This window comes from Petaurus breviceps, unplaced genomic scaffold, assembly GCF_028583685.1.
Source record: "Petaurus breviceps papuanus isolate PSGF00001 unplaced genomic scaffold, PetGlider_PUasm1.0 151, whole genome shotgun sequence".
Classification (NCBI taxonomy): Eukaryota; Metazoa; Chordata; class Mammalia; order Diprotodontia; family Petauridae; genus Petaurus; species Petaurus breviceps.
Window position 1 is genome coordinate 8,821,619 of NW_027185712.1, and position 72,089 is coordinate 8,893,707.

The window sequence follows — 72,089 nt, forward strand, 5'->3', positions numbered from 1 at the left end:
ACACACACATATATATAGGAACATATCAACATGCAAATATATATATATATATATATATATATATATATATATATATATATATGTGTGTAGATATATATCTACATATAGGTGTGTGTCAGTCTACATTATATACTGCATGTGCTTCTTCCCAGGATCTGTCCTCTGAACTTCAGGGTCCTTCACTGACTGATTCAGGTATCTGAAGACCCAGCTTTGACCTTTATTGCTCCACTTTTCCTGATACTTTCCAATGCAGTGATTTAATGAAATATGCAGCTTTTTTTTTAAGCATGGGGTTAAGTAACTTCCTCAAGGTTACATGGCCAGTTATTTCTGGGTGTGGTGCTAAGTATCTGAGCCCAGATTCGATCCCAGGTCATCCCAACTCTGGGGCTGGTGCTCTTAGTCACTGTGCTACATGGCATCCCCAATATACAGCTTTTAAATATTGGCCATCATGACATTAGAGAGGCTTTGATTCTAAACAAAACATTTCCTGACCTGGTTCTCTAGAAGATGATGAATCATGTATTCATAAACTAAAAGGCCATTTGTAAGGCACACTGCTTGCAGCTTAAATTACCATGGGTTTGAGAGATTTTTAATATGCATAATCTGACCCAATATTAAGATGATTTTTAGAAAGATACTTAGGTAAGAAAAAAAATTGTTAAATAATAGCAGGAAAATTTCCCAAGAGCAAAGACACTTAATTCAGTGATTCTTTGCTGCATTTCTGATCAGAACCTCTCTAAACCTGTTTGTCCCTTTTGGATTTGGCTGCCTGGCTATTCCATTTCAGTAATCCCCAACCATGCTGCAGCATCAAGCATGTCAGACACAGGCTTGGTTATGATATTGTCAGTCCTCTACAATCAAAATGTCTCTAAAGAAAGAGGTTTTGGGGGAGGAATAGGAAAGTAAAGCCTTCCAGAAAATTCAAGAGACCTTGATTTCTGTTATCTGTTTGCTAAGAGAAGGCTGAAGGAAGAAGCATGAGGAAATCTTGTTGACCACTGGCTACACTTGCAAAATGTCCAACTCATTCTGAACATAGTCAAGCAATAAATAAATAAATGTTTGTTGAATACATAACGAGAGCAAAGAATTATACTTTAAGGATTGTGAGAATACAATATATCATTGCATTAATTCTGGGCATCTTACTTTAAGATTTACATTGACAAGCTCTAGTTTGTTTGGAGTAAAATGATAGGTGGACTAAAAAACATGACATGAGGATGAAGTGAAAAATAATGAGCTAAGAGAAGAAAATACCAAGAGAACATGATAGCAATGATCAAATTTTCAAAGGCCAACCATATAGAAGAGGTATTTGATTCTCCATTATTTGTTTATTTTTAATTAATTGTGTGTGTATTCCACATGATTTATAACTGATTTGAATGAGTAGAAGTGACAGGAAGACAGATTTTCTATTTAACATAAGATGTTGATAGTTATAATTGTTCAAAAATAGAATTGGCTGTAAAATGATGGTTTCCCTCTGATCTGAAGTATTTAAAAACGGCTAGAAAAGTATGTCCCAGGGAGATGGTAGAGGACTTTCATGCATTGATTGGATATAGCGTTGAATTAGATATTGCTCAAATGTCCCTTTGGATTCTAATAAATCTTAGCATTATGTTTACCATATTCTCTTCCTTAAGGTGCTTACCTTAGCTGGAGAAGTAATACATATATAAATAATAAATTTGTTGAAATTATTGTGGTATTTTAATATATATGTGAGCTTGATAATATAGGCACTCTTGGCAATGATGCAGATTGCCCTCATACTACCACCCCATTTTCTGCAATCCTGAACATAAGCTACAGCATATCACAAGGAATCTAGTCAGCGGTTTATGATCTTCATTTCCTTACCAACACTTGCTCTCATTGCTGGGATATTACAGCATATTAATTAATAGAGGGATTATTAATACTCCCTCAAATACCATAACCTCCCAGGTTAATAATTTACCAATTTTCCATGACTTATTTCATCAGTCTATTGCAGCTATACACAGACATGGTCATACCCTTGTTCTTGACATCACCCACAAGCATTACAGTTACATTTTCATGAACTCTGACATTCCCTTAACCTATCTAAGTTTGGTTTCATTCTACCTCTCTCAGACTTGCAACCCCAAATGTTATTCTTTGTCCTCACTGTGACCTCTCATCTCTCCACCCCCCTAATTCTTTCAAAGGTCATCACCACTACACTGGCATGCTTTCCCTTCTCCATTTTGATCCATTGATGTACAAATTCAAGTCTACACTATCATTTTTTCTCAAAATTTTGGTCTCCTTTACCTGGTTCTATCATGCCTCATTCTGGATTACTTCTCCCATACATTACTTTGACCCCTACTCAAGTATTGCTGAGCCAAACTAAAGCAAGGGGAAATGAGGAAACTGAACTGACTGAATCCAATATAAACTTACATTGCATAGTTTCATCTGGCCCTCAATATGGCAAAATAATCCTTTAATACTTCTCTCAAATTCCAAGAGTCTAGTTAGGAATTCATAAGGGCTTAAAACGTGTGTGTGTGTGTGTGTGTGTGAGCACAATAATATAAAAAGTAGATAATTTACAAAGTTTATTCACATTGATGCAGTAATTATAAAATAAATTGTGACATATAAATGTAATAGAATATTACTGTATTCTAGGAAATGAATAATTCCTAGAATATAAGGACATATGTGATAACTGGTATTAACTGATACAAAGGACAGAAAGCATAACTTAGAAGAGAATGATTACTACAGGATGAGTGGAAACGACATTAAAAATAATAGAACTCAAATTAAATGCAGAAATAAAAATAACAATCAAGAGTGAAATAAGCTGGGGAAGCTAGGTGGCGCAGTGAATAGAGCGCCAGCCCCAGAGTCAGGAGGACCTGAGTTCAAGCCCAACGTCAGATGCTTAACACAAAAGCTAGACTTGTGACCTTAGGCAAGTCACTTAACCCCAATTTCCCCTCCAAAATAAGCAAAAAAAAAAAGAGTGAAACAAACAAAACCAAGATAGCATTGCATACAGTAACAATATTTTTTTAACAACAATTTTGAGTGACAAAGTCATTTTGACTATTATAAATACACAAATTCACTACAAAGAACATATGAAGGCCGAATCTTCATCTGGAGAAGGAACTGATACATACAGTATGTATAGAATCATTCTACAAGCATACATATACACATCCATCCATATATATATATATACACACATATACACATTTGTGTCTAATTGTAGCCATGCCTTGGGTTGGGGAAAGAAAAGAAAAAAATAAAAGCTAGGTGGTAACTTTACTATACATTTAAATAGAATAGAAAGTAGTAAACAATAGATTGGGGGGGAGTCAAGATGGCGGAGTAGAAGCATGACCTTCCCATGGCTCCGGCTTCCACCATCCCCAATCCATGTAAAAAGGGGACTCTAAACAAACTTTGGAGCTGCAGAACCCACAAAATGACACAGAGAAGCTAACCTCGCACTGAGGACAGCCCAGCAGGCTGGCAGGAATAGGCCAGCACAGCACTCTGAGAGCAGAGCCCAGCACCACACCAAGGCTTTAGCCCCAGGGCGGGCCTGACCAGCCGCCTGCCAGAGGGTCTCCAGATCAGCAGCATCTGTGGCCCTTTCCAGATTTATCAATACATAGATGCGAAGGACAAGGTGAGAGGCCAGTGCAGTCTGGACTTTTGGACCCAGTAAGTGGGAGTGCGTGGCTTTTACCCCCGGGGAGAGAAACTGCTGAGAGGCCAGCACAGCCTGCCAGCACCACGTGGCGGCTTCAGCTCCTGGCGTGCAGAGTGTAGGGGGACCAAGCACCAGTATGAGGGGTAATTGCTCTTGTTTAACCTGCTTGGATCTGGATTGCAGTATAGGGTGGAGGTCCTGGGGTGTGTGTCCAGCTTGCTGGAGCCTGTGGAGACCTCAGAGAGGGCACCCATCTAATACCTCTGGCAGCTGAGAAAACCCCAGCGTTTGGGACGAAAACTCCCCTGTCTGGTGGCAGAGTCCTACTGTGGCAAAAAGCCCAAAAGTCAAATAATTGAGTGGCAAAATAAGCAGGCAAAGGAAACAAAGCAGACAGAAGATTCCAACATTAGACTCCTATTTTGGGGACAAAAAGGAGCAAAGCATGGAACAGGAGGAAAACAGTGAAGTCAGAACTCCTGCACCAAAAGCTTCAAAGGAAAATACAAGCTGGTTACAGGCCATAAAGGACATTAAGAAGCAGATAAGAGAAGTGGAGGAAAAATTGGGAAGAGAAATGAGAACAATGCAAGAAAATTATGAAATGAGAGTCAACAGCCTGACTGAAGAAAATAATACCTTAAAAAACAGACTGACTCAAATGGCAAAGTAGGTTCAAAAAGGCAGTGAGGAGAAGAATGCCTTAAAAAGTTGCATTTGCCAGATGGAAAAAGAATCTCAAAAGCTCACTGAGGAGAATCATCGCTTCAGAATTAGTTTGGAGCAAATGGAAGCTAATGACTTTGTGAGAAATCAAGATGCTGTTAAACAGATCCAAACAAATGAAAGAATAGAAGGCAATGTGAAATATCTCATGGGAAAAATCACTGACCTTGAAAATAGATCCAGGAGAGATCATTTAAAAATTATTGCACTACCTGAAAGCCATGACCAAAGTAAGAACCTAGAAAGCGTTCTCCAGGAAGTTCTCAAAGAAAACTGCCCTGATGTTTTAGAACGAGAGGGCAAAATAGAGGTTGAAAGAATCCACCGATCTCCTCCTGAAAAAGATCCCCAAAAGAAAACACCTAGGAATATTATAGCCAGGTTCTGGAATTCCCAGATTAAGGAGAGAATACTACAAGCAGCCAGGTAGAAACAATTTGAATATTGTGGAAACACAATCAGGATAACCCAGGATTTGACAGCTTCTACACTGAGGGATCGAAGGGCTTGGAATGTGATATTCCGGAGGTCAAGGTAGCTGGGATTAAAACCAAGAGTAACCTACCCAGCAAAACTGAGTATCATGTTTCAGGGGAAAATATGGTCATTCAGTGGAATACAGGACTTTCAAGCATTCTTGCTGAAAAAAACAGAGCTGAATAGAAAATTTGACATTCAGATACAAGAAGCAAGAGAAGCATGAGAAGGTAAACAGGGAAAGGAAATCCTAAGGAACTTATCAAAGTTGAACTATTAACATTCCTACATGGAAAAACAAAAATTATAACTTATGAAACTTTTCTCAGTAGTTGAAGGGATTAGAAATATATATATATATATTTGTCTTTATATGAGGGTATGCAGGCATATGAATACATATGTGAATATGTGTATATACGTTTACAGGTATACATAGATAGAGGGCACGGGACCAATTTAACAGGAAGGGATTATACTTAAAAGGTGAAATTAAGAGGTGAGAGGAATATAATGAGAGGAGATGGGTAGAGACAGATTGGGGCAAACTATCTCATACAGAAGAGGCAAGGGAAAATGGTTACAATGGAGGGGAAGAATAGGAAGGCAAAAGGGAATTGTTCAACCTTATTCCTATTGAATCTAGCTTGGTGAGGGAGGGAAATACACACTAAATAGGGGATCTCACCCTCCAGGAGAATGGGGGGGGAAGGGGATGAGAGGTGGGATGATGGAAGGGAGGGCAGGCTGGGGGGGGAGGGAAGTTGAAAGCACCCACTTTTGAAAAGGGACAGGATCAAAGTAGAGAACAGAAGAAGTTGGAGGTGGGATAGGAGGGAGGGAAATAGACTCAGTCTTTTACAATATATCTACTATGTTATTGTTTTGCATTAGCCGCACATGTACAACCTATACTGAACTGCTTGTCTCCCCAGTGGAGGTGGGTGGCAGGGGGGGAAGGGAATGAATCTGGAATTGAAAGTTTTAACATCAAGTATTCAAATATATTTATGTGTGTGTGTGTATGCTATTATTAATACCATCTTACATGTAATTAAGAAATAAGATATACAGGCACTGAGGCATAAAGATCCACTGGAAAAGTCGAAACGGGTATGGGAGAAAATATGGGAGAGAGCAGATTGGAGGTGGGGATATCCTGTGGGACTGCTGTTTTGGGGGGATGGGTGGGGGGAAAATGGAGAGAAAATTTGTAACTCAAAATCTGGCGGAAATTAATGATGTAAATCAGAAATTAATAAAGCATTTAAAAAAATAAAAAAACTATAAATTAGCAGTTTCATTTACAATTTTTTCCCATTGACTATGTTATGAAAACGCTTTTTTAATTTCTTGATTTCAGAGAAAATAAATATTTTTAATAGAAAAAAATGAGAAAACACATTTTCATGTCCTTAATAGAGAGGATATAGACATCACATACAGTATAGTGTGTATACTGACAGATATTGACCCTCTGATGACTGGTTTTCTTTAACACTTTTTCTTTGTTTTAAGAGTATCAGGATAGCACTTGTGAAATAAATATGTTAAATGATGATGGCTTAAAAATAAAAGGCATAGGAGTGGCCAGGTAGCACAGAGAGTAAGAGCACTGGCCCCAGTGTCGGGATGACCTGGGTTATCGAATCAGGGCTCAGACACTTAGCATCCACCCAGAAACACCTGGCCGTGTAACCTTGAGCAAGCTACTTAACCCCAATTGCTTAAAAAAAAGGCATTGTAAAAAAAAAAAAAAACAAGCGAGCATAGGACCATAGATTTAGAGATGAAATGAATCAAAAGTTATTACTAAGAACAAGTCATCCAGACTTGGTAACTCATTGAAGTGGAAGAAACCGAAGAGAAAGTGGGTAGTCAAAGATGACTCAGAGGTTCTTAATCTATGTAACCGGAAGGATGAAAGATACAGGAAGTCAGAAGGAAAATCTAGTTTGATGGAGGAATGAGATTTCAGGGCTACTAAAAGAAAGCCATTAATTTCCAAATGTAAATCTTAAAATTTTAGAACTCTGTCCAAAGTGCCTCAAAGGAAGTGCCTATGGAATGAGAAAAAAAATACAGTAATATTTATTGTGAAAGCAGTTCATTTTCTTTGAGCTATGATACTACTGAAGTATATTTGGATCACTTAGTGTTCTTGGTTTTAATTGCTGTGGCAAAAGTGGAAAAGACAGATGGGGCAGGATGAGAAGCAATCAGAAAAGAACCATCTCTGTTGCAATAAACATATCATGCTGAGTAGGATCCAGAATGCAGGTCTAGATGCAGTGGAAGTGATTTTGCAACGATTTAGTCAATAACTACAGTAGGAACAGTAATGACCTCTTAGAATGGTGTTTACCATGGAGGAATTCTGGAGGCACCAGAACATAGCCCACTCACAGACTCAGCTTTGCAGACTCCTCCTTGGCATTCATGCTTTCAATTACCTTTCAACTGGCACGGTCTGAGAGTACCTGGACTGGCTTTTGGCAAAATTTTAAAGTCAATGTATTTCTTTGGCCTCCATATCCCAATAGCCACCTCTGAGCCAAGAAGGCATGGGTTCAGTCTTATTTTTGTCATATACTATCTATGTGCTCCTAACCAAGTCAATTATTGTCTCGCTGTTCTAAGAATCTACCTAATATTACAATTTTGTAGCCTGTATTGAGAGAGGGAATTCCCTCATCAGGGAATTCCTTAGGTGAGTCTCAATCCCTATCCCCAACATATTTCAAAATTATCCTTTCCCTCCTGGAACCTAAAGTTCTCATTCTAGTTCTATCCCTGCCTCTGCACGTGAAAATTTAGAATAAAAAATAGTCAATGCCACATGTCGAAAACATTGCACTGAGAATCATAAAATTGTGGGAAGTGTTGATTTTGTCAATGTCTTAACATGACAATTTATTTTACCTCTCGGTCCTTGTCTCCCTATTTGTAAAATGAAAGAGGTGGTAGGAATGATCTCTCAGTTCTCTTCCAGGGCTAAAACTTTGTTTCAGCAAATACTTCATCATACTGGGGTACAAATTTTCTTTTCCCAGGACTATTGACTTATTTAGAGAGGGACACTGAAAGTAATACATTAATAACGAAGGAATTCCAGACACTCAAAAATGTAATATTTTGTCACAGGACTGTTTAATCACCTCACAAAAGCACTAACTTTAAATTGATTCTGTAAATACCAAACACATACAAAGGACAGAATCAGCATGGATCCCTACCTCACCATTCCAGACCATGTGACTTAGGGAATCCAAACATGAATTGCTCTAAGATATTTCTCTGATAGTATTCACAAACATTGATTGTTCACTTGATTCTGAAACAAAGACCTTGCTTTTATCTGTAAAATTAGTAGACCAGTGACCATTAAGTTCAGTGGTTACAACTAACTAGTCTTGTTTATTTCATTTTGAACATTCACAAGTCATAAAGATAGTGAAAGAAGTCACATTGTCCAAATAGACAACCCAGTAACAAAATTTTATAGAAAGAGTAAAAACTTCACAAAATTTGGATCTCAAAGCATCTTAAAGAAAAGTCTTCCTAGAACTGACACCAAATGAATTTTGTCCATTAAAAACTTAATATCTAGTGCTGAAGGCTGGAATGGGTAAAAAGAAGGGAGAGACTTTTTTTTTTCTCCTTTTCTGTAGCTTTATGTACCCTACCCTCAAACACATACAAACAGACATAACACACATATCTTATATTTACATTGACAATAGTATCCAAGTCCCTTCTCTTTTCTTCCCTTCTCCAGAACTCTGACTGGCTTTTGAAATAAGGTATATTATGATAAAATTATATTGCCTTTTATACTTTTGCTTCTCATATTTTACCTCCATTTGCCCATTTTTCCTGTTCTCCTATCCCAAAAGCCCAAAAGACTGAAAAGGTGTTGAACTATGTTCCATTTTGGAGATTCAGGGTCAGTGTTGAAGGGCAGGACCTTTTAGCTCCCCCTCTCCCCTTCTCCCACTTCAAGTGCAGCTGGCTAATGTCTGCATCACTGGGTCAGTTACACATGGACACCTCTGTGGCCTGGACCTCAAGGCATTTCTGTGGTGTTCAGGATAAAATGATAAAGCAACCAGTGGAGATGCCATATCTGTAGCAAATAGAAAAGACTTCGTCTTGCCGGCTAATCGCCCACTGGATCCGCTTCATTGGGAAAGTCAGCCTTTGGTGGCTCACATTTAAGGCAGAGACAGGCGGCAGATGTCAGGTTGTCATTTCTGATCCAGAGCCTCCCTGCATGTTGTGTCAGGCAGCTCAGCTTCCACGGGATCAGGAAAGAACTTTCTAAACAATTTAGAGAGCTGCAGCTGACACTTCCCAAGCAAAGTGACAAATTGCTTAAAATAAGTGCCTGGCTACCTCACTGGGGCCATCACAGTCCTCCTTCCCACTGAGGTCAGGCCTAATTCCTCTGTGTCTGTGGCAAGAAGCGTAGCTCTCTGATCCTGAAATACAGTACAGAGGTCCTCCTCAAAGACCTAATACTGCATTTTTTTTTCCTGGAAATTACTGCGACATTCTCTAAATAAACGTTTCTTGAACGCCTTTTTGCCACTTCCACATTCTGGCAACCTGTTTGATTCAATTCAGTGAATGTAGCTGTTTTGTTTAGTTGCATTTTATGGTTTGTTTGTTTCATTTTAGTTTGTTTGTTTCTTTTTTGATTGTTTTGGCATTTCTATTATGTACCTGTCATTAAACTCAACTCTCTGGTAGATACAAATGAAAGAAGAAACAGAGTCTGTCTGCCCTTAACAAGCTTCTAATCTAGATGGTGAGACAATGTATAAACACATGACACAGTTTTAGTATATTATAAAGACCTTAGGCAGTTAAATGAGCACTTACTATATGTCACAGTCTTGATGAATTTTACCAAGAGTTAGAAAGGGGAAGAGAGTCATATTTGCTTTCTGAGATAGCTCAGAAAAAGAATGATATGACTTGATTACTCAGAGTAGAGGATGAGAGTTTACAGTAAAGAAAACAAAACAAAAGAACAAAAGTACATGGTACAGGAGAAAGAATCCATGACCATTTTAGTGAGAGTAAAGGTCTAACTCTTTAGGATGCAGAGAATTTAGAGTTCATTCATTTTTAATTTTTAAACAACTAGACACAATATTGTATTAACTCTTAGTCTAAAGAATTTTAAAGTAGATAGCTATATGGATATGAAGGCAGTTATACAGCAAAGTGGATAAAGTGTCAGACCTGGAGTCAGGAAGACTCATCTTCCTGAGTTCAAATCCAGTCTCAAATGCTTACTAGATATGTGACCCTGGGCAAGTAATTTAATTGTGTTTGCCTCAGTTCCCTCATATTTAAATTGAGCTGCAGAAGGAAATGGTAAACCACTCCAGTACCTCTGCCAAGAAAACTGCAATTGTAACAGAATCAGAGATGACTGAAAAAATGACTGAACAACAAAAACTATGGGTACAAGATATCCAGATAATCCTAGACCTCAAAAAAAAATGGAACTTCAGAATATCCCAGGGTCTCATAGTGAGCATAATTTCTGCTTACACTGGCAAAAATATTGACAAATATTTTTTGCACAGGCAAATTTCCATTCAGCCCCTCCCTACCCTACATGCCCACATTATTTCCCTTTAATCTCAACCATCAACTTTTAGGAAGACTGGTTGCTTCAATGTATCTTTCCCCATACTTACTCCATGCAAAGCATACCCTTGTTCCTTACACAAAACTACTTCTGTTTATGAAAACTCCTCATCGTATCATTCCTTTCGATTCTCATTTTGTTCTTCTCTACCCTCTTACAGCACACCTAACCTGGGCTCCAGTCTGGCCTGGCTCTATCCTTTCCCTGGGAGAAGTAATCTCTAATTTCCTTAATCCTTACTTTCTTCTTCATAAAATGAAATAGGTAAAATAGATGATCTCAAAGATCCTGTCTATTTAAATAAACAAACAAAATACTTTTCCTCCACCGAGCCAAATTCTATACATTATTACTATTTGAATTCAAATTTCTATTTCATTCAATTTATAGTTTCATTGATCTCTTCCTCTTCTCTACTTTCATTTTCATAAAATTCTTTTTGGTATCTTATCATATATTCTGTTATGTTGCTTTTATTTGATGTACTTGTCTTGGCTTTGACTATCTAGAAAACTCATAAATATAAAAAAAAAAAAAACGCCGTGTTAAATTGTTTTCTTATTCTTCAGCCAAGGACATCAACAGTCACACAATATGCTCTCAATTAATGCCCTGTATTTCCCAAATAAATGAATGAGTAGTCTACCAAATAAATGAATGAATGGCTTAGATAAAAGGTAATGGTGGTACTGAATCAAGCTATGGAAAGTAAGAATTTGAAAGGAATAGGTAACAGAGTTATTTCTATTCCTACCTTCAGGAGATATGCTATCCTGAATATTATGTAAAATGTTCTTCTAGTTGAGGTTTTGGAACATAAAAAATTAAAATTCAGTTTATTATGGAATTATCAGTAATTTTAAAACTCTGATTTTTAAAATTTATCAACCTGGGTGAAGTAGAGCCAAGATGGTAGAGTAAAAGTAGGGAGTTGCTTGTGATCTCCATCAAACCCTTCCAAATACCTGTAAAAATGACTAAACAAATTCTAGAGTGACAGAACCCACAAATGACAGAGTGAAACACATTTTCAGCAAAGACATCTTAGAGGGTCAACAAAAAGTATCTATCACATGGGGCTGGAAGCAGACCATTGTCTGGCCTGGGCTGTACTGGCATAGATATGTCAGGAGCAGGCCTCAGGGGACTGAATCACTGGCGGTTATGTCAATTTCCAGACTTTTCAACTCACAAATGCCAAAGACAGCATAGATGGTCAATGGGAAAAATCTGTGGGACCTGGGTGAAAGAGGCGCATGGTCAAGTTGGGGTCCAGCCCCAGCCCTGGGGTGGCAGATGTGGTGGCAGCAGAAGCAACTGCAGCAGCGGCTGCTTCTGGAGCTCTGGGCCCACAGATAGTGGGGGCTCAAGCAGCTGATACAAAACCCCTGCAGCCTGGGACAGTATTCCCACCCCTACTCTCACCCCCACTGGAAGCGGAGTCCTACCTTGACAAAGAGTTAGAAAGTCATGTATTTGTCCAGAAAGATGAGCAAACAATGAAAAAACTCAGACTATAGAATCTCACTTTGGTGACTGTAATGATAATGGAAATTTGAAGATCTTCCCTGCCCCTTGATAGGCTTAAATGAATTTGAGGACCTTCCCTGATTTGAAAATGTGGTCTGCCCCCTAATAGGCTAAGTGCAGTCACATAGAGCCTGTGGCAAAAAGCTTATTCTTCAGGAACACCCACACCTAGTTACTTTCTGATTGGGCAGTGGGTTACAAGGGTTGTGATGTTCTCTGACCCTGGAGAAGGCTATATATACCCTGATGTCAGGTTTTACTTTGGGGCTCACTCATTGGAATTTGTTTGATTTGGCCAGATGACACTCTGGGCAGCTGTTGAGCCTGCCAGTTTTGAAAACCCAGATGTTGGTGCTTCTTTCTCTGGTAACTAACTAGGTATGGATGTAATGGTCAGACAGTTGGAAGCCCTGTATGTTAGTCTGTTTCTCTGTATTTTTTGTCTGCTTATAATTTATGTTTGTATTTTCTCTGAAGTTCAGGGAGCAGACTTTTCCCCCTGAACTAGGTAAATGATGCATGTTTGCTTTAAGTAAGATTGTTAACTCCTGTTTTAGTTGCTTGATTTAGAAAAGAAGATCAAAGAACCAGAGCTAGAAGCCATCCTGGGTGTGCTAGGGTGCTTGCTGCTACAGTGACAAAGAAGATCAAAACATACAACCAGAAGAAGACAACAAAGTCAAAGGTCCTGCAGAAAAGCCTCCAAGAAAAATATGAATTGGTCTCAGGCCATGAAAGAGCTCAAAAAGGATTTTGAAAATGAAGTAAAAGAAGTAGAGGAACAAATAAAAGAGAAATGAGAATGATAGAAGAAAATCATGAAAAATGACTCAACAGCTTGTTAAAGGAGACTTTCCAAAAATACTAAAGAAAATAACACCTTAAAAATAGACTAACCCAATTGGCAAAAGAGGTCCAAAAAGCTAATGAGGAGAATACCTTAAGAAGCAGATTGGCCAAATGGAAAAGGATATCCAAAAGCTCCTTGAAGAAAATAATTCCTTAAAAATTAGAATAGAGCAAATGGAAGCTAATGGCTTTATAAGAAATTAAAAAAATATTATAAAACATAAACACTTCATTCTTTTTAGAATGTGAAATATCTCACTGGAAAAAAAAATGCTAACCTGGAAAATAGATCCAGGAGAGATAATTTAAAAATTGTTGGACTACGTAAAAGCCATGATGAAAAAAAAAAGCCTAGACATCATCTTTCAAGAAATTATCAAAGAAAACTGCCCTGCTATTCTACAACTAGAGGGTAAAATAGAAGTTGAAAGAAAGCGCCAATCACCTCTTGAAAGAGATCTCAAAAGGAAAACTCCTAGGAATATCATAGCCAAATTTGAGAGTTCCCAAGTCAAGGAGAAAATATTATAAGCATCCAGAAAGAAACAGTTCAAGTATTGTGGAAATACAATCATGATAACATAAGGTCCAGCAGCTTCTACATTAAGGGGTAGAAGGGCCTGTAATATGATATTACAGAGGTCAGAGGACCTAGGATTAAAAACAAGAATTGCAGAGAGGATTCTGGGAAGATGGCAGAGTAGGTCATAAAATTCAAAGTTCTCAAGATTTTCCCCCACAAAAGAGTTAAGATAGCACCTTAAGGTGATCAAAGTGTGGGTGAAAATAAGTAACAATAGGGGCAAAACCTGGGTCTTCCTGGGACAAATTGAGAAGACCAGAAGAAAAATTCCAGGATAAGATTTTGTCCCTGTGAAGAGTAAATACCTCTAGGCTAGGGTTTTGTTTTAACAACAAGCAAAAAGCCTCTTAGGCAGCAAGCAGCAAGTCTCTGGGTTAATTGATTTGAGAGGTTGCCTCAGTGGCAACCAATAGAACTTCTACTCCCTTGATAGTGAGGGGAGTTGGGCATCTGAGCCCAGGAAAATCAAGGGAACCTCTGCTAACAATGAATGCCAGACCCACCTGTGCTTTGAAGAGCTGTGGGGGTGAGAAGGAACCACCATTCACCCAGTGAGTGCAGAAGCAGCAGGGCAAAATTTCCCTGTATGTGGGCACTTACAGGAGTTTGGAGATTTGGCTTTAATTCCAGGATAAAGGGAAGAACTGATTATCTGTGGCAAGATGCACCATTTCCAATATCCCAGGGCTAGAGGTGATTAAAAAAATTAAGTTATTATCACAAAAAATTCACAGGCAAAGGAGAAAGAATCCAACCATAGAAAACTATTATGGGAATAGAGATGATTAGGGCTCATTTTCAGAGGAGAATATGGAAGTAAAGAATCCCCCAAAGAGTAATATCAAATGGTGATCTGCCCAAAAAGAATTCACACAAGATCTTAACAGAGACTTTAAATATCAAATGATAGGGATGCAAATAAAAACGTAAAAAAAAAAAAAAGAATAATCCAAGAAAAACAAGAAAGGTATGAAAGGAAATTCAACCAATTAGAAAAGGAAATCCATTATCTTAAGAAAGAAAATGACAGCTTGAAAATTAGAATTGGGCAAAGTGAAGCCAGGGAAACTGTGAGATATTAATAAATAATTTTTAAAAAATGTTAATTATTAAAAATATAGAAGAGAAACTGAAATATCTTATAAGAAAAATAACAGATTTGGAAAATAGGTCAACAAAAGAAAATATAAAAATAATCAAACTAATTGAAAGTTAATGTCAAAAAAATAATCTTGATACAATAATGCAAGAAATAAATAAATAAAATTGTTTTCAAGCATAAGAACAAAAGGGGAAAGCAGAAATAGAAAAATATACAATAATTGATCACCACTTAAAAGAGATCCTATGGGGAAATCTCATAGGAATATCACATTCATATTCTAAAACCCTCAGCTCAAGGAAAAATATGAAAAGTATCAAGATTAAAACAATGTAAATATGATGGTGCTACAATGAGAATTACACAAGACCTAGCAGCAGAGATATTAAAGGACCATAGGTCTTGGAACACATTATATGGGAGAGTAAAAGAACTAGGGTTCTGCCCAAAAATATCATACCTTTCAAAGTTAAGTATTTTCATGAATGAAAAATGGATATTTCATTGACTCAGATTTTCAAGACTTTGTTTAAAAAAATCTTGAACTTAATAGAAGATTTGACCTACAAGAACCAAGGAAAATATAAGGCACACACCAAAGACTGATTAAAAGGGACTCATAAGAACAGACTATTTACTTTTTTACATATGTAAAATGCAAAATGTATGTCTAAGATTCTTATTAATAATTGGGTAGCTCATAAGAAAGATTGGGGTAAACCTGTGTATGATATGACTTTATAAAGAAAAAAATTAGGAACACATGAAAATTTTATTATACAAATGAGATGCAAAAGAAAGAATCGATATGAAGGAATTAGATGGGGAGGAGGACTGATAGTTCTTATTTTTTTTCATTTTTCAAATGCTTTATTAACTTCTGATTTATATCATTAATTTCTGCCACATTTTGAGTTACAAATTTTCTCCCCATATTCCCCCTACCCACCACCCCAAAATAGCAGTCCCACAGGATATCCCCTCGTCCAATCTGCTCTCTCCCATATCTTCTTTCATACCCCCTTCAACTTTTCCAGTGGATCTCTATGCCCCAGTGCCTGTATATCTTATTTCCCAATTACATTTAAAATAGTATTAATAATAGCATATGTGTGTGTATAAAAACATTTGATTTTAAAACTTTGAATTCCAGATTCATTCCCTTCCTTCATTGTCACCGACCCTTACTGGGAAGATAAGCAGTTCAGTATAGGTTGTACATTTGTAGCTAATGCAAAACAATAACATAGTAGATATATTGTAAAAGACTGACTATATTTCCCTCCTTCCTTTCCCCCCTCCCACTTGTTCTATTCTTAAATTTGATTCTGTCCATTTTCAAAAGTGGGTGCTTCTAACTTCCCTCCCCCCCAGCCTACCCTCCCTTCCATCATCCCCACTCTCATCGCCTTCCCCCCACTCTTCTGTAGGGTGAGATACCCTATTTAGTGCAAATTTCGTTCCCTCCCCAAGACAAATTCAATGAGAATAAGGTTGACCCATTCCCTTTTGCCTTCCTATTCTTCCCCTCCATTGTAAACATTTTACCCCATTCTGTCTCTCCCTATCCCCTCTCATTATATTCCTCTCTCACCTCTTAATTTCATCTTTTAACTATCATCCCTTCCTATTAAATTGGTGCTGTGACCTCTATCTATGTATACCTGTATACATATATATACACATTCACATATCTATTCATATGCCCATATACCCTCCTATATTTATTTATTTGTTTGTTTATTTATATTCCCTTCAACTATTTGCATACTGAGAAAAGTTTCATCAGTTAGAATGATTGTTTTTCCATGTAAGAATGTTAATAGTCAACTTTGATAACTTCCTTATGATTCCTTTTCCCTGTTTAGCTTCTCATGCTTCTCTTGATTCTTGTGTCTGAATGTCACATTTTCTATTCAACTCTTGTTTATTCATCCAGAATGCTTGAAAGTCCTCTATTACACTGAATGACCATAATATTTTCCCCTGAGACATGATACTCAGTTTTGCTGGGAATGTGATTTTTGGTTTTAATCCCAGCTCGGGAATATGACATTCCAAGCCCTTTGATCCCTCAGTGTAGAAGCTGCCAGAACCTGAATTATCCTGATTATGTTTCCACAATATTCAAATTGTTTCTTCCTGTGTGTTTGTAATATTCTCTCCTTGATCTGGGAATTCCAGAACCTGGCTATAATATTCCTGGGAGTTTTCTTTTTGGGATCTTTTTCAGGAGGTGATCGGTGGATTCTTTCAAGCTCTATTTTGCCCTCTGGTTCTAAAACATCAGGGCAGTTTTCCTTGAGAATTTCTTGGAGGATGATTTCTAGGTTCTTTCTTTGATCATGGCTTTCAGGTAGTCCAATAATTTTTAAATGATCTTTCCTGGATCTATTTTCCAGGTCAGTGGTTTTTCCAATGAGATATTTCACATTGCCTTCTATTCTTTCATTTGTTTGGATCTTTTGAACAGCATATTGATTTCTCATAAAGTCACTAACTTCCATTTGCTCTAATCTAATTCTGAAGGAATGATTTTCTTCAGAGAGCTTTTGAAATTCTATTTCCATCTGGCAAATTGGGCTTTTTTAAGCCATTCTTCTCATTGCTTTTTTGAGCCTCTTTTGCCATTTGAGTTAGTTTACTTTTTAAGGTGTGATTTTCCTCAGTCAGGCTGTTGACTCTCATTTCATAATTTTCTTGCATTGTTCTCATTTCTCTTCCCAATTTTTCCTCCACTTTTCTTATCTGCTTCTTAAGGTTCTTTATGGCCTGTAACCAGCTCGCATTTTTCTTGGAAGCTTTTGGTGCAGGCGTTCTGACTTCACTGTCTTCCTCCTGTTCCATGCTTTGATCCTTTTTGTCCCCAATAGGAGTCTAATGTTGGATTGCTTTGCTTGGTTGCTACTCAATTACTTGACTTTTGGGCTTTTTGCCACAGTAGGATTCTGCCACCAGACAGGGGTGCTTTGTTTCAAACGCTAGTGTTTTCTCAGTTTTTGGAGCTATTAGTTGGGTGCCCTCTCTGAAGTCTCCACATGCTCTGGCAAGCTGGTCACACACCCTAGGACCTCCACCCTAGACCGCAATCCAGATCCAATAAGGTTAAAGCAAAAGTGATTATCCCTCATCCTGGTTGCTTGATCCCTCTACACTCTGCAGGCCAGGAGCTGAAGCTCCCATGTGGTGGTTGCTGTGCTACAGTTCTCAGTGGCTTCTCACCCAGGGGGGCAAAAGCCAACAAACTCCCAACTACTGGGTCCCAAAGTCCACACTGCACTGACATCTTACTTTGTCCTTAGCATCTATGTGTTGATAACTCTGGACCGCCACAGCTGCTGGTGATCTGGAGCCCTTCCATCAGTGGGCTGGTCAGGCCCGCCCTGGGGTTAAAATCTCAGCATGGGGCTGGTGTTGGCTCCCAGAACACTGTGCTGGCCGATTCTTGCCAGACTGCTGGGCTGTCCTCAGCAGGAGGTTAGCTTCTCTGCATCATTTTGTGGGTTCTGTAGCTCCAAAGTTTGTTCAGAGTCCCCTTTTAAATGGATTGGAGGTGGTGGAAAGCAGAGCCCTGTGGACATCTTGTTTCTACTCTGCCTGAGGACTGATAATTCTAGTAACCTATTTTTATTAGGAATTGTTTTAAGAGGAAACTATACATATATATTTAAAACAATATAAAAGTCTAAATTCAGAAGAAATAAAACAGGAAGGGAATATGGACAAGGGATAAGACAAGGGAGTGATCTTTAAAGGGCAAAGTGAGGGAACAGGTAAAGGGGGGGGAATAAAAGGGTCTTTAGATTCATGGGAAGAGAAGGATAGGGGAGTGTTCTTTGAATGGGGGTAGGCAAGTAACAGGAGGGCAAGGTAGTGGGTAAAAGTAAAGTTAGAGGGGGAGGGAGGGATAGGAAACCATTATGCACAAGCATAAGAACAAAGATCAGGAGTACAGTATGTTTGGGAAAGTATACATCTACATATATATGTATATTTGTATGTATATATCTATAGCTATACAGAAACATATCTAAACTTTATTGTAGCCTTCAGGGGAAGAGGGGAGAAGATGGTGGAGGGAGGGAAAAAAGAACAAAATAAAAAAGTGCACAGCAGAGGAAAAAAAGACAACTTATAAGAAAGCAAAGAAAAATGAACAATTTTCAATAAAATGTGTATTGTTTATCATACCACCTTTCTTGAAATGAAAATTTATTGTTACATGTTTTCAATCCTCTCTTATGTTCTTCTATGTACATGATGTGCTTTTTTTCTTTGTGTTTAAGTTTGAATATTTGTTTATGATGTTTTTGTTTCTTTTCTCTATTGTGTATTTGTGTTATATCCCTTGAGTCTAAAATAAAAACAACAACAACAAAACAAACAAAAAAGAGAATCACTTGCCCAGTAAGACTGAGAAAAATACTTCAGGAGAAAATGGACATTCAGCAAAATAGAGAGTTTTCAAGCATTCTTGATGAAAAGACCAGAGCTGAATAGAAAACATGACTTTCATGTACAAGAATCAAGGGAAACATAAAAAGGTAAACAGGAAAGAGAAATCATAAGGGACTTATTAAAGTTAAACTGTTTATATTCTCACACAGAAACATGATATTTGTAACTCATGAGACCTTTCTTAGTATTAGGGTAGTTGGAGGAAATAGATAAGGTTGATAGATAGATAGATAGATAGATAGATAGATAGATAGATAGATAGATAGATAGATAGACACATAGCTATATAGATAGACAGACAGACAGACAGAAGGCACAGGGTTAGTTGGATATGAAGGAATGACATCTAAATATGAAACTGAAGGCTGAGAGAGGAATATATTGGGAGAAAGAGAAAGGGAGACATAGAATTGGGTAAATTATTTCACATAAAAGAGACAAGAAAAAGGTTTCACAATGGAAGGAAAGAGGGAGGAGATGAGAGGGAATAACTGAACCTTACTATCATTGGAATTGGCTTAAAGAGGGAAAAACATGCACACTCAATTGGGTATCTTACCCTACCCTATCTTAGAAAACTAAGAGGGAAAGGGATATGAAGGGGTGGGGAATAATACAAAGGAGGGCAGATTACAGGAAAGGTAGTCGGAAAGAAACACTTTTGAAAAGGGACAGGATCAAAGGAGAAAATAGAATGAATGGGGAGTGGGATAGGATGGAAGGAAATATAATTAGTCTTTCACAGCATGACTATTAAGGAATTGTTTTGCATAACCACACATGTATCACCTATATTATATTGCCTGTTTTCTCAATGAGGGTTGGTGGGAATGTAAGAAGGGAGAGAATTTGGAACTCAAAGTTTTAAAAACAAATGTTAAACATTGTTTTTACATGTAACTGGGTGTAAAGTCAAGCACAAGCAGCTTTCCAGAGGACTGCTGCTGTGAACAGCTTTCAAGGCTCTGATAACACAGTATAGTGAACTCTATTTATTCACTAAACAAATTAAGGCAAAACATTCACAAAAACCAAAGTACCGCATTCACAATGATATAATCAGGCAAAAACTAATACACATATCAGACATGTATGAAATTGTATGTTTCATTATGTACTGCCAATCCATCCATCACATCTTTGTCAGAAAGTAAGTAGCATGTTTATCACTGGTCTTCTGGAGTCATGGTTGGAATATGATTTGATGCATATACTGTATTTCAAGAAATGAACCAAATAAATCCTATCATCAAGAAGACACAAGAGAGAAGAAAAAAATCAACTTTTCCCTTGTACCAAGAAAGAATGCATTGGGTAATTCCACTCACCCTAATCCAAGAAAGAAACAAAACAGGTGGAAAAGTGATAGAAAGTGACAACTAAAATAATTAAACATAAAGGAGATTTTATTTTCATGAAGACATATTGAAAAGGTGAGTCCTTTACTTTTCTTTTTTTTAATGCTTTATTAACTTCTGATTTACATCATTCATTTCCGCCAGATTTTGAGTTAAAAATTTTCTCCCCGTTTTCCCCCACCCATCCCCCCAAAACAGCAGTCCCACGGGATATCCCCACCTCCAATCTGCTCTCTCCCATATTTTCTCCCATACCTTTTTCAACTTTTCCAGTGGATATCTATGCCTCAGTGCCTGTATATCTTATTTCTTAATTACATGTAAGATGGTATTAATAATAGTATACACACACACACACACACACACACACACACACACACACATATATATATATATATATATATATATATATATTTGAATATTTGATTTTAAAACTTTCAATTCCAGATTCATTGCCTTCCCCCCCTGCCACCCACCCCCACTGGGGAGACAAGCAGTTCAGTATAGGTTGTACATGTGCAGCTAATGCAAAACAATAACATAGTAGATATATTGTAAAAGACTGACTATATTTCCCTCCCTCCTATTCCACCTCCCACTTGTTCTATTCTCTACTTTGATCCTGTCCCTTTTCAAAAGTGGGTGCTTCCAACTTCCCTCCCCCTCAGCCTCCCCTCCCTTCCATCATCCCGCCTCTCATCCCCTTCCCCCCTATTCTCCTGGAGGGCGAGATCCCCTATGTAGTGTGTATTTCCCTACCTCCTCAAGCCAGATTCAATAGGAATAAGGTTGACCCATTCCCTTTTGCCTTCCTATTCTTCTCCTTCATTGTAACCATTTTCCCTTGCCTCTTTTGTATGAGATAGTTTGCCCCAATCTGTCTCTCCCCATCTCCTCTCATTATATTCCTCTCACCTCTTAATTTCACCTTTTAAGTATCATCCCTTCCTGTTAAATTAGTCCCATGCCCTCTATCTATGTATACCTGTAAACATATATACACACATTTGCATATGTATTCATATGCCCACATATCCTCATATAAAGACATATATATATGTATATATATGTATATATATATTTCTAATCCCTTCAACTACTGAGAAAAGTTTCATAAGTTACAAATATTGTTTTTCCATGTAGGAATGTTAATAGTTCAACTTTGATAAGTTCCTTAGGATTTCTTTTCCCTGTTTACCTTCTCATGCTTCTCTTGCTTCTTGTATCTGAATGTCAAATTTTCTATTCAACTCTGTTTTTTTCAGCAAGAATGCTTGAAAGTCCTGTATTCCCCTGAATGACCATATTTTCCCCTGAAACATGATACTCAGTTTTGCTGGGTAGGTGACTCTTGGTTTTAATCCCAGCTCCCTTGACCTCCGGGATATCACATTCCAAGCCCTTCGATCCCTCAGTGTAGAAGCAGTGAGTCCTTTACTTTTCAAGACTAAGGATATCATGGAAATGAGTAAAAATAGTGAACATTGAAAATCACCCTGAATAGCATGGCTATGAAATCCTGGAATAATACAAGTTTCTTAGGTGCAAATTTAAGTTAAAAGTCAATTAAAGTGTATAGACCAACAGTGATATAGAAATATTGTACACACACACACACACACACACACACACACACAAACACACACATCAACACATCTTTTGTTCAGTCTTTTCAGTGGTGTCTAATTATTCATGAGTCCATTTGGGGTTTTCTTGGCAAAGATAATGGAGTGGTTTGCCGTTTCCTTCTCCAGCTCATTTTATAGATGAGAAACTGAAGCAAACAGGATAAATGACTTGCCTAGGGTCACATAGATAGTAAGTGTCTGAGACCAGATTTAAACTTACAAAGATGAATTTTTCTCATGTTAGGGCTGGCTCTCCATCCGCTATATGACCTAGTTACTCCCATATATGTAGATATTATATATATATATATATCTAAAAAACATATATATGTATATATACATATGTTAGATAATTTTTTTCTATTTAATGTGCAAAGTAAGACTGTTTTTCTTAAATGATTGGAGTAGGCAAATACATGATTCCCTAAAGCAAGCCATATCGTTACATAATTGACTGAAAGTTACAGAAGGTATGAGATCTTGCTGTCTGTTATTTATTTATTCTATTAAAAAGGAAAAACAAAACAAATGACTTTGACAAAGTAGAAGAAAATACCTTAAAGTTTTATTTTTAATAGCTATTCCTCATCTATTTATTAATATAATATTTTATAAATATAACAACAGAAAAAATAAATATGTATATTCAACAAAGGTATTTGGCATTATTATGATGTTATGACAAAATGAAAAGGGATTCTTCATATATGGGGAGGTCTTTAAGATGTTGTTTGCAAATGATATTATGGTGATTATATCAATCCCTGCAATATTCCAGTGTCTTTCCCATGAAATCCATGATTATACAAAAGGATCTGGCAAAATAATATAGGAATATATATATATATATACCTATACTGATATCAATATAGTTAAAGATATTTCTCCTTTTTTTCTTTTTGTAGGGGGGAAGACAGGGCAATTGAAGTTAAATGGCTTGTTAATGCCACACAGCTAGTAAGTGTTAAGTGTCTGATGCCAGATTTGAACCCAGGTCCTCCTGACTTCAGGACGGGTGCTCTATGCACTGTGCCACATAGCCACCCCTCCCCAATAATGCTATTTCTCTATCCATCTATGACTTTTTTTCTTTAATGGAAATTTACTTTGGCATTTCTGAAATAATATCAATGAAAATAGAATATTTAACCAAAAATACAAAAAATAATTGTAATTTGAGAACATTTAGAAATTATAGTTAACATTGGCACTAATAAAACATTACCTGAAGTTGCATAGTTTACCCTCTTTTCTACATGGTAAAATAATCTGAGCTTATCAATGATGTGAAAGAACAAATCAGTTTTGCACCATGAAATTTTGACATTTAAAAGTGAAATATCAGTGTGAGAAAACAGTTTGTAAAACTGACAACAAACCTTTAAATGAAGGAATTCACTTTATCACAAAGCTTGGTTCAGTACCAATGACTAACGTAGGGTAGAGATTTTTTATGAAAAATGTCATAGACAGATATTAACAATACCACAGAAATAAATATGAAAGAGGATTTAAGACTTGAAAATGAGAACCAAATTCTCTTTCTAGAGGAGCTCTCAAAATTAAAACATAAAGGTGACCCAACTTTATGTAATTAAAAATAGACAAAGTACATTCTAGATGAATGTCACTTTCTTTATATGCTCAGATATCTTTCACTAAGTTCCAAAGGATGCCAGTCTTGTGCTTCTACACCATTAAATACCTACTTCCTTGAAGATGGGCATCAGTTGGAACTTTATATGAAACCATTATATGTGATACTGCTAATAATATGCATATATTTTTCCTTCAAGTTATTCCACACAAATCCTGAAAAAGCAGCCATTCTAAGAATCTAACAACTTCTAACTTAAAATTTGCTCATATATGAAGAGTTCTAATATGTTTAACTTTCCTGTCTTTAAACAATGATACAGAAAGTAAAATCCTATTCTCTTTTTGGAATTTAAGGATGCTGTCCCCAAGTTTTTTTGGAGTCTACATCATGAAAAAATGCTTTGGGGAGTAAATAAGAAATTTAACCATTAATCATTCCCTGCAGGAGGATGACCACAGTATTCTGTCCACTACTGATTCAATCAATGGAGCTACTGATGAAATATGGGATGGTATTCTAATACTTCCATAACCTTTAAAAACCTTAGATCAAGCTTGCCTTCAGGGCAAGTTTCATTATGCAATATTATTATCAATTTGGATAGCTTATTTTGTGCCCATCTTTGGAGTGTTCCTCTTCTTTTACTGTAATGGCAAGAAAAGAAGTACTTAACACCTTATTTCAGCTATCTAATTATTTAGCACCTTGTTTCAGTTCAAGTTTCTTTTAAGCCTTGCCCACGATTATATCAAGTCTTTGTTAAGGAACAGAACTTGTGAACCCCACAATTTGTGAACTGTAGAACTTGTGAACCCCTGTTACTGATGCAACAGGAAGGGGAAGAGCTAATGGCCATTTATAAGGAGAAGCCCAAGCTGGGAGAGAGCAGAACTGAGAAGAAAGCACTTGTGGTGGAAGAATTGAAAAGAGTAACTTTGTGGTGGCCAGGCACTCTCTTTGTCTGTTCTGTTTGTGTTGATTTTTGTTTGTGATACTTTGTACAAAAGCCCTGGGACCTTAGTGGAAGCCCTCAAAGAGGGTTATCTGTTTACAGAAGTCCTGGAGGAGGTATTCAAAGGTTCTGGGACTGTGCTGACGATTTGTGTTGACCTCTTGGACTTTGTTTGTGGGTCTCTGTTGATTTCACAGTCAGAAAGTGAATTGATGATGGTGCCAGCAATGTGTATGAATATTGTTTTGACTCTGTTAATCTTTGTCTTCCTAGAAACAGAAACTGTGAAGGACTTAAGGTGCACTGGGCACTGTGAACTTCAATATGGAATGGCAACTGAAAGAGGAACTGGACGAGGAGCTGCACAAGGTGCTGGACAAGGAGCTGAGAGCTACCTATCTTTGAATCCAGGCGACAGATGGGTAGATTCCACCGCATTCTTTTCCACAAGATTTTGAGTTATGATTTTTTTCTTTTCCCATCTTTCCTGCTCCCAGCCCAAAATAGCAAGTTTACTGAATACCCCTTCCCCCAATCTGTTCTCTCTTAAATCCTTCCCCTTCAACCCACTAACTTTCTAGTAGGGAAGTGCCTGTATATCTTATTTCCCAATTCCATGTAAAAAATAAACAAATTTTCAAACATTTGTTTTTAAAACTTTGATTTCCAGAATTTTTCCCTTCTTCCCTCTTCACCCACCCCCAATGGGAAGATAAGCAATTCAATATGGATTTTCCATGTGTAGTTACCCAAATGATTTCCATAGTAATAATATCATAAAAGATGAACTACACTTCCCTCCATCCTATCCCACCCCCCACTTAATCTATTTTCTCTTTTCACACTATCTCTTTTCAAAAATGTTTGCTCCTAACTACCCTTTCATGCGATTTGCCCTCCCTTCTGTCCTTCCCCCTCCCCTTATCTTCTACACCCTATATTTTCCTGTAGGGTAAGATACCCTATTGAGTGTATATGTTATTCCCTCCTTAGGCTATATTCAGTGAGAATCAGGTTGTTCCATTCCCTTTCACCTACCTGCTCTTCCCCTCCATGGTAACAGTTTTCTCTTGCCTCTTTTATATGAGGTAATTCACCCCAATCTAACTCCCCCTTTCTTCTTCTCCCAATAAATTCCTCTCACCTATTTTTTAGATAGCATTCCTTCATATTCAACTCATCCTGTGCCCTCTGTCTATGTATACATGAACATGCAAATGCACACACTCACATATATATTTGTATATACATACATCCTCCTATATATACATATATGTATGTATGTATGTATACACACATATAGATTCCATTCAACTATCTTCATACTGAGGAAAGTCTTATGAGTTATGATTATCATTTTTCCATGTATGAAGGTAATTAGTTCAACTTTAATATGTTCCTTAGGATTTCTTTTTCCTTTTTTACTTTCTCATGCTTCTCTTGCTCCTTGTATTTGAAAGTCAAATTTTCTGCTCAGTTCTGTTTTTTTCATCAAGAATGCTTGAAAGTCTTCTATTTCATTGAATGATTATATTTTCACCTGTAGCATTATACTCAGTTTTGCTGGGTAGTTGATTCTTGGTTTTAGTCCTAGCTCCTTTGACCTCTGGAATATCATATTCCAAACCCTTCAATCCTTAGCGTAGAAGCTTCTAGGTCTTGTGTTATCCTGATTGAGTTTCCACAGTACTCAAATTGTTCCTTCCTGACTGCTTACAGCATTTTCTCCTTGACCTGGGAACTCTGAAATTTGGCTATAAAATTCCTAGGGGTTTTCTTTTGGGGATCTTTTTCAAGAGGTGATCAGTGAATTCTTTCAATTTCTGTTTTGCCCTCTGATTCTACAATATCAGGGAAATTTTCCTTGAGAATTTCTTAAAGGATGGTGTCTAGGCTCTTTTTTTTGATCATGACTTTCAGGTAGTCCAATAATTTTTAAATTATCTCTCCTGGATCTATTTTCCAGGTCAGTGGGTTTTCCAATGAGATATTTCACATTGCCTCCTATTTTTTCATTTGTTTGCATCTATTTTATAGTATCTTGATTTGTCATAATGTCATTAGCTTCCAATTGTTCCAATCTAATTTTGAAGGAGTTATTCTCTTCAATGATATTTTAAAATTACTTTTCCATTTGGCAAATTCAGCTTTTTTTTTCCTTTTTGGAAGGCAATTGGGGTTAAGTGACTTGCCCAAGGTCACACGGCTAGTTTTCATGTTATGTGTCTGACGCCAGATTTGAATTCAGGTCCTCCTGACCCCAGGGCCAGTGCTCTATTCACTGTGCCACCTAGATGCCCCTCAAATTCAACTTTTTAAAGCATTTTTCTCCTCATTGGCTTTTTGGGACTCTTTAGGCATTTGAGTTAATCTGTTTTTTAAGGTGTCATTTTCTTCAGTGTATTTTTGGGTCTCCTTTAGCAGGCTGTTGACTTACTTTTCATGATTTTCTTTCATCATTCTCATTTCTCTTCCCAATTTTTCCACCACTTCTCTTATTTGATTTTCAAAACCTTCTTGAGCTCCTCCATAGACTATAACCAATTCACATTTTTCTTGGAGGCTTTCAATACAGGTGTTCTGACTTTGATGTCTTCTTCACACTCCATGCCTTGATCCTTTTTGTCCCCAAAAAAGGATTCTATCATCTGTTTGTGCTTCCATTTCTTGTTCATATTGGCAGCCAATTACTTGACTTTTTTTTAGCTCTTTGTCATGGTAGAACTCTGCCTCCAGAATGGAAAGAGCTATGTCCCAAATCACTGGGGTTTTTGCAGCTTCTGGATCTATTAGATTGGCACACTCTCTACAGCACCCACATGTTCTGGCTCACTGGTCACACAGCCCAGGACCACCACCCAAGACCACAATCCAGATCCAAGTAGGTCAAAGCAAGAGTGATTACCCTCCAAATGGTCATTTGGATCCCCTACAATCTACAGGCCAAGAGCTCTGGAAGCAGCCACACAGCAGCAGCTGTAGCCACCACACCTCTGCCATTTCTCTCTCCCTGTGTAGCAACCGGACTGTATTCTTCTATCATCCCCTGTTCCAACAGAGTTCCACACTGACCTTTTACTTTGTCTTTGGCATTTATGGATTCAGAAGTCTGGAAACCCCTACATCTGCTTGGTGACTTACTCTAGTGGAGTCTGCTCTAGCCGCTGCATGTTGGGGCCACCCCAGGGCTAAAATGCAGCTCAGGTGGAACTGCCCTCAGCTCCCAATGTGCTGCGATGGACCCTTCCTGCCAGCCTGCTCCACTTCCTTCAGTAGGAGATTTGTTTTTCTCTGTCACTTTGTGGGTTTTTACCTCTAAAGTTTGTTTAGAGTCATTTTTTACATGTATTGGAGGAGGTGGAAGCTGGAGATGTGCAGAAGTCCTGTTCTGGAGATGCTTTTCACAGGTTTTTTAAAAGTGCTTTTTTCATGTTTTTTGCTCTCATCATGCAGTGACTCAATTGCTATTAGAAAATATGGACTAATCTCTGAAAGTTTTACAAATGAAGACATAATCTTGAGGTCTGATAAAACAAACTCACAAGAAGGCATGTAGCATTTGCGCTTAAGCTATAGAAAAAATAACTCTGTGAACCAAAGGTGCTTGTGGAAGAGGTAGAACTCTGGACTCCTCAGAAAATTGATCCAAATGTGGAAATAAGACAGGGTCATCCATGTAATCCTTCCAGTTGCCCAATCCATTTGTTTGCTGTTAAAGTAAATGGATGCAGAACAGTTATTTTTCTATGCATCAATTTATACAATCACATTAATTTGCGTTGTGTAGAAAGAGCTAATGTCATAGATCCTATCCTGACTTAAAAGAAATAAGTAATTATAAATAGGAGAAGAGTTTCAAATAATAGGATTGTCATTATCAAAATCAGAATGATTATAGGATCATAGAATTTAGAGGGGGGAAGTACATTAAAGTTCAGTTAGATTAACCTCTTCCTTTTACAAATTAGCTGAGTCTCAGATTTAAAAAAAAAAGTGTCTCTCCAAAGATTCACTCAACTAGCTAGATGTTGAGTCTGGGGGTGGAATCCAGAACTTTTGAGTGTAATGTTGATGTTCTTAACATAAGACTGTGAATAGTTCTTTCACTTAGATAGAAGATGACATGAAGGTCGCTACGAGAGAAGCAGTTTGCATGATTGAGGGAAATATGCCCAGTGTTCATTATAGATTGGTTATATTTGGTATCACCTAGACTAATTGAGGTACACTGGTCTTTGTTAACTGGGTCAGCCAAGGGTCAGGAGAACAGGTGGTGGAGCACAATTTCATAAGCACCTGTTTAATATTTGGCTCAGACATTTCCCTGAAGTTGCTCATAGGAGCACTATGATCATTACACAAAGATTGTTTAGAGAGATGGAGCCTTGACTGATGGAAAAAACTAATTAGAAACTCATCTTTCCAATCTGGAAAGAGATAAAGTTTAAATAAGTTTGGCAAGCCATGGATTGACCTGGGAAATTTGTCCCAAGTCACTACTCTTGTCTTTCCACAATCCAACTTTATGGCCTTCTCTTCCAACCAAATATCTTTCTCTCTCTGTGAAAGGAAAATTTCATAAACAGAACATTAGTTCTCAGTTTTTAAATGTGTCTTAAATAACTAATGTCTCACTGAGGCAGAAAGTTGTTGGCATGTGAGAGGCGGGGCAGTAAGGCCTAGAAATAAACATAATTTACTTTGTAACATGATTTACAGTGAAGTGAAAGAAAGTGCGAAGCATTAGTAACTCATTAGAAACACAGTTAATTTAAATTTTGTTGTTTTCAATATGTGATAAATAATCCCTTATCATTCTTGTCATGGATAGCTATAAAATATTGTCTGTCTCCATTGTTCTTTGCATTTTAGTTCAAAACATTAATTCTTACTTTGCCACCATGTCTTTTGTTTGCTATGGATTAAAAATAATCTGAGGTCTGTTAAAGAGTGGCAGCTTCCAGCGTTGGTAGAATATCATGAAAAATTACCTTACATATATCCAATACAATGTTATGTTTCCATGTCAAATAGTTTATGTCAAATCAGAATCCATTTATTGACCATTGACTAATTTTATCTTTGGTAGGGTTTTTTAATTGGTGGCTTGAGACAAGCAATACCACCGTTCTCATGTTCCTATGTATCCTTTTCTTCCTACACCTCTAATTCTCATCATCATGTCTACAGAGTCAAAATTCTATTACTTTTATACCTTCCATTCAAAGTTTCATATAAAAGGAGGTAGCTTCTTATTTTTTAAAATATTTATTTAGTATTTTGTTTCCCCAATTATACATAAAAATGATTTTAACCTTCATTTTTTTCAAGGTTTTGAGTTCCAAATTCTTTCCTTCCTTCCCTTCTTCCCTCATTGAGAAGACAAGAAATTTGTATGTGGGGTCATGCAAAATATATTTCCATAAGTGTGAAAGAAAATAAATACCTCCCACCCCCCCAAAAAAAGGACCAACCACAGGAAAAGTAAAGAAAATTTAAAAAATAGTATACTTCAATATGCAGTTGAACACTATCAATTCTTCCTCTGGGAACAGATAGCATTTTACATCATAAGGTCTTCTGAATTGTCTTGTATCGTATTACTGAGAATAGAAGTCATTCATAGTTGATCACCGTACAATATTGCTATTATTTTGTACAAAATTGTCTTTGTTCTGCTAATTTTACTTTGCATCGGTTCACATAAGGTCAGTTTTGTTTTATTCTGAGAACATCCCACTTGTCATTTCTTATAGCACAGTAGAATATTATCACAGTCCTATACCATAACTTATTCAGTCATTTTCCAGTTGGTGGGCATCGCCTCAATTTGTAATTTTTTGCCACCAGGAAAGAGCTAATAGCTTGTCATTAAAAAAAAAAAAAGTTTCCAAAGATCGAAGCAACCAAATTAAAGTGAGTTTCTGGATGTAAAGGCAGGTCACATAAAAGAATTTATCAGACCAAAACATTACCATTTTTTTTATTCTTAATAGTATTTTTTTCTAATCACACGTAACAATAGTTTTGAACATTCATTTTTGTACAACTTTTGAATTGTTCCAAATTTTTCTGCATTCCTCTCTTCCTTCTCCCTCCCCAAGGCAGTAAAACACTGATAGAGGTTATACATGTACAATCATAGTGAACACATTTTTGCATTGATCATGTTGTGAAAGAGAAATCAGAAGGAAAGGTGAAAAAACATGAGAAAGAAACAAAAACAACAACAAAGGGAAATAATATGCTTTGATCTGCATACATAGTCCATAGTTCTTTCTCTGGATGTTGCTAGCATTTTCTATTATGAGATTTTCAGAATGATCTTAGATCCTGGCACTGCTGAGAAGAGGTTAGTCTATAATAGTTGATTATTGTACAGTGTTGCTGTTTACAGTGTTCTCCTGGTTTTTCTCACTTCACTCAACATCAGTTTACGTAAGTTTTACCAAGTTTTTCTGATCATTTCTTATAGCAAATTTGTATCCCATTACATTCATATACCACAATTTGTTCAGCCATTCCCCACCTTATGGGCATCTTCTCAATTTCCAATTCTTGCCCAACACAAAAAAAATAGCTGTTATAAATATTTTTGTAAATGTGGGTCCTTTTTATGACCTCTTTGGGATCCAGACCTAGTAGTGGTATTGCTAGATCAAAGGGTATTCAGAGTTTGTTTGCTCTTTGGGCATAGTTCCAAATTGCTCTCCAAAATGGTTAGATCAGTTCACAATTCTGCCAACAATGCATTGATGTTCCAATTTTTTCCTATCTTCTCCAACATTCATCATTTTCCTTTTCTGTCATATTAGCCAATCTAGTAGGTGTGAGGTGGTATCTCAGAGTTGTTTTAATTTGCATTTCTCTAAAAAATAGTGAATTGGAACACTTTTTTCATCTGACTAGAGATAACTTTAATTTACTCATCTGCAAAATGGCCTGTTCATATCCTTTGATCATTCATTCATATATAAACATTGCTTGTAAAAAAAGTGTTTCCCAGCTTTCATTTTTCCTTTTAATATTGGTTGCATTGGTTCTCTTTGTGCAAAAACTATTAAATTTAGTGTAATGAAAATTATTAATTTTGAATTTCATAATTCTATCTCTTCTTTTGTCATAAATTCTTCCCTTCTCCATAGATTTCACAGGTAAACTATTCCTTGCTCTCCTAATTTGTTATTGGTATTATCTCTTATGTCTAAGTCATTTTCCATTTCAACTTTATCTTGGTATAGGATGAATATCATTGTATTTTAAGTGTAATACCTAAGAAGTTAGTTCTGTTTTTTCCCAAAAATATCTGATATAAAAATAAATTCAAAAGTTATTTTAATATCTGTGATGGGCAGTAAACAAAGTAAAAAAATCCTTAGGATTATCTAGAATTAATAGCAATTAAAAAAGCCATGCTCCAAGGTATTCTGATATGAGTCTATGAATGGAATGTATGAAATTAAAATCACCTAGTAGGTGCTTACTATGTCTCAAGCACTATACTTACTGCTAGGGACAAAAATAGGGTGGGATGGGATAGTTGCTACTCTCAAAGAGTTCTCATTCTTTTTTTGGAGAAGATATAATTAAAGAGTTCAGTTGTAGAAGAGTATAAAAGTCTCTAACCAAAGAGGGTCAGAAGAAAAGGGCTCCAAGTCCCATAGAGTTTACTGGCAGGTAAGATGACAGTGCCCAGGGTTCTAGATTCCCAGCAGGAGCACCGATGATAGTATCTACCAGTCTTCTACCTCAATGGAAGTTTTAAATATATATTATTAGTATGAACATCCATGTTACTATATATATTATTGGTATGAACATACGTGTCACTAATCCCACCCAGTCTGCCCAAATGGAGAATCCAAGTAAGTGGAAAGAAAAAGAAAAGCCCAGGGAGAAGAACACATACTGTTAGTACTTTTCAACAGATTTCCCAACCATCAGATCTTGCTGTACAAGTTAATGTGGGTAGTACTTTATCTAGTGTAGTGGTTCAACATATACCAGTTGCTGGATAGGAGAGCTCATACATCTCCACTCTTGATCATGACAATGAGTATGACTTAAAAATGCGTACGAATTGATCTGAAACTTCTAGAAAGAGAAAGAGTAACAATGTGGGATGATCCTCTTGGTCACTGCCTTTTAATTAAATTTTAATTAAATATCTAAATTGTAAATTGGGTGCATTTGAGAAATTGCCCAACAATTTCTCTGTCAGTAGCAGTAACAGCAGCTAAAAGCCACTTTGATAGAATAGGGCTTATTCCCATTTTAAAGATGAAGAATTTAAAGCTCAGAGAGACAAATGGCTTCAGTTATCTTGAACTTTTATTGGGCTATAGTGTTCCTCATGTTGTACCATTTGATCCCCTGAAGCAATTGTCATCCATCTCAATCCTGACAATTTTTGTGTTAGTGATTATCCATGGACATACTCAATGGTTTTTGACAGCCAATAGAAGCAATGCCTTTCGCTTTTATTGACTGTCTAGTCAATCTTTCTATCTCTGATATTTTTCATTTCTTCATATATTCTGTAAAAAAATAAAAGTAAGCAGGAATTGATCTTTTGTAATCTATGTCTTCATATTCTGAAGTAAAAGCCTAGTATTTATTTAGGCCTAAAGTTCCATAATGATTGGATAGAAATGACTTTAGAAGCACTAATTTTGCTGAGTAAGAAAATTAAACTCAGCAGTTTAAGTGACTTAACCAAAGTTACAAGGGAAGCTGAATCAGGATTCAAACCTAGATCTTCTAACTCCAAATTCACTGCTGATTTCTCTATACAATGCTTTAAGAATTTGAACCCTAAGGATGGCTTCTTTAGTAAGTGAGATAGTCTTTCACCCTTCAATTTGTGCTTATTTTCTTGCATATTCACTCAATTTGACACATCATAATTGGAAAAAATGTTTATTAGGATATGGCTATTAGGGAAATTTCCTTTACATAAATAGTGCTAGAATTCAGACCCATGATAAAGCATAGCAAGTCAGGTTTGAATCTCTTCTTCCCTTTCCTTCTAGTAGCCAACTATGACATGAAGCCTTCTGAAAAGTAGCTTTTCATTAGCACAGCTATGAGAATCCTTCTTTCCAGGTAAAATCTCATTGGTCATGCTCTGGAAAGCCTACTTGGAGGAGAGAAGATTGGGGAAAGGTCATGGTGAGAATCAATATAAAGTTGGTATTCTTGCACTATCTCAATTCCCATTCATTCACAGTGATTTCTTTGATAATCCTAAAATTATATTTAGACCTTCCTAAGTAAAAAGGTATTATTGTCTTTATTACATTTGGAATAGTACTTATTCTCCTATGCTGTCTTATAATATTCTCCCTTTGTTTAGTCCCAAAACTATAAGGTCTTTGAGGGCAGAAGCTGTGTCTCCTTTTCTTGTACCCTATAATGGCTAGTATAGGGCTATAAAACCAGTACGTATGCAATAAATTGTTTGCTGAATTTGCTTGGAATTTAATATCCATTTGAAAAGAGAGTATGTCTTGGATGTATAACAATAAAGTGGCCAAAGAAAAGAATTTTAGATTGTATCCTTGGGAAACATATTTAATATCCTTACATTACTGATTTACAGAGAAAGGAAAAAGTCTCTTTCAGTGATCATAGTGGTAGAGGAATGGTCATTACCTTTCCTCAAGGCTTATGAGGACTTCTTTTGAATTACATAATTACTTATGAACTTCTAAGGTGCCCTTAACTGTGCTAAGTTTTAGTGACCATGAGGGACACAAAAAGAGAAGAAAAACCTTAGGTTTGGTTTGACCTCCGTTAACAAGATGCCCTTACTAGGATAAACTGATCATCTGGAATCTTGTCATTATACTGTTTAATTCAGCTTTTTATATTCAACACTTTTCCAACTCCCTGTCTCCTCTCCTATCTGAGTGGAAAATCTCCTCCCAAAGTTTTCCTTTATAGAAGGAAGGACCTGGAATTTTCAGGGCACTCTCCACTTTCCAACTGAGGATCTGATTAGTTTCAACTCTACAAGATGCTCCCAGTACTGGGTATCCCCTAGTGGTCCTCCCCTTTCCAGCTACCTTTACTGTGTTGTCCTCCCCCATTAGATTGTAAGCTCCTTGAGGCAAGGACTGTCATTCCATTTTTAAAAATTTATGTCCTCAGTGCTTAACACAGTGACTGGCACATAGTAGGTGCTTAAAAATATGAATTGAATTGAATTGAGGCACTTGACATTTCTTTGGAAAGAAAAGGTTAATGTAAAATAATCAGAAAGTCACCCAGAGCTAAACTGTATGGCTCTGAATGTGATCTCTACAGTATTTCACCCCTTTCAGTCTTTTGGCTAAGTTTCCATCTCTTCTTTCCGATATTATTATATTAGTCATCTTTTTTTTCTTCTTTACTTCTTCTTTCCTATTACTTCTCCATACCTTCATACTATAGTCATACTATATCATCCCTCCTCTCAAAAATCTTTGGTGACTTTTTTGGATGCCTAAAATAGTATAAACTGATGCAGGCATTCAAGGTCTTCCAAAATTGGGCATCACCTTACTTTTCATCTACTGCCCTATTCATATATTCTGTAGTCTGATTATTCTAAACAACTTTGCCCTTCGATTCCTGTTATCTTCCTTTGTCTATCCTATTGGAATACTCAAATTCACTTTTAACCTCACTGTTTCAGTGAGTGAGTCATCTGTTCTTTCATTGATTTTACATTCCAAATCCTACAATAAATCTTCTCCTGACACCCATTACTGAAAATGCTCTCCCACCCTACATATTTTGTATAGCACCTTCTACCTTTTGCTGTAGAGTTCAACATAATTTTCTTAGTTCTTCAAGTTTTCCTTTGACACTGCCACCACCATGGTTAAGGCTCTCATCACCTCATACCTGAACTATTGCAATGTTCTACATGTGAGTCTACCTTCCTTAAGTTTCTTTCCACTCCAATCCATTTTCTTTTTCAGCTACTAATGTGATTTTCCTAAAACACAGTTCTGACTATGTCACTACTCTACTTAATAAACTCCAATTGCTTCCTATTACCTTCAGGAGCAAATACAAATTCTCTGGCATTCAAAGACCTTCACAACCTAGCCCACTCCTACCTTTCCAGTCTTCCTACAACTTACTCCCAGATAACACTTTTCAGTCTAGTGACACTGGCCTCCTGATCATTCCCTAAAGAAGACAATCCATCTCTAAATTCTGGGAATTTTCTTTGACTTTCCTCCATGCCTGGAATGATCTCACTCCTCTAGTCTAACTATTGACTTCCCTGTCTTCCCTTTAAGACCCAACTAAAATCCCACCTTCCTCAGGAAATCTTTTCTAAGCTCCCTTAATTCTATTGCTTGACCTTTTAAATTATTTCTTATATGATATTGGTTCATAAGAGGTGATTGTTAAAATTTCAGTGTTGACATTTACACCTCTGAAATTGGCAAAAACTATATAGCATGGCTTGATTTATTATTTTTATTGTCTAGTTTTAAGAAAGTGATTGAAAAATGTGGTAATTCAGATAGCTTAAAAGTGTGTTGTATATGCAATTTTTGTTAAATATTTGTCAGCACAATTTCATACATATCTATTCTACCCATTAGATAATAAACTTTTGGAGAGCAGAGTTTACCATTTCAATCTTTCTATCTTTATTGCTTAAAACAGCACTCTAGCACATGGTACTTCAACCATCCAGTAAATTATCACTGGAATTCAGAAATGGGTTAGACTAGTGCAAGACTGTAAGCTGAGATGGTGATTGAAGACTTCACAGAGGAAACACTTGAGCTGGGCCATGAAGGGTCAGTAAGCTATGGATAGTCAAAGAGAAAACCAGGTCAATTCTCAGAACAAAGCTTCATTTAGTAGTGTACTTTCTCCACCTCCACACACAGACAAACCTAAAAGACCAATTAACACCCTGGAAAGCACTTTGGAATTGCTTTCCAAACTTAGTATAATGAAAACAAATGGACATTTTGATTAAATAGATATCATTAATATGACATGTTATGATCTGAACCCATGGTTTAATGATCTAATTAAGACCAAGAAAAATTCATTATGGACTCTAAGATCAAATAACTCATTTTACAGAGCTTAGAAAAAAAGAGGCCATTCAATACGAGCAAGAAAAGAATACTGTTGTAGCTGAGTGAAGAAAGGTAATTTGACTCTGGAAGGTTAAATATGATCTTATTCTGAAAATCAGAAAAAAAAGCATAACAAAACTACAAGTAAGGGGAGTACCATGGTATAATAGAGATTGTCCTAGGAGAAAGAATATCTTTGACCTTATGTAATTTGTAATATTTATGTTTCAGGATTTCTATTAAAAATAGATATACTGGGGCAACTAGGTGGTGCAGTGAATAGAGCACTGGCCCTGGAGTCAGGACGACCTGAGTTCAATTCTTGCCTCAGACACTTGACATAATTAGTAGCCTTGTAACTTTGGGCAAGTCACTTAACCCCAATTGCCTTCCAAAACAAACAAAAAAAAAAGTAAAAAAAGATAGATATACTACCCGTGTTTTCCCGATAATAAGACCTATCCCAAAAATAAGCCCTATTGAGATTGCTACTGTAGTGAAGGTGATCCCCTGCGCTACACACTACATTACGGTACCCTCTGTATGCACCGTCCCCCCACCCCTGTGAAACGCACACCGCACTCCGAGCTGCATCCAATCAGAGCTGCAGCAGTGAGCGCGTCATCCTGTTCTTCCCCAGTGATTTGCTTATTAAATAAAGGTACATTTTTTTGTTCACATTTACCTGTTTATTAAAATTGCTGTCAATGTTCATTAAAATAAGCCCTCCCCTGAAAATAAGCCCTCTGGTGTTTTTCTGTCCAAAAAAATTAATAAGACAGTGTCTTATTATCGGGGAAACATGGTAAGTTTTTCTTTCCAGAATTCTCTTTTTTATTGTGAAATTAATAATAATAAACATTGCAAGTGGGGCACCTAGGTGGTGCAGTGAATAGAGCACTGGCTCTGGAGTCAGGAGGACTTGAGTTCAAATCCGACCTCAGACACCTAACACAAAACTAGCTGTGTGACCTTGGGCAAATCAGTTAATCCCAATTGCCCTACCTTCCACTCTCAAAAAGCAAAAAATAAAAAAAAAAATAAACATTCCAAGTCATGAAAAATTGTTGAAGAAATGATGAACTTCTACCATCAATCCATGATCCAGCAGCCACATAGTTGCCCAGTCTATTTGAACTTAGCTAGGCTGGTCCTTCATTAATAGATATACAGTCTACCAATAGGCTTTTTTTCCTGAAGACTTTGTAGTTGTGTAGGGTTAATGGGGTCATATATTCTACTGTCATAGTTGGCTACATTTAGTATTATATTCAGGCTCATAAAATCATCAGAAAAACACTTTAGTGGAAGCCAAATTTACTAAATGAAATTTAATAGATATGCTGATTCATTCAATAACTGAGTGAAAAATGAGTGACTGTGTTTAGACAAAACTTTGTGCAAAAAAGATCAGTGTAATTTATTGATCTGAAAGGTACCTATCACAGGATAGGTAAACCCAAATCAGTCTCACATTGTAAAAGGGATACCTGCCAGGTAATGAAGTCTTTTCCAGAATTGACATGATTTGGAGCATCTAGGTGGTACAGCGAATAGAGCACCAGCCCTGGAGTCATTAGGACCTGACTTCAAATCTGGCTTCAGATACTTAACACAAAACTAGTCGTGTAGCCTTGGGAAAGTCACTTAACCCCAATTGTCCTGCTCCGTACCCCCCCCCAAAAAAAAGGAAAAAAAAAGAATTGGTATGATTCTGTGAAATTTTGTTCAATTTCTTCTTTAATTAATAACTGACATCACAAACCTTCTGGGGTTTTTTATTCCTTTTTTTTTTTTAAACCTGAGCAGCCCAATTTCTTCTACAGCTTTGAACCTTTCTCCTTATGACCATATCTTCCATTGCAGTCTTTGGACATCTTTGTATTCTTCACAACTGTTTCCAAACCATACTACCTGTACTCTGGCCTGTGTTTTCAGCCTCCCCATATCTCTTTTCTTCCATACACTCAGACTCTATTCCTCAGAAAAACCATGGACACTATTAAATTTTTCCTTTATGTGTTGTCTCCTTACATAGAATATATGCTCCTTGAGAGCAGGGGCTGTTCTGCTTTATTGAATTTGTATCCTCAGCACTTAGCATAGTGTTTGGTATAGGGTAATCACTTAATAAATATATTATATTTGGCATTCATTCACTTTAGTGAATTTTCTAATTACTACCTTTTACCTGAAAGGGGCAGAAGGTCAGAGTCCAGGTTTGTCTCTAATTTCTCCATAGTGCATATTCCCAAAACATTGGAAGTTTTCCTCTCTTTTTTTTTCATTCACTTAGACTGTCACTATGATTTCTAACTCTTTGTTTTATTTGTCATTTACATTCCTCTGAGATTATGATATTCTAAAATTTAAAACCATATAGAATTTCATAATTTTTTTTTGTATTAAGGAGATGATAATTTGGAATCATTGGAGGCAATGTACAATTTCTCTAATGTGAAACTTCTCATTATATTGGATGCCCAACTTTTTATACCTATACTGTGCTTATCCATTATAATCATGTTTATTGGAGTAATTAACTTGATAAACTCCATTTTGTCAGTATAAGCATTTTAAATACTTTCTTTTTCTCAAATACAGATGCTTAGAAAAATGAAAAAAATACACAAGCATTTTACAAAATAAAATTTATAATGTTTTCTGAGACCAATGATATTTTTATAGAAGTTTGATTTTATCAGATTTTTTCCCATTTTATGGAATTTCATAAGCTTAAATGGCTGTAAAGATGAAAATGAACATCTAGTTAGATCTCCCATTGTAGAGATTAAAATAATAAAGGCAAAAATGCCAAAGCAATATTCTTAATATTATGGATTAAAATTTCTTTCATCTGAAAAAAATTACTAGAGAATTCTTGGGTAACAAATTGTGCCTAGGAAATTTTGGCAAAATCATCATTTATCTACATTAACATGTTCATTCATTTCACTTTTATCTGACTCCAAAATTTTGCTGCCTCTGGGAGCTTATAATAAAGATCAGAAAAACAATACATAAAGAAATAAAAGTAAGTAATAATACAAGGAGCATTTACGTTAATTCCAAAGATGAGTTGTAAAAAGTACATGATAAAGGAATGTAAAGACAGGAGAAATCAATGTGGACTATAATGTCAGGCAAAACCTTGAGACTTTCAGACTTGATGTGAATATTGATGAACACATAGGATTTGTCTAGGCAGAGATAGGGTGAGGACTTTCCATGTTGAAACCCTTAATGAGCAGAGATTTGGCCTCAGAAATGAACATAGTATCTGATGATAGCTATACTGACCTGGCTTAAAGAAAAATGAGCAATGGGAGTTCAGACTGGTAAAGTGATTAAGAAAGTGATTAACAAATTATGAAAGGACTGAAATGGCAGAGTGATGAATTGGAATTCATCTTTTAAGCATTTGGGAACTACAAGAATTTCCAATTGTGGAAAGAATGGATGTGGTAAAAGTTAAGATTCCTCTTTGACTAGTACCATGGTATGCTTAGTTCTAGAACCAGGTACTTTCCTTCTGTCAGTAATCATCATATTTCCGGAGAAAAGTCATCCTAATAAAATGAGCATCTTTGGCCTTCTTTGAACTCCCAGATACAAACTTAGCCCTCCAGAATTATCTCACTTCAGTAAGGAGAAGGTCCCACATAGTGGAAGACAGTTTTTGGTTTATTTATTTTGTTTGTAATATTTATTGTCCAGGCCTAGTACTCTGGAGCTTCAGAGCATATTTACAAATATCATAGGAAAGAAAATGTCCTTGCCCTTGCAGTGTATAATCGATAGCAAACAACATAAACCCAGACCACGCAAGCACAAGCACACTCTCACACATTTAAAAATGAAATAAAAGGTCCCTGCTGCATCTTAGATCACTGCATGATGTTCCAAAGCAGAAAAAAAACTTAAGGCCTCAGATATAAACAAGTAGGAGAAGAAAACCCAAGCTAAGCCCTAAACTTGTGTTCATATACCACTCATCATCCAGAGGAGAAGTTCTGGGAAGCATCCAGATGGTCCCAAATATCCAGATGTTCATCATCCGGTAGTCCCAACATCTGAATGATGGACTATTTTTTCACTTTTCAACTGGATGTTTGGTACAAATATGTAGTGAAAGAAACTGGCTTTGTATGCAATAAACTTTTAAAAATTCCTATAGAAAAAACATCTTAGGGAGAGAAACAATTCAAAGAGAATGAAAAGTCAACTTCAGCAAAAAAATCAATCAGTTAATCCTGGGTAGAGTTTGAAGGAATGAAAAAGACTGGTTTTTTTTCCAGCATTTTATTTTGAAGGATGTGCACATTCATTGCTCTAGCATATCATAGGTCAGTGGGGCTGTAAACACACTCTTTAGGTCACTTACCTTCATCCTACACAAATGCATTTGACTGAACTTTCACATTTGTCAAAATGCCCAGAGAGCTGAATCCTGAGTAGAGGATCCTCAAGATTTTAAAAGCCAAGATTAAAAAAGAAAAGGATAGGAAAATGGGGCTATAGACAAGTTACTTTTTTTTTTATCTTCACAACCAATATGTAGCAAATGTGAGTGCCTGTTTTGGACCTCCCTAGCAAGTCACTCATAGAAGTATAGGAGGGAGCAGACAGAAAGGATTATTACAAACTTTTGTTTTCATCTAGATGATATACAATACGACATTTTTTAATTGAGGCAAAAAAAAACTTCCTTAAAAGTAAAGCATGCTTCTCTGCAACATGACTGATGTAAAAATGCATTCAGTAGGAATGGATATGTAGAGCCCATATTAGATTGTAAGCCATCTTGGGGGGGGAAGGGGGCAGGGAGAGAAGGGAAGAAAATATAAAACTTATAGAAGTGAATATTGAAAACTAAAAATACATAATTTAATTAATTGGGGGGAAAGAATAAAGCAAGGAACAGGCATGAGTAAAAAATAAAAGAAGTGAAAACTTCATGAAGATCTGTCATATATTTAAACAACAACAAAAACATAAAGTACCGCAGTTAGATGACACTGGGGACAGTGTTAGGACTTCGAGTCAGGAAGACTCATCTTCCTGAGCTGAAATCTGCCCTCAGCCACTTACTAGCTATGTCACCCTGGGCAAGTCACTTAACAGTAATTACCTTAATTTCCTCATCTGTAAAGTGATCTAGAGAAGGAAATAGCACACCACTCCACCATCACATCTTTGACAAGAAAGCCCCAAATGGGGTCATGAAGAGTCAGAAACAACTGAAAATAACTCAACATCAACAACAACAAAAAAGACATTATAATTTTGAGGAGTACAGGGGATTCAGGTTCTGCTTTTGCCTTTAAAAATTATTTTGGGGGTTCTGAACCATTTTTTAAAAATTCGTCATCTGGTTAAGCCTGTGGAACCCTGTTCATATCATGGTTTTAAATGCATAAACTAAAATACATAGGATTATAAAGGAAACCTATTATCTTTAATTTGTACTTGCTGCTTATATACATTAAAAGGTTATAGATGTCAGGCTAAACATTTACTGAACGAAATTTATTCTGCCATTTGGCCATTGGTACTTTCAATTTAATTTAATTCAATTCAGTTAGCACTGATTAAACTACAGAATATGTAAGGCACTGTGCTATACATTGGGAATACGATAAAAAATATAGTTCCCACCTTTTCCTTATGTTATATGATTTTAAAATACATATATTTAACATGCAGTAACAAAGTACATCTTTACATTAGATTCATGAAATAGGTAGGGTATTGTTATCCCTTGTTTTACAGCTGGGAATACAGAGAGGTCCATTCATTTGTCCAGGGTGGCACAGTTCAATTAAGGAAAACCCAGGTGCCTGATTCCAATCCTCTGATTTATCTTAATGCTATGATTCCTTCCTGATAATTCAACTATTTGATTTCCTACTAAGAAAAATAAAGTATGTAAATGATTATATAGAACAGATATTTCTTACTGCCCCATAAGCACAATCTTTTCTGAAACCCAAATCAAAAGAATAGAAAGAATGATATGAGGACTACAAGTTCTTTAATCCTATAAAATACTAGGTCTCAAAGTAACTCAAGATTGAATTCACTTTTACAGTTTTTGCTGACACATCTTACTGTTGACACTATTGAACTAACCATCTACTAAAAGCTTAGATGTTTTCATCAAACTGCTGTCAAGCCATACTTCCCATTTTGCAGTTGTGAAAACAATTTTTAACTGTTTCAAGATGACACAGGTGTAGGAATTGACATTTTTTTTCCTATTAAATTTTATCTTATTAGATTGAGCTTAATGGTTTATTCTATCAATATCTTTTGGAATCCTTCCTCTGTGTCAGCTATCCCTCCCATCTTTGTATCATCCACACATTACATAAGGATGTCATTTATGTCTTTTTTTCCAAGTCAATGATAAAACTTTTAAACATCACAGGACTTAAGTCGGAGGGTACTCCATTAGAGACCTCTTTCAAGTTAACATTGGACAATTAATGACTATTCTTTGAGTTCCATCATTCAACCAGTAAATGTTTTCAATTTTCTAGGCATGAGTCTCTTCTAACCATCTCACTCTCTATCTCTTTCTCTTCTGTCACTGTCAAATTTCTAGAAAGAGTAGTATACATTTACTGCTTCCATTTCCTTACCATCCAATCATTCTTTAACCTTTTGCAATCTTGTTTCCTCCCCAATTCATCTGAAACTAATCTCCCCAATGTCACTACTGAACTCCTATTCATCAAATTCAATGGTCTTTTCTAAGTTTTTGTTCTCCTTGACCTCTCTGCTGGATTCCACACCGAAGCCTACCCATTCCCTTTTTATAGACTTTAATCCCATGGTTTTCTTGATGCTACATTCTCCTGGCTATAGTGTCTTTCTGGCCAAACCTTATGTATGTTCCTTGATCTGTAGTAGTGTTCTCTACTTAAATACATTTGGTGTCTTACCACTATCTTGTGAATAAAGCTTAAACTACTAAGTTTGTCATTCTCTCTCACCCTTAACCAGGCTCTACTTTTCATTTTACAGCATTGATTCATGTTATTTCCTTTCATATATTCTATACTTTAACCAAATCTATCTACTGGATGTCACTTACTCTCTTCTTATTTTCTGTCTCAATTATTTTATTTTTCACATCTCCTTTCAGAATTGATTTCTTCCCCACTACCTTCACCTATTCAACCCTGCCTTCCTATATGATACAAGGAAGGGGTATCCAACCAAAGCTTTGTGAGAGTTATTCTTTTCATCATTCTAGACTCATACAGGTTCAATAAACATCTCCTATATAGATGAGTCTCACAAATTTCGCATATCTCTATCTATCTATCTAATATCTATGTTTCTCTCTCTCTCTCTGACTGGATTTCTATCCCATTATCTTGCTAGCTAACTAATTCCAGTCCTCTATTATCAACTACCAGTTAGATAGTCCTCCTAAGTGTCATCATTACATCTGGAGTTCCCTGGGGGCAGGAACTGTCTTTTGCTTTTTGTGTCCCAAAAATTTAGCACATAGCATAAAGTAGGTACTTAATATTTTTTGGTTGGTGATTGATTTTTGACATTTCATATTTAACTGCCTAAAATATATTCCTCCTTGAATATACTCTTCCCAATTTCCTTAATTCTCTTAACGGCATTACAATTCTGCCAATAACTTACATTCACAATCCTAGAAAAATCCTTGAATTTTCCTTTATTCCCTATATCCAATCAATTGCTAAATCTTGCTTATTCTGCATCCACAACATTCATTCTATCTTAATTCTGAACATTATCCCCTCTTTCCTGGATTATTGTTCTAGTCTTTTAATTAGTCTCCTTGATTTCAATCTCTCTTCTCAACCTTATCCTCAATAGAATGGCCAAGTTAATATTCCTAGGGTGCAAGACTGACCATGCCATTCTGCTACTAAAAATTTTTCAACAGTTCCCTATTCTTACTATGATACAATACAAAGTAACTTAGCATTTAACAGCTACCCATATAAACATTTTTAGCAAGTGATATGCATTTGTTTATGTTCACAGAGGAAGGAAGAACTTGCACTTACAAAAAAATAAGAGTCCAAACTTACTCTTACAACACAGAATGAACACAATATGAAAACTAGGCATTATGGAAGGTATCACACTCATTAAAGTTTACTTGGTATCAATGCAATCATTCTCTACGGCTGTAATTTGCTCATATTATTGGGTTTGGTAATCCCTGATTGCATGCTGAATGTCTGAGCCAAATCCATGTTGGGAATGTAAGGATAACCAGAGTCAGTTTATGAAGCAAATTTTACCCCTGCCTTCTTAACTTATGCTCTACATCATGATATGATACCACAATCAATTGCTTAAGAATTTGTTCATGCATCATTTTAAGAAAGGTCTGATTTTTAGAGAAAAGAGAATCTCCTACCTTGATATCCCCATTTCTGTGTTTTAAGGGTCATCTAATAATTCTGAGATTTTTCATAAGGTTTTTGAGTTGTCTGTTGCAATATTCAAAGGAATTTATTTTGAGAGGAAGAAGGGCCATGGTAATAACACTGAATCTATTCTGTCAGGAATGGGTCTGGATATTCAGATATGCTAGAACAAAGCTTTCTTCAGTTCTCTTTAATCCAAACTCAGTTGGGTTATTTGGAATTACTATTTCATCTTGGTCAACTCATATGATTTTCTTAAATATCAGTCTATTCATCTACAAAATGGGGATAATTATGTATGCATCAACTGACTCACAAAATTGTTGTCATAAAAGTAATGTTATATGACAAGGCGTGTGGCATAGTGACTAGAGATCTTTACATTGAGTCATGAAGTTCTGGATTCAAGTTCTGTATCTAATGAACATCTCTGTGACCCTGAAAAAGTCACAATTTCTCAGGACCTCAGGCAGCTAAGATTATAAATTGGAGAACAGTTGACATCTGCACTGGTAGAGGGAATTTCTTTTTTTTTATTTTATTTTTTTAAGCAATCAGGGTTAAGTAACTTGCTCAAGGTTACACGGCCAGGTGTTTCTGGGTGGGTGCTAAGTGTCTGAGCCCGGGATTCGATCTCCAGGTCTTCTCAACACTGGAGCCGGTGCTCTTACTCGCTGTGCTACCTGGCTGCCCCAGGGAATTTCCTCACCAGGATTTCCCAACATCAATAAAACCATAGGTCTGGGAGATGAAAGATGTTCGTTTCCCCAGTAACAGAGTTAATAGCCCCCAAATGAACATGACCTTAAGATTTTATAGCAAATAATACTAGTAATACTACTACTACTACTACTAACTAACATTTACATAGAACTTTAAGGTTGAAAAACTTTTACATATTATTTCACTTTAATATCATAACAACCTTCTATTGTAGGCACTATGTATCATTTCCATTATACAAATGAGGAAAATGAAGCTGATAGAACTTACATGCCTTAGCGAGGGTCATAAAGTTAGCAAATGCTGGCCTCATTCAATATTTCTCCCCAAACTCTGCTCTTTATGACTCTATGACCAGTGCTCTAGGAATATCTGGAAGTTGGTAATGGATTAGCCAGGAGAAGAGCTTTCCAGTGGGAGCTGATTTTCTTATCCAAGAGAGAATATCTTTCTTATCTATACTTTCTAGACACATTAAAATCTAAAAAATCAAGAAGATGCAAATTCAAGAAAGAGCCCCAGCTTGGCAGCTACTTTCTTTTTAATGGATGTCTTTTCTAACTCACCTCCATCCAAACAACTGGCATGTGGCACATTTGGAAGATGGATCAGCAGCCTTGCATTAACAGCTGTGAGAGTCTGGCATGAAGCCTCTCCAGTCAGCTAGTCCGAAGACAGATACTGTTATTTGGGAAGAATAGATCTCCCACAGTTGTTTGAAGAAGGAGTGACTATGGCCTTTGGCAAGTTTATCCAAATCATCTTGCTCTGTATAGGATAAGGACTAACCAGCATGCTACCCCAAACCCTATCAGCTTACATAAGATAGCTGTAAGCCTCTCTCCTTCTCAACCAGAAAATAAATGGTTTGGACTGAAATATAATAGGCACAGAGCAGATGGTTCCACCTACCTCCACGCAGAGAGGACCCTACATACTTTGCTTTAAACCCTCAAGTTCCCAAATGAGAATTTTTTTCAGCCAAGATAATGGTCTCATTTTACCACCTCCTGTGCCTGAAACTTGCAGCTAAGGTGTGATCTCATTTGAAAGAGACTTAGAGATGTGTTCAGACATCTGGGCTGCTCTCCATGAAGGATTCAATTCAATTCACTTCCACTCAACAAACATTTATTAATCACCTTTTGCTTCAAAGCACTGTCCTTAATCCTGCAGATGCATATATGACAAAAGTTCTAAATGTTTCTATCAAGAAATAGAAAGATAACGGATAGGTAAGACATGCAAATAAATAAACAATCTGAAAGAAAATAATAGAATGACAAGGAAGAGATCAAGATGTTTTAAGAAATTTGAGGATGGAAAAGTCCTTTGCAGAATTAAAGGAGAAGATGACACCATCAGTCAATTTAATTCGATGTATTCAATCATCAGTTTATTTCCATTTAATTCAATTTACTTCAATTTGATTTAATTCAATTAATATTGATTATATACCTATTATATATGTATGACACTATACTAAATCCTGGAAGTACAAAGCCAAAAATAAGACAGTCTCTTCCAAAATATCTCATATATCCCTGGTGGAGGAGGGTAGGTAAAACAGATAGTACACAGATAAGTAAATAAAGAACAATTTGAAAATGGACAGAGAATTAACAATTTGGTGAATTTAGTATAATCAGGGGAAAAAAGAGTCCTATGGGAGGTAGCACCTGAACTTGACTTGGAAGGAAACTAGAGATTCTGGGAGACTTGGGGAGGAGAGAAGGTAGTACATTCTGTGCATGGCATGCCTTCTGTACAAAGTAAGAAAGTAGAAAGATGAATTAGATGAGTCCAACCCTCTCAGCATCTGCTCAGTGCCTTTTACATTTCAGCCCAAACCATTTGTTTTCTACTTGAAATAGAGAGTGACTTAAACAGTTGTCTGTTTGCAATTTGGGTTGTGAAACTGTGAAGCCTCTAACCTAAGCTAGCCTAACAGAAAAAAGTGATTTGCCAAAGGACATAGCCATTCACCTTTTTCCAATATCTGCTAACATCTTTGGGTAGTTCATGTCTTCAAATAACAAGATCTATCTTCTGCATAAGACTAAGAAAAGTAGAAATTATGTAGAGAGATTATTAGAGCAAGGCATAGCTCACCAGATGAGCATGTCTGGCAGAAATTCCTCAGCTAGTTCACCTTTGCCTTACAAAATGTCTAACTTCCGTCAGGACCACAGCTTAAACATAGTCTTCCTATTAGAAGACTTTCCTGATTTCCTCCAGCTGCTACTACCTTCCCTCCCTCTCAGACTACCTTGTATTTAACCACTTTGTATTTATTGGTAATTATTTTCTTTATGTTTATATAGAAAAGAATACTTATGAATGTGAGAGTTTCTTTGTTTTGACTTTAAAGCTTGCTTGACATCACATAATGCACATAAGAGAGATTTTATGATGGTAATGAATGTGAAAAGTCGTTCTGGATGAGTGCACAGCTTATGTAATATCAGAGAATTCATAACAGAGCAAAACCTTGTAAATGGAATTAGTAGTAGTTTTATCAGAGAGAAAATATTGAACTCAACTTCATATAGTTATTATCTGCTTTTGAGACCTAAGGTTTGAAAGAGGAGCTATCACTTTATCTTGCCCAGGACCAGGTCATCATACTATTTCCTTATCATTTCTAACCCTTTATCCTTAATCTTCTCTTTCTACCTCTACTTAATGTTTATATTTCCTCAGTTAGAATATATACTCCTTGAAGGCAGAAACTATTTTACTTGTACTTTTTATCTTCATTGGTTAGCACGGTGCTTGAGATAGGATAACTACTTGATAAGATTTTTTTAAATTGCTTCCTAAGTCCTTTTTGCTTTCTCCTTAGAACATAAGCTTCATGTAAAAAAAAATGTTTCATTTATTGAATTTGTATACTCAATTCCTAGCACAGTACCTGATACATTAATAAATGCTTACTGACTGACTGAATTCAATAAATGATTTTGTTTTGAACTAATTAAGTCATTTGGCTGACTAAAAGAAAAAAATTTCAGTGGATGGTTCATGAGTTATTATATCTGAGTGGAAGTCAATCAACAAGTATTTATAATTAGCTATTATTTGCCAAAGACTAACCTGAGCATTCCAGCCTAGGCAGGCTATGAGGCACTAGGAGGCTGATATTGCCCTCTACAGTAATAGAAGTGGTAGGAAGAGAAGATTAAGAGAAAAGCTAATGAGTTCTATTATGAACCTGTTGAGGTTGAGATGTTTACTGGACATCATATTTGACATGGATGGAAATGCAAGTATAGAGGTAAGCAGAATGAGACAGGATAGGTAGATTTGAGTACCGCTACTATAAATATGATAAGCAAATTCATGAGATAACATTAGATAACAATATCCAAAAGACTATGTACAAATGGTGTATGTATAGGATCGATTGGAGATTAAAAAAAAACTAAAGGAAGGCATTAGCATTAATGGGAAATAAGAAAACTACTTGGACAAAGTAAGATTTCTCTGATACTTGAATGAGGAAAGAAAAAAGTGGAAGGTAGATATGAAGATGCAAAAAATTCCAGATATAGGGGACAATGAAAATACAGGGAGTCAGGAGACATGGGAACTTGTTTGAGCAACAGGATAGTTAGTGTCACCAGAAAGAAGAGCAGGTAGATGGGAATAAAGTACAAGATTGAAAAGTTAAAAGATTCATGATTTATGAAAGGCTTTGAATGGCATAGAAAGGATTTCATATTTGATCATTGAGGTGAAAAGGAACCACCAGAGTTTATTGAATGGGATATGTAATATTAGTCAATCAATAAACCTTTATTAAGCACCAACTATATGCCAGTCACAATACGAAGTTCTGGGGATACAAAGAAGAGATAAATAGCACCTATGCTCAAAGAGCTTCCAATCTAATTGAAGAGACAAAACAGAAACCCCTATACAAAAAGCAGCTAGATACAGGATGAATGTGAAATTATTCATATAGAGAAGGCATCAGAATTAATAGATGTTAGGAAAGACTTCCTGTAAAAGATGGGGTTTTAATTTGAAACTTAAAGGACACCAAGAAGGTCAGCATGTAGAGTTGGGGAGGGAAAATGTTCTAGATATGGGGGACAGCCAGAGAAGAAGGTCAGAAGTGAGAGCCAGAGTATTGTGTTTGTGTAACAGCAAGAAAGTTAGTGCCGCTGGATCAAAAACATGTAGTGGGGAGTAAGGTGTAAAAACACTGGAAATGTAGAAGGGAGTTAGGTTATGAAAAGTTTTGAATATCAAATAGAGTATTTTCTATTTGATCCTGGAAGCAATGGGTAACAAATGGAGTTTACTGAGTAGAGAGGTGTGTGTGTGTATGACATGATCAGGCCTGAGCTTTAGGAAAATCATTTTGCTCACAGAATGGAGAATGAACTGGAGTGTGGAAGGGAGACTAGAGGCAGGTAGATGCACCAGTAGCTTATTGCAATAACCTAGATGTAAAGAAATGAGGGCCTGTACTAAGCCATCAGATTTAGTAAGCAATAGATCATTGAAAACTTTAAAGACAGAAATTCTGGAGAATATGGTCAAAAGTAAGATTATAAGAGGCCATGAAGACAGTGAAAAGAGTGAAAATGAAGCGGAGATATTTTAGAGCATCTTTTTGAGTTTAGCATCAAAGAGAAGAGAAGATATAAGATGACCTTTAGTGATGATAAAAGGATTTAGTAAGGTGTTATTGTTTTTGCTTTTCAGAATGGGGTAGATGTGTGCACATTTATAGGTAATATGGAAGAGTCAATATATAGAGAATGAAAACATATGATAGAATGGGAGGGATAGAGGAGATGTAGTCAGACCTGCATGTCAGGAAGAACAATTTGACCCATGAGTGGAGGATGGACTAGGGTAGGAAGAAAATTGGAACAAGGAAACCAAATAGCAGACTATTGCAATAGTCTAAGCTAGGGAGGTGGAGCCAAGATAGCAGAGTAAAGTCAGGGCTTGCCTGAGATCTCCCCCAAATCCCCTTTAAATACCTTTAAACATGACAGAAGCAGAATCCACAAAAGACAGAGCAAAACAAATTTCCAGTCAAAGACAACTTGGAAAGTCAGCAGGAAAGGGCTCTTGCACCAGGCTGAGAGAGGAGTACAGTGCAGGGCAGGTTGTTCCAGCACAGTCTCAACCCCAGCAAAGCTGGAGCAGGTCTCGGTAACTGAATCACTCACAGCAGTTTCCATACCTCTCAGTCCACAGCTGCCAAAAACAACTTAGGAGGTCATAAGGAAAGGTCTGCTGCACCTGGGTGAGAATGAAGCACAGTCCCTCACAGGTTGTGCCAGCACAGCTCTATCCCCAACAAACCAGGAGACAAGCCTTGGGAATGACTGAATCATCAGTGGCAGGGGCAGTGGCTGCTTCTGGAACTCTCAGCTCAAAGGTGGTAAGGAAATTAAACAAGTGATCAGAAGGAGATTTAAAAGATCTTTTTGCTAGCACTAAGGCAGGACTCTGTTTCTTTGCCCATACTTAGATCTGGGTCCTGTATGGCAGTCCCAGGGTAAGAAGAAGCAGTAGCATAGCAGAGCTTGCAGCTACAACAGAGGGGGAACCCTCCTCATAGTTCAAAGGCAGAGAAGTGTGCCTGTGGTCTTTCACAGACAAGAGCACAGGCCAGGAGAGTAATAAACTCTTTTCCTTAGATCATACCACCCTGGAATGATTGAAAACTTACGGTTTCCAAGAAGTATCTCTACAAACAGCTATCCAAAACCCTTGAAGCTTGGGACAAGATGCCTTCCACCCTGGAAGCAGAGCCGTACTTTAACAATGACTTAAAAGTCAAATAATTAGCAGAGAAAATGAGAAAACAATGGGAACAAACAACCCACCCCCACCCCCCCAAAAAAAACAACAACAGCCATATAAAATCCTCTTACTATTGAAAGTTGCTGTGGGGACAAGAAAGATCAAAACACACACTCAGAAGACAACAAAGTCAAAGCCCCTACATCCAAAGCCTCCAAGAAAAATGTGAATTGGTCTCAGGCCATGGAAGAGTTCAAAAAGGATTCTGAAAAGCAAGTAAGAGAGGAAAAAAATGTGGGAAAAGAAATGAGAATGATGCAATAAAATCATGAAAAAGGTGTCAAAACTCAAGAGAAGCATAAAAAGGTAAACAGGAAGGGGAATGCATATGGGACTTAATAAGTTTAACTCTATTCTTACACTGGAAGATGATACTTGTAACTCTTAAGACTAGTCTCATTGGTAGGGTACTCAGAAGGAACATATATAGACAAAGAGCACAGGTATGAGTTGAATATGAAAGAATAATATCTAAAAAGTAAAATTAAGGAGTAAGAGAGGAATGTACTGGGAGAAAGAAAGGAAAAGGTCAAATGGGGTAACTTATCTCACATAAAAGAGGTAAGAAAAAGTTTTTGCATTGGAAGGGAAGAAGGAGGAGATGAAGGGGAGTGAGTGAACCTTATTCTCATCTGAATTGACTCAAAGATGTGGTAACATACACACTGAACTGGGTATAGAAAAATATCTTACTTACCCTATAGCAAAGTAGGAAGGGAAGGGGATAAAGGTGGGGGAGTAATAGAAGGGAGGGAATATTGGATAATCAAAAGCAAAATACTTTTGAGGAGGGAGAGGGTGAAAGGAGAGAGAGAGAATAGAGTACATGGGGAAGGGATAAGATGGAGGGAAATATGGTAAGCAATAGTAACTGAAAAAAAAATTTGAAGTCAGTTTCTCTGATAAAGGCCTCATTTCTCAAACTCAGAGCCCTGAGTTAAATTTATAAAAATAAAAGCCATTCCCCAACTGATAAATGATCAAAAGGTATGATCAGTTTTCAGATGAAGTAATGAAAGCTATCTATAGCCATATAAAAAATAACTCACTATTGATTGAAGAAATGAAAATTAAAACAATTCTGATGTACTACCTCATATCTATTAGATTGGCTAATGGGATAGAAAAAGTAAATGACAAATGTTGGAGGGAACCAGGAAAAATAAGACTTTAATACACTGTTTCTGGAGTTGTGAATTGATTCAACCATTCTTTAAAGCAATTTGGAACTATGTCAAAAGGTCTATAAAATCATGCATATCCTTTGAACTAGCAACACCACTACTAGGTCTGTATCCCCAGAGACATTTAAAAAAGGGAAAAAAAATCTATATGTACAAAAATATTTATACCAGTTCTTTTCTGGGGATAAAGAATTAGAAATTTAGGGGCTGTCCATCAGTTGGGGAATGGTTGAACACGTTGTGGCATGTAATTATGATGAACTATTATTGTACTATAAGAAATGATGATCAGGATGCTCTCAGAAAAACCTGGAAAGACTTTTATGAATTGATGCAAAGTGAAATGTACTGTATACAAAGTAACAGCAGTATTGTAAGATGATCGACCATGAATGACTTAGCTATTCTCAGCAATACAGTGATCCAAAACAACTCTGAAGGACTTATGATGAAAACTCCTATCCATTCCCAGAGAAAGAACTGATGTTCTGAATACAGATTAAAACATTCTTTATTTACAGATTGAATTATTGAATTATACTTTTTTTACTTTATTTCTTTTTCTCGAATTTTTTTTCTTGTTTTCTTTCACAACATTACTATTATAAATATGTTTTTCATTACTACACATGTATAAGCTATATGTAATTGCTTGCCTTCACAATTGGGGGTGGGGTAGGGAGGGAGGAAACTAGACAATTTAGAACTCAGAGTTTAAAAAAAACATTAAAATTGTTTTTACATGTAACTGCTAAAATTTAAATACTAAATAAAAGCTTTAGAAAAAATCTAAGCATGAGAGGAAATAAAAGGGGATATAGATGAAAGCAAATTGGCAGGATTTGGCAACAGATTGTATAGGGGAGATAATATAGTGTGAGGAGTCAGGAATGACACCCAGGTTTTGAGCCTAGACAACTACAAATAACAGCAGGGCCCTTGATATAGCACAGAAATTTGAAAAAGGGTACAGTTTTTAGGGAAAGATAATGAGTTCAGTTTGAAAATGATAGGTTTAATATGGCTCTGGAATATCTATTTCAATATGTTCAATAGAGCAATTGGAGATGCAAATATATAGGTTGGCATATCTACTGGATAAATAGTCCTGAGAATCTTCTCCGAGATAATATTCGAAGACATGGAAGCTCATGAGATCACCAAGCAACATAGCATATAGAGAGAAAAAAAAGAAAAGTCCAAGACAGTTATTTTGTGGCAGGGGCATGCAGGAGCCAATTCAAACTAGTTTATGGGAACTGATTGTTAAATTTTTGGTATGAGCCTTTCCTCCATGAAAATTGTCAAATACCATAAGTTATGATTTATATATTGTATTCTTCATTTTCTTGTCTTAAGAAAGTAATGGAGAAGATGTTAATAATGCAGATCAAATTAAAATGGTGTCATGTATACTTCTATGGAAAACCAGTTATTAAATATTTACCAGCTCACCACTGCTTTATAGATACATATGGTTACTGAGAACAGCCTGAATAAAGATCCATCATATTGAAAAGGAGTGATCAGATAGTGAGGAGAACTAGGAGAGAATACCAAAGTAAAACGTGGACAGATGAGCATAACAAGGGGAGGATGGTGATCAGCAGCTTCAAAGGCAATGGAGAAGTCAAAAGGGATGATGACTAAGAAAAGGCCATTAAAGTTGACAATTATTAGATCATTTGGCAACTTTGGAGAAAGCAGTTTGAATGATGAAGTAAGAAGTACTGTAGAGACTTCAGAAAAGAAAAGGAAGAAAGAAAGTAAAGACATTGCTTGGAGACAGACTTTTCAAGTTTAGCCACAAATGGAAGGAGAGAATGTAGAGAGGGAATAGACAGACTAAGTGAGGATTTTCTAAATATAAAAGGTACATGATAATGTTTATGGGCAGTAGTTAAATAGTCAGTAGCCTGGATGAGGACTGAAAATAAAGAAGAAAATGAAATTATAGATGGGGCAATCTGCTAGAAAATGTGGGATTAAATGGGTTCACTTGCACATGCAAAGAGGTTTGCTTTCATAAGAAGGGCCACCTTTCATGTAAGAGAGGGGTGAAAGAGGATATGGCAGAAGGCATCTGAATGATGTTATATAAAAAGGAGGAGAAGAGAGTGTGCTCTTGAGAAATACTCTCAACTTTTCTCCACGAAATTTGAGTCAAAGTTCTTAGTTGAGAGGGTGGGAAATATAGAGCCCTAGGAGGTTTAAGGAGACATAAACAAGTTGAAAAGAGCTGCAGCTGGGAGTGGAATTCAGAGTCAATTAGAGAGGTGTAACATGATTGCCTTGTCACTAATTGAGATTATGTAATGTAAAATGGTGGTGGACCCAATCAGCACTGTTTTATTATTTTCTCCATCTTCATTTAGCTGCACATAAATTGGAGTAAAAGTAACAGATGGTGGAAGCGTAATGTTAATGGGATAATAAGATCTTCCCTGCCCATTAATTGGCCTCATGTGGAGCCCACTGGGGGAGGGACTTGCCAAAAGAGGAGCTTACCTAGGGGGAGGCTTGCTTGTTAGAAGACTTCCACACCTTTTGGTACCAAGTTGCTTGGTCACTGAGTCACAAAGGTTGTGAGACCTTTTGGCTTTGAGAAGTGTCTATATACTCTGAGTTGGTATTTTGCTTTAGGGATCATTCATGAGAAGGATCTTTTGATTTCCTGGTGGAGACTTTGAGTGACCATTTGTTAAAAGCCTCCCAACTACTGAGATGTTGTCTGTGCTCCTTCCATCCACTGATGCATGCAAAGTGTATAGCAATACTGCTTTACTCAGGTAGTTGGAGCCCTGTATGTTGGTCTTTATGCTAACTTCTCTGCTTGATCATGACTCTGATGTTCACGGTGCTTACCTTTCCCTTGAATTAATGAATGTAATTTAAAATAGGATTGTTAACCCCCTTTTCAGCAGTCTTTCCTAGAAAAGCAGATCAAAGAACCTATGCTAGCAGGCCGTCCTGGGTATGCTAGGGTGCTTGCTGTTAGAGGGAGTAATGCAAAGCTGAGTCTTGGAAGAGAAAGACTGGTGATATAATGAATAAAGGTGCAAGGGATTCTGGAAAACAGGATAGGGTAAAGTTGAATTGGTTCACCATGGTGAACCAATTATGGAGAAGGATGGAGATGACAATCAGTGCAGGTCTGATGGCCTGAAAAAGGATAAAGGTTTTGAAGGTTTGGAGGTCAAAGTAAATTCTCATACTCTGAATTCAGAAGTCAACATTTATATGAATTCATGGGCACTGTACTTCAATCTTTTTGAATAATCACTTTATTGACATCTCCTAAGGTCAATAAAGTGCCTTAATGTTGTTTGACTTGGCAGTGAAAGAAAAGTATTTTGATGGTAAAGAAATCTTAGGAAGTCAAAAACAAAATGAAATGTTCCTTACATACCAATAGATTCATAGCCATTGTTTTCCTTGGTAGTAAAGAAAAGGGAAATAATATAGATGTCTGTCAATGGAGGAATGACTAAATAAATTGTGGTACATGAATGTAATAACAAGTTACTGCCCTCTCCCAAGAAACAATGGACTAATAATGGAAATATTTGTATGGACTGAGGCAGAATGAATTAATCAGACTGAGTAAAAAATATAAACAATTACTAAAGCAATGGAAAAAGAAAGATCATTCAAAAATGAAATGGGATTCCGCCCATAATTATGATGACCAATTTTTGTCCAATAGAAGAGTTGAGAAAATGCATTTGTCTCTTTGCAGACTTGAGGTACTATGGATGTTCAGTATTATATATACTCTCAGATAGTTTATAACTTGATTTTCTTTGTGGTTTTTTTTCCCTTTTTATTTTGTACAAGCTATGTTTCCCTGGTTAAGACAATATGGAGGGATATATTCATAAGTGAAGGTTATGTGCAAATAAATTATAGGAAGAAAAATCTTTTTTTAAAATTCGCAAGAGATTTTGACCAAATATTTTCCTTCTTGCCTATGAAATCTATTGTGATTTCATTAGTTTGCCCCATCTCTCTCAACTACTATGAAGACACTTGTTTCCAAAGTTGTGACGATGCTCATATTAATCAATTTGAAGCCATTTTGCTTTGCTTTGTTGTTTTTGTTGTTTTATAGCACTAGTTCCTGCTACTGCTGATAGCAGATGCATTCATTCTAAATGGCAATAAGGAAATAAAGTTTCCAGTCTTCCTCTCATCATCCAATCTAGCCAATCACTGTACTAGAGCCCTTAGAGTCAGAAAAGTAAAATGTTCCTGGATGTGCAGTAGAGATAGGATATTTTGTGTATAAAAAGGGAAGGCTACCAAGTCTTATCTGATACTACTACCATCCTACCCTTGGTATTGTAATCCCCTATCATGCATCTGGGGCCTCCCATCCTCCACAAACTGATCTTAAAACCTAGAACTAGAGAAAATATAGAAGAAAGAATAGTTAATGGAGGATAAACACAAAAGCACATTACTGACTGGAAGAATAGTGTCATCACTGCGCAAAATCAGAAAGATTTGAACTTGGTGAGAAATGATAAAGATATGAAGTATATGTGTGTGTGTTTCCACGTGTACATGTGTGCTTCTTTTAGCTGTTTTGTGGAAAAGAAGAAAATCAAAGAAGGGCCAGGATTACTCTTCCAGTCAGGTAGAAGAGATGATGAGAATAAGAAAATTGGAAAAAAATAAGATTTACCTAACTCATTTTATTTGTTTTCTTAGTCAACAAGTGTGAATTTTAGACTGAAAATTGTTAATAGTGATTTTATACTGAAGATAAATAAATAGACTCTAAGAAGCCAACTGAACTACATCTAAGGGTATTGAAAGGCCAGTGGTCAGATGAGGTTATGAAGCTGTCATCAGTGATCTTTGAAAAATAATGAAGAATGGAAGAAGTGTGACAGAATATGAGAGAGAATCTATATTCTCAGTTTTCACCAAAAAAAGTAAAAAATGGAGGCTTCAAACCATAGGTCATTGGATTTGTCAGTAATTCCTGGCAACATTCTAGAACCTATTTTTAAAACGATGGTTAGTGAACATCTAGAAAGGGAATAAATTATCGCAAAATGTGCCAGGGCTTCATCAAGAATATATTGTGATACTATTAACTCGTTTCTTTTTTTGTCAGGATTACTAAATTGATAAATCAAAAAGCTGCTAGAATATGCTGTACCTGCATTTTAGGAGCGGTATTCAACAGTTTCACATGTAGTTTTGTGGAATATCTGAAAAGATGAGAGCTAAATACTAACCTAATTATATTATTTCCAAACTGGTTGAAAGGGTAGCCCTAAAAGAATAGGTATGAATGATCTGAAGTCAGTCTGTGGACAGATGCCTTAGGAATCTGTTCTTGTCTCACTTTTACTTTTTTTTTTTGTATTAATATCTTAGCTAAAGGCCTAACTGTCCTGCTTCTAGCTTCCTATCACATTTAACCCTGGTTCCACCTACTCATTACTTCAGTCCTCTGCCAGCTCCACTATGGACTCTCTAGACTTCTCTGCCAAGTCTAGAAAGGCCTCCCACCTTGGGGGATCCTTCTCTCCTGATAACCTCAGAACCTCCATTTTGAGGAAGTGCCCACACCAGCCATGCTCATTTAAAACTTCATGCAGCTCACGATTACTCAGACTACTTTTGGCTTTGCTTCAACTATATGAATGTTTCCCCCCTTCCCTCTTAGATTTTCAGTCCTCTCATACATTTTCTTCCACCATTACACTACAAGCTATTTAGGGGAAAGGATTCTTTTCCTTTTTGCATATATTTGTGTATGCTACATTTAACACGATGCCTAGTGCTTATTAAAGGTTTAATAAATGCTTCTTGACTTGTCTTGACTTCATTCCCTAGCCATTTTCTAGCTGCAAGTCTTGCTGCTGAACTCTTTTACTGTTCCCCAATCTCAGTCTCTCCACATGCTTTCTACTTCTTGACTGATAATAAAATCAACTCTGACACTGATCTGGGAAAGTGTAAATCAGTCTACACCCCTCAGTTTCTTTAAACTTCCAAACAAATATTTTTTTTTCTAGTGACTATTCCCTCTTGTTTCCCCTATTAAAATGTAAACCAAGAACTCATCTTGGCTTTTGTATTTCGATATCCAGACTTGGTACAATGCATGTATACTAAGCACTTCATACATGTTTTTGTTTATTAATTTATTAGTTAACTCATTCATTATGATTATGTGGCAACATCAAATATAGATGATTCTCTGAGTCTGGCCATGGAAGTGAGAAGTGAGATTTAGACAGGTTGATTTAATTTTGTATCTATTTTACTCTCACTGGACAACTCCCCTTTTCCCCACTCATAGGAACTCTTGTATCCCTCTCCCCTTTAAAATTTAAGTTCCTTGAAGGCAAGAGATATTTAATTTTCATGCTTATATTCACAGGAATTTGACCACATACTAGGTATTTAATACAATCTTGATAATTTAAATTAAATCAATAAAGTTAGCAAATCCAATCAAAATTGATGGTCTCTTCTATTGCTGAGTCTGAGGCTAATCAGTCCCTTGAATTTGGATGCTCAGAGATGCAAGAAGGTTAAATATGATCCATTGTCTGCTCTAAGTTTATCATAAATCCAGAGAAACTTTGAGGGCAGGGAGGCAGGGAGGAAACCACCAAGCTGCCTAAGGAGTGGCTGAAAGGACCCAGGATGGAAACAATGCAGATTAACCATTCTGTGCCATAAACAGCTGTGTTGGGCCTGTGAGTGGCTGCTATACTTCCAACATAGAAGAGATAGGTAGACCCAGGTTCAAAAATGGCCCTAGTGACAATACAAATTGAATCTCCTTGAATGCATCAACTTTTTAGTTAGTTGTTGGTAGGATTCGAATTTTCAAGCTATGTACAGGGACAACAATAATAATCTTTTATCCTTATATAAATTTAAATGTATTTTTAAATATATTTTATCAGGCATTCCTCAAAATAGTCTTGTGGTTTATGGTAAGGTTGCTCCCTTCTCCTCCATTTGGCAGAAAAGAAAACTGAGGCCCATCAAACTTAACTGAGAATGAGAGGAAACAAAGGAAACAAATATTAATAAGTGCCTATGTTCCAGGCACTGCGCTAAGCAATTTATTAATATTAGTTCATCTGATCTAGCATAAGCTCAACATAGTAAGGTAATGGCAGAATTAGATTCAGAATTCAATTCAATAAAAACTACTGTTTGCCAGACTTAAAACCTCCTTTTTTAAAATGTATTTTTATTATGAACTTAAATATCAAGCACAAGGATTTCAATATGCAAACAAGACAACATAATAAATCATGTATATATACATGTACAACATGAGGAAGAATATAAGAAAGAATAGTGAACTGTTGTATATGTTTTTGTATATGAAATTTAAAAATCCATAAAATCTCATTTTCCTTGTTCTTTCCTAGACCATATTTCCTTCCAAAGTTCAGGCTTCTCCTGCCATCACTTGTTAAACTGTGCCAAAATACTGTCCCTGGGGTCATCCAAACCTGAGGAGGCAGGAGCATTCTTTGGTCGCAACATGCAACTGAGACACCTGGTTAATTTATTATTTTCCATTCCAGTCACTTTCCCAGATAGCATCTGCCAAAGAACAGCAGGACAGAGTTCCAAAATATAAACATCAGCATTTATATGCTTTTCTTTATAAAAAGAGAGAAATAGAAGAGCTATGCATTTGGGGGTGTGTTTGCTTTCACACAATGATTACAAATTCCCATTCTTGATTACAAATTCCCATTCTAACAATGAAGGATAATATCACAGACAATGAGTCTCCCCTACCCCCCACTTTTGCTGACCTGCTGAAAGATAGTATAGCAACATACCAAAATGCAACAGTGGGCCCTTTTCTGTTCTACTGACAAGAGCTCCCATTATTCTAGGATAAGAGGAAGATACTTTATTCTCTTTTAAAGATATCAAGTATATGTGTTTGGCAAGGGCAGGAGATGGGGAGGGTGATGCAGAAAAGGAGAGAAAATTACTCCCTGGGAGGAGAGGACCACAGTGCTTTTGATTGGAAGAGAAATGGATTGTAGTTTGAGGAGCCCCAGCAAAGTATAGTTCCTCTGAAGGCAAACAGCTATAGCTTTTTAGAGAATTATCTTTTCTTAACATGTTGATAAATTTCTCTAGAAGAGAGGCTGCTTTACCTCTTTAGTGGTTTAATTTCATATAATCATCTTTGATGGAGCAGCTTATGCACATAGTTAGTACAGGTATTTTTTAAAGTGGGTATTGAATTACTTTTATACCACCACCAAATGTAAAGAAAAAATAAAATACAAATTTTGAAAACTTTATTTTCATCATCATTGTGGTTTCCCACTGCCTGTTTGGAATGGAAACTTCTCATTTTAATCCTGTTTAAACCACATTTGCAAATGTTCACTAAAATATAGATTTTAAACACTTAGGAGGAATTTGAAGATGCTGTTGAGCAGAGCAAAGTAGTATTTCATTATCTAACCAAAAGAAAAGAACTTTGGAAAGGGAAAAACATCCTCAAATGGCAAGACTTTGAAGAATCTACTAGTTATTTTTTCCACTCCGATGATTTTAGACGTTCCCACCAAATTGAAACACCATTTTCTGAACAATAATGTAATACATTTTTGACATCACAAAAGAATGCTTTTAAGGAATAAAAAATGCATTTCCCTTATGTAATCAAAAACAAAAACTCTATAAATTATAATGCAATGAACAGTCCAATTCCTCTATTGAATATATTGGTGCGGTATGTGCTGATTAAGCTCTTAGTCATTTATGTTAAATGTCTAATGAAAGCTTTTTGAATCTGGTTTAACCCATATTAAATGCCCTAGTGGTGGCCCTCGAATTAAAAGAGAAGAAAATTAATCCGATTCTTTGTTCCCTTTATACATTTTAATAAATTATGCTGCATCCTCCTAATGCATTTATGTCTCAGACAAAATGCCAAATGGTTTGATCCTTTCAACAAAAAGGCAAGGAACAAATTTGCACATTAAAATGTAAAGAGATTCAACAATTCAAGCATAGTGTTTTCCAGAAGATGATGTGTTTTCTATGTTTCTTAATAACTCTGCATGGTGATTTCTGCTTTATATGTAAGTACGCTTTTCTGAAAGTTTTCAAAGTTGTCCCCCATTTCTCCCTTTGTCATTTTCCTCAGTACTGTGAAAGTCTGAGGAGTGTCTCATGCATTCATACGTTAATAGATTCAGCAGCTTTAACATAATGATTTCCAAGTTGATACGGGACATTTGCTAGGAAAAGTAAGGAATTTGTGATTCAACCCACAGCCTATGCTATGGAATCTTTTACTTAAGGAAAAGGTAGAGGAAGAGAGGAAAGACTATAGCATCTCATTAGAAAAACCCCATGGGAGAGTCAGGTTTGCTGTCAGGCAAAGAAGACAGTCCTGATAGGGTTGACAGGTGATAGGAGCTAAGCCAGTTTCACATTGGTATAGTATGCAGGGCACTCAAACCACATCCTGGACCATAGTAACCCAGTTCAAAATCCTTTTCCTCCTCATTCTTTTCTTTTAGGAGTAAAACAATGCATATGATTGGGTGTCTGTGTTAATGGTGGAACTTTATCTGAACAGGTAAAAATTTTGAATTAATCCCATTGTATGTCCAGACTCAACTAAATAGTTGAAACAATCCCTGTGGGTTTCAGTTCCCATAACTGCATTTGTCACTGACTCCAAGGAATCTTTCCTAATTGACAGCTTTATGTTACATAAAGTATCATCTAGAAGCTGCTCGACAAAAGAAAGCAAAGATTAGCAGGGATGGGGAACATGAGGCATTGATGCCACATGTAGCCTTCTAGGTCCTTAGGTGTCGCCTTTTGACTCAGTCGAACTTTTGTAGAACAAATCCTTTTTATTAAGGGGACTTGTAAGTTTGGATTCAGTTAAGGGCTATACTTGACTACCTATAGGGCCACATGTGGCCTCAAGGTCACAGGTTCCCCACCCCTAGAACAGAAGATCATATGGGGTGAGAGAAAAGTTAGATTAGACTAGGAGTTAGGAGGCCTAGTCAGGGACTTTTGCCTCATGACTGTGGGAAGATTGGCCTTTCTAGGCTTCACTTTCCTCGCCTGTAAAACTTAATGACCTTCAAGCTACCTTCCTTTGCTTTTCTCACAACAACTCTGACAGGTAGATTTTTCAAGTTCCCCAGTATTAGTGCTATTTTATGAGTTGCTGAAGAGAAGGTCACAGACATTGAAACAAAGGTTGGATCCAAAAAGTCAGACCTAAATCTTGTGACTCCAAGTGTTTTTCCACTATATGATGTTATGTCTTAAAGTTAGAAGACATTCCTAACCTGGAGATTAATGACAAAGAATGTAACTGTTACATTCCAAAACACATTTCTCATCAGAAATAAAATCCTGGACCACGGTTATGACTCAATGGTATTGTTGTGCTTTATGTGCTTTTTAAAGCCTTGATCATATGGATTTAGTAAAAATGCTGTTAAAGAGATGTGAGCTGCCCCATCAAGAAGGATCTCAGAAATTGTGAGAGCATGAGCTCCGTGGACAGACTGGTAGCAGAAACTTTTCTTAATCATCATTATCTTCATCACCAATACTCATCATCTCCAAGCTATCATGAATGACAAGCTACCAAAATGTATAGCCCACTAGAGTTCATTAAAATATGAGGAAGCAAGGTGAGATAGATGCCTTGCCTACTATCTTTCCTACTACTAGAGTTGTCCTAAAGATGATTTTAGTGAGTCTATAGATGAACTTAATACTGTCATGCAATTGCAAAAAGAATCATTGTGTTTACCTTCCCAGTACTTCACAGAACATATATAAAATAATAGCAAAGAAGTTACTAGTAATTAGGCTCTTTCTATCTGAATCCCAACAAAAACAATGAAAAGGATGTGATGAGTGATGAACAACAATATTATTTTATACAATTTTACAGTAAAAGATATTTACCTATATCATTTTACTTAATGTTTTCTAAACAATGATCTTGTGGGGTAGATAGTTTAATATTATTATTCTGATTTATAATGGTAAGAAAACTAAGGCTGCAAGAGATCAAAAGATTTGTCCAAGGACATAACTACCAGATGCTAGAGATAGGATTTAAAGTCTAACATTCCTATCACTTTACTTACTTGGAAATTTCGACATCAAGTTTTAGTTTTATAAGTAAATAGCCCTAAAACACTTGGGTTGGGGGAGGAGAGTTGTGACAGCTAAAGAATGAAGAATATATTTCATAAAATTCATCACTAATATGAAGAATTGAGTCATTATAATAACACTAGAAAGGGTTAGTTAATTCTAGAAACCTCCCTGTACTGCCAGCCTCACCTTGCTATGCCAATATCAAATCTTTCAAGATAGCCTGTGCTCATATTATCACATAAATCCTAGTTATTAGCACCTACTAAAGTGGTAAGGAATTTTCTGCAAATATTTGGAAAAAGATCATTGGAGAAGAAAATGGTTAATACAAGGTCCATATTTAATGGCTAGATATTAAAACCTATAGCAGATCAGTGCTGGACAAAGTTCTGTCTAGCAATGTCTATTTGAGCAATCCTTGAAAAAAATCATACAAATAAGCATGTACTTGGTTGGTCTTTGTACAAGACTAGCCCTAATCTTATGGGCCTATATTTCTTTAATGTTTTAGTACTTTTGAAGTTTACATATTGTTTGAAATAAGGTAATTTTCATATTTATCAGGAACCTTTAATTTCATATAATGGTTTCTCCTTTAAGTTGAAATACAATTACCACCATGATTCAATGAAAGCCTCGGATTAGATGGAGATCTCTCCAGTTAGATGAAGGGAAAGACCCATGAAGTGAGGTCAGTGACTTATTGACTCAAGGCCATCAACAAGATTAACATGGATATCACCAGGGGTTCATTGCAAAGTGATTAAAATACTATTCCCTTGGAACCTGAATAACAGAGGAATCTCTACTTCCACTTTCTTAGGGATGTGTCCTGTTACACAACTCTAGTATCCCTAAGGTTTAAGCTGCCCCTTGTTCTAGCTAAAACTGGTTGCTGATACCTCCCAGCAACCTTGATAACATGGTATAGTTATATTTCACCTCCCTTATCTGCAATAGACTTTCCTGGATAATTTTCAGAAATGCTCTACCATCATCAACAACTTTTACTACTGGTCAATGCTCCCTGATTCTGTCACTCTACCAGTGACATAGCAGCTGACACTATAGAAATTTATCTGAAAACTTTAAATAAACACATTCCCAGTGACTCTGACTTTTAATCAGAGACTGCAATCCATTTGAGGTATAGGGGGTATTTAAGGAAAACTAATACCTATGGTATGAGGACTGGGAAGCTCTTTTCAGGGATGCTCAGCCAACTTGGGCCTCTATCAACTCTAGCCAACTCTAACCTGTGGCTCCAAAATACTGTAGCTTGCAAAAAGGCCACACATTTGTAAAATAATCTTGGCAAATAGGCCAAACCAGGTTAAGGGTAAATAGTGGGTCTCAAATGCATTAGTGATTTGGGGGGAGGGGGCAGTGCAGAGAGTGTCTATCTCAAGCATGTGAAGACTTCCCCAGTCAAATAGATGGATACAAATAATTTGTTCAAATGGCCATGAAAGTGGTAGCAGCAAGGGCTGTGGAGTGCTTAAACCTTGGTCACACAATGAAGACAACTTCTACCACACACTGAGTCATTCTCAGTCATCTTGACTTTTGTCTTGCCACTGGACTCCAACAACTGTGAAAGAGAAAGTAATGATGAGAACTTCATGTAAGTCTGACTCACATAAATGCAATTTATGCACAAGTCAAAAGACATCATCCATACCAATTTAGTATTTTACTATTTCATTATTGAATTATTCAACAATTCTATTATATTATTATTTTTCTATTCAACTAGTTTGTTATGTTACTATTTTACTATATTACCTACCCCAAATTCCTCTGGCAATGAAGCAACAGGAGTGGATACACTGGGAAATGTAGTGACAACCCTGCATACAAATAGCCAAGGCCATAGGGTCACCTTCTCACTAAACTGAAGCAGCAGTGGGATTTGACAGCTCCCTAGGTGTCTGAGCAGCTTTTTTAGGAACTACACCACTCACCTTCTTGAATGAGGAAAGGGCTAGAAAAAAGTGCCCTAAAAATTATCTGCTTCACCTAATACAATCCAGTTTACTACAATAAGAAGGGACCATATCCTGAAGTTAAAACAAATTCCACCCACCAACGTTACATGGAATGTGTGAATACTTACGGACAACAAGAAATCCAGTAGACCTAAAAGATGAAAAAACTCTTGTTGCAAGAGTACTCAGCAGATATCACATCCAAATAGCAGTCCTTTATGAAACAAGGCTGGCAAATGAAAGCCACCTTATGAAAGTCAGAGCTAGATTAATGTTTTTTCTAGAGTGACTACAGTGATGAGGGGTACTGTGAAGCTGGAATGGGTTTCACAATCAAATCAAGTCTAGTCAACAAGTTTAAATACTTCTAAAAGGAGTGAATGACAAGTCCATGATAAGAGATTGACACTTACAGAAAAGTGTCACACCAACTTCATCAGTGTATATGCTCCCACCATGATGAACTCTGATAAGATCAAAGAAAATATTTTATGAAGACCTAAAGACCCCCATCACCAATGTGCTAAAAGAGGGCAGGCTTATAATTCTGGGTGACTTTAATGCCAGAGCAGGCATAGTCTATCAGATATGGCAGGGAGCTCTTGGGAGGAATAATTTGGAAACAGCAAAAAAAAAAATGGTCACTTACTTCTGAAGAATTGTCCATCTCATGACTATCATCAATACTTTTCCATTTACCTAAATGCAATAAAACTTCATTGACATACTGTCACAGTAAACATTAGTATTTAATAAGCTATATCAATGTAAGGAGAAGAGGCAGACAACATTGAGAATGACAAAGGTAATGTATGGTACAGAGTGCTGGACCAATCATGGACTTTCCAAGCTTAATATTTGCCTTTTACAAAAGCTCCAAAGCAAAGCAACTTTTAGAAGACTCAGTTTAACAGAGTAGAGTATTTCCCCATGTGTGAACAGTTATCTGATGACTTGGAGAGAAAGCTGAGCCAATAAGTAGGCAAAAATGGAGCAGAAAATGAGCGGGAAATTTTTAAAACTTTGGTATATAGAACCACATTTACTCATCTGGGTCAAGACATTAACAACAAGAATGATTTCATAAAAATTATTTGAAAATTCAGAAGCTGGTAAATTAAAAATGGCACCTTCATGGGGTTTACTAGAAGAATATTTCCTCTGTTTCTAAGAAGTTTACTCCTTCAAAAGTAAAGTGCAAGTAGAAATCTTAGAGAGATGCAGGATTCTTGTCTCAGTAAGAAGGCAGATCAGATTCAGTTTTACATTGAGAGTAATAGTCCAAAGTGCTTCTGCAATGCTCTGAAGGCTATTTATGGGCCAAAGACCTTTGATGCATCCACCTACTCAGTGCTGATGGAACCACACTGATTAGTGATAAGGACATGAAATTGAAGAGATGGATTGAACATTTCATGGTGTTTTCAACAGACTGTCATCAATCAATGCTGAAGCCAATAAAGAGGGAAACCAATCCCTCTCTAGTTGAACATCCAATTAAAGAAGAGGTTTTGAAAGTTATTAGGTTCCTTTTGTGTAGCAAAGCACCTGGTGCTGATTCTATTGCAGCAGAGATTTATGAGTCAAAATCTCCACTGTTCATACAAAAGCTGATTGAAGTATTTTGGGTTATATGGCAAGAATAGGTTATCCCCCAAGAGATCAAGGAAATATGCATCTCTATTAAGGAAGAGTAATTAGTTTGTCCTGTCACAATCACAAGAGAGTCTTGCCAGAGGTCTCCTTAATCAGTTGAACCTTCAGCTGGAAGATGGTCATCTACCTGAGAGACAATATGGCTTCATAAAGGTCCAAGGAATGGACAATATTGTGTTTACTGCCTGAAAACTCCAAGAGAAATGCCATTACCAAAAAAGAAGTATGTAAACATAGGTTTGTCGACATAACAAAGACTTGATACTGTCAGTAAAGACAACTTGTCAAAGGGCATGGTGAAATTTGGTTGGCTAGAGAAGTTCATTGCTATTGTACATCAGCTTCACATGTATGTTTGCACAAGTTCTGGATAACAGACAATGCTCTTGTGCTTTCCTAGTCACCAATGGAGTGAAGCAGGGGTGTGTGATTACCCCCATACTTTTGAGTATGATGTTTTTAGCAATGCTGTCAGACACCTTCAATAAGGATGAAAACAGCATAAACATTAACTTTAAAATATTTAACTTGAAAAGGCTACAAGCCAGGACTAAAATGGAAAGAGAGTCGGTGTGCTATTTTTTGTTTGCAGATTATTGTGTAGTCAACCTCTCAGGCTGAGATGCAACAAAGTATGGATCTATTCTCTGTCACTTCTCCTAATTTTGGCCTAAAAACACCAAGTAGACAGAGGTTCTTCACCAGATAGCACTGCACCATCAACATGTGGGACCACTGGTTACAACAAATGGAGAAATTTTGAATTCCATGGCTAAGTTCACTTACTGTGGCAATGCACTTTCCAGGGATGTACACAAAGATGATTAAATTGACACACACGAACTTTGCCAGACCCAGCTCAGGATTTAGAAGGATCTGAAAGAAAATATGAGAGAGAAGTATGAGGCCGCCCACCAAACTGAAAGTCTACAGAGCCATTGTGCTGACGTCTTTGTTGTATACCCGTGACAGTGCCATGCCAGAAAACAGAACCACTAATATTTGAATTGTCTGTAGGCCACCTGGCAAGATAAGGTAACATACACTGAGGTCCTTTCTTAAGCTGAACTGCCACACATTCAAACTATGTTGCAGAGTGCAATGCTAATGGGCTCATTACATTATTCAAATACCAAATGTGTGTTTTTTCTGGAGAACTCAGAAAAGACAAGTACTCATATGGAGATCATAGGAAGTAATATAAAAATACTATCAAGATCTATCTGAAGAATCTTAGCATCAATTGTAAGACATGGCAAAGGATGATCCAGCTTGGAATGCCCACTTGAAGGAAGGCACTGTGCTCTATGAGCAAAGTAGAATTGCAGTAGCTCAAAAGAAATGTTACATGTACAAATTTAGACACATCTCCATTCCAAATGTTCACATGGACTATTTTTACCTAACCTGTAGTAGAGCCTTCAGTGCTCATATTGGTCAGATCAGCTAGTGAGACACAATGTACTTTGACCTCAACATCATGATGTCATTACAACCTCTTTGAGTATGAAGGACAACAATGAACAAACACATAATCCACTATTATTTTGGGTCACTATTTAGCATGCTTCCTCACGTAGCAAGGAAGATTACATGCTGAGCTTGGCTATGAATATCAATAAACCATTCTAACCCATCCCAGTGACATTACAGGCTATTCACAGAACTCCAATTTTGGACCATAAAAGTTTCCGGATTTCAGTGTTCAGAAATGGCAAGTTTTGGCAACATGTGTGACACATACATGTATTGTGAATCATCTCACAAAAGGAAATTATAATTAGGTTTGATATTAATCTTCAACATCAGAAATGATATGTTTCTTTTATTTAAGAAATCAAATAATATTTATTGCATAACATTGGTAGACCCATGGGAGGTACTTAATCTAATTTTAATATGTGCAACATGTTTAAAGTTGTTGAAACTGAATATTCCTGTTATCTAGCACGAAGAATGAACATTATCAAATATTAATTACTTGAATCTAGTGAAACCAACTTAGACAAGTAACCTTTGCATGTGAAAAGTCATCCTGATTGGTCGCATGTATTTTTAGAGACAGTACTTTAACCATTTCTCTAATCTAGCATCCCACCCATCAATTTAATTTCCTTCATCTGGTGCCTTTCAAAGATTTACATTGTAGGAGCATTTGAGTACATGCTACATCTTCTGTATCATCATTTGAAATTTACATACTGGCATTGCTGACACTTCAGCAGTCACAATACTTTTTATCCCCAAATTTAATAAGCCACCTCTTATTTAGCCACATATAGATGCTAAATACTTAGGAGCATGATTCAAATACTGTTTTCCTGCCAACATCCAAGTCAGGAGTGGAAATTTGTTGTCTTGAAAGCACACAGATGCCCTGATGATTTGTCCTTATATTATATATTTGTTTTTTGAAAACAGTGGTTCAGAAATCTTTGCAAACGAACTTCATAATATCTAATTCATCCTTGAACCTTTCAGTGTCCTTTGTAAACCTTTCTACCAATCCTTGTCTCACTCTAAAATCCATGTTCTCCAGCTTAGTAAGGCATCTCCTATATTCTACTTCCCCCTGATCTGCAAACTTGTAGACACCAGTCACCATCGCATTGTGAAGAAGTAAGAAAAGCACATCCTCTGCCATTTTTGGATGCTTTGCTCATGCTCTGGGGACCCCAAGAGAGTGGAGGTCAGGGCTGGTGCTTGGCCACTGCCACTGTGGATGGGGTCGCCTCTGGTGCCACCTTCTGCTCCCACAACGCCAGAGCCTGGTCCCCCCAAAATTATATATTTATATATTTTCATTTGTATATTTTTGCATTTACACATATACATTTATATATTTCATTTATATATTTTCATAAGGTTGTGTTTGTGAATCCAGGAGCACAGTGCACAATGGTAGTGGTTGCTTATTTACTGTGACTTAAGGAGAAGTTTGAAAGCTTCCTTGACTGAAAATATTCCCTTCTCTCCATGATGCCTGAAAGTCCACTATTAAAGACATTCCTATATATTAAATTATCCCTCTCTAAATACCATATTTTAAAATTCAAATGTTTCCCCCAAGGGAGAACTTAGTAAGTCCCTAACGCCATAGTGAGAACAAGCTTAACAGATTATCATCATGAATGTTTAGGAGGAGAGACAGAGACTAAAATGAAAATTCTGTGCCTGATGGTAGTGACTTCGTTGAAAATGGTCAAACCACTTCAGGAAGAGGAGATAGGATACCAAAGGTTGTCAATTCATCATTTCACTGAAGGTCATTCCTAAGCAAAAGTAACAAACACTTTACAATCCTTAAGGGCTAAGATCTCAGATAATTCAATAAAACTATTTATAATGTAAAATATGTTTGCTTTACTAAAGCAATATTTTCTGAACCCATGGAGTCATCAGAATGGTAAACAACCAGTATGGATATTCCCCACATTAACACAGATTAGTAATTTATCTCTAACTTAAAGTCTTAGAGCTTTTCAATAGTACGATTTTTAATGATCTTTGGTCTAGATCATCTTTGAATTGTTCTAAAGTTATGTTCCTGGCTATGATACTATTTCCCCAATTCTGGAACATTCTTAGTGTGAATCTGAGCTTGGGTTGCCATGGGTACATACCTCAGAAATTGTTTCTTTCTTTCTTTCTTTCAAGGGTTAAATACATTCACTGTTGACAGATCTACAAAAATTTCTTCAAGGAAATCAGGATGTGTAGGTATAAAAAAAAGAGAAAGAAATGGAGAAAACAGAGGCTTCAACATATTCATTGATGTCACTTGGAAATAGTGAACTAATAATATAAGTTAACAATCCATATGCCTGTCAGCATATTGTTCTTATGTTTCATGAATCATATGGAAGTGTAAACATCTTCAGTTGACAAGAATTCTCTATTAGATTTTAAATAGAATATAAGGTTCCTTTATGAAACTTTTGTTTGCAAACTAGGAATAGTGGATAGCATTTTGCCTGTGAGTTAAGTAAATACAGAAATAGCATGGTTAGGAAATAGCTTTAATCATGACTTCCTTATCATTGAATCAACATCATGTTTTCATGTTTTTGAAAATAACAAAAAAAATCTTCTATTCTTGAATTGTTGCTTCTAAAGTAGGGTCATTTTGCATATATGAAAGTCAAGATGTTTCAATTAAAGTTACAACCATTATTTAGTATTGTAACCAACTAGAATTTTGCTTTCCATGGCCCTAAATATAAAATACTGGTTGCTGTTGAAAACACTCATGCTTCTTGAGTCCATGATAACTTTATGTCCAACAAATGAATTGAAAACCAACTATCCCAACAGTCATTCTCTAATAAGACTCATTTTATAATTCATCACTAAAA

At 36.5% G+C, this 72,089-nt stretch overlaps 1 pseudogene; it reads right to left on the reverse strand.

Moving 5' to 3' along the window:
* Nucleotides 1–69,900: 69,900 nt before the first annotated feature.
* LOC138153650 (trafficking protein particle complex subunit 6B pseudogene) lies at nucleotides 69,901–70,378 on the reverse strand (annotated as a pseudogene).
* Nucleotides 70,379–72,089: the final 1,711 nt, after the last annotated feature.